This window comes from Arachis ipaensis, chromosome B6, assembly GCF_059453495.1.
Source record: "Arachis ipaensis isolate K30076 ecotype BB chromosome B6, ASM5945349v1, whole genome shotgun sequence".
In the NCBI taxonomy this organism is placed as follows: domain Eukaryota; kingdom Viridiplantae; phylum Streptophyta; class Magnoliopsida; order Fabales; family Fabaceae; genus Arachis; species Arachis ipaensis.
The window spans coordinates 7,499,456-7,571,544 of record NC_142441.1 but is presented as its reverse complement, the minus strand read 5'-3'; the positions used below and the strand labels follow the sequence as shown (position 1 = coordinate 7,571,544).

The 72,089-nt window shown below is 34.2% G+C and overlaps 3 protein-coding genes and 2 pseudogenes across 3 annotated transcripts; 2 read left to right on the top strand and 3 right to left on the bottom strand.

Moving 5' to 3' along the window:
* Positions 1 to 16,015: 16,015 nt before the first annotated feature.
* Positions 16,016 to 17,314, bottom strand: LOC148554523 (uncharacterized). The gene is made up of 2 exons (XM_088490357.1): positions 17,063 to 17,314; positions 16,016 to 16,564 (listed from the first exon to the last, which is right to left on the bottom strand). Exons 1-2 carry the CDS (start codon positions 17,312 to 17,314, stop codon positions 16,016 to 16,018), a joined length of 801 nt encoding a protein of 266 aa, XP_088346483.1.
* A 16,291-nt stretch (positions 17,315 to 33,605) lies between these two features.
* On the top strand, positions 33,606 to 34,942 carry LOC148554522 (F-box protein At2g23160-like). The gene is made up of 2 exons (XM_088489956.1): positions 33,606 to 33,649; positions 33,745 to 34,942. The coding sequence occupies exons 1-2, from the start codon at positions 33,606 to 33,608 to the stop codon at positions 34,940 to 34,942; spliced, it is 1,242 nt and encodes a 413-aa protein (XP_088346082.1).
* A 9,821-nt stretch (positions 34,943 to 44,763) lies between these two features.
* LOC148554521 (endoglucanase 25 pseudogene) lies at positions 44,764 to 45,193 on the bottom strand (annotated as a pseudogene).
* Positions 45,194 to 45,321: 128 nt separating this feature from the next.
* Positions 45,322 to 47,106, bottom strand: LOC107647942 (peroxidase 3-like; annotated as a pseudogene).
* Positions 47,107 to 70,223: 23,117 nt separating this feature from the next.
* LOC148554520 (F-box protein At2g23160-like) lies at positions 70,224 to 71,557 on the top strand. Its single transcript, XM_088489957.1, has 2 exons — positions 70,224 to 70,267; positions 70,363 to 71,557. The coding sequence occupies exons 1-2, from the start codon at positions 70,224 to 70,226 to the stop codon at positions 71,555 to 71,557; spliced, it is 1,239 nt and encodes a 412-aa protein (XP_088346083.1).
* The last annotated feature ends 532 nt before the right edge of the window (positions 71,558 to 72,089 follow it).

Here is a 72,089-nt window from a genome sequence, read left to right as displayed (position 1 = left end):
CTAATGGTGTTTTTTGATTAATTTCTTTTAACTCATTAAATTCAATTTATTATAATAAATTAATTATATCAACTAATTGATTTGGTTAATTATTTAAATATCATACAATTTATTATAATTTCTATCAATCAATTAATTGTAATTCAAATTGAATGATTATTTTGCTACGAAATTATTATTTCCTAATCTATTTATTCTCAATACATATATTAATTATAATCGCAAATTAAGTTATTTTACATTAAATGACTTATATAATAGTCATCTCATTTATTATGATAAATGCTGAATTAAATAAGTCATTATTACTTTTGATTTAGAATTAAATGAGATACTATTTTATTTGGCCTTTCGAGTTTAATGGGTGTCACACTCAAATATAAATAGTGACTTCCGGAGTTTGGTCTCCAACACATCAAAGCCACCTCCGTAACTCTTTTTCCTTAAAAGGAATTGCGATTCAACTCTATCAAAGATACAGAAGATTTTCAAAGAACAAGAGAATGGTCTGAATTTGTACGAATTCTAAATGATCGAACTTACAATGTTGTTTCGGTTGGTTGTCGTTACGAGAATGACTCTAATCTATACGTGTCTAAGGACTAGAATAGATTAAATATTATTTAAGTAATTTATTTCTGATATTGGTATTTGATTAAATTAGTTTTAGAGAAATTTAAATTGTTGACTCAATTTATATATTACGACTATTCTTTTTGAATATATTATTTTTACATTTTTTAATATGATTTTTTTTTCTGATTTTTAAGTTTATTTTCTTTCTTAGATATATGTATCATTTTTTTTTTCATTTTATATTTCATATTAGTAATGTAATTATTAAGAAAAATGTATTAAAAAAAATATTAAAACATCACTATTAAAAAAAAGAAAGATACGTGAAAAAAAACGAAAAATTAAAACATCACTACTAGAAAAAAAACTGTTAATATGCGTATGAATGGGACCGGAATTGAGGAATATATATGGATATAAAAAATTAAAAATTATTGCACGATTGTAGAATAAAAAATAATCATATATATATAAAACAAAATAATTATAATAAAAAATAATTAATATATGTGATTTAAATATTTTTAATAACCGGTAATATAGAGTTTAACAAAATATAATTCATATATTCTTTTATTTATGTATATGCATAGAATTATTTATGTATATGTATATATATTAAGAAAAAGACCGTTATATATATATATATATATAACAAAATTAATATATAAGATTATGGAAAGTCTTATCTAAATTTGACAAGAACAAGATGACTTACATATAGAAATGGTTCTCATGAATAATAAGATAAGTTGATTATTTTTTATGATTCTTTCAAATGATGCTAGGTCCATTTTATAAATATTTTTGGTTCATATTTTAAGTTTATTTGATAAGTAAACCCTTGCACGAATTAAAGACAGTGCGATTTTATAGATTTATAAGTGCTAATAGCCTTTATATTTAATTTATTTTATAGTGTGATAATAACCAATATATTTGTTAGTGGATTTAACTATTACTATATTTTTTATGATCACATTCAGTATATATGTCTGATTTATTGAAGGAAGTAAATTATTAAAACCGATTAATAACTATTTTAGAGTTAATCCAATTAACACTAGATTAAAAAAATAAACAAACAATACATAACATATTTTTTTTATTAATCAAATTATTATAATTCAAATTAATTTAAAAAATAATTTAAAATTAGAATTTCAATCTTATCACGTGCATGGTACGGGTAATTACACTTGTTATATATAAAGTCTTGACTCGTGACATTATATTTTTGAAAAAATATTCAATCATTCTTATATGCCAAAATAACTGCTTTTTAATCTCTTAGATTCATTTAAAAAAAATAATGTATTCAAATATTTATTTTATTTAGATATACTAACTTTTTAATAAAATTAAAAAAAAATACTTATTTTGAAAAAGGAATATTAAATATCAAATAACTTTTAGACAAAAAAATTAAAAATAAAAAGGTAAATGTAGATAAAATAAAAAGATTTTAGATATAAAAAAGAATTCATTAGAAAAAGTTGACTAAATTAATGAAAATTTTTATTTAAAATTTTATTTAAAATAAGAAATATAAAAATTTAATGAATTACAAATTATGTTAAACTTTTTATAAGTAAAGAGATTAAATAAAATGGTTAAATGTATGCAAATTGATGTAAAAAAAACATGACATTTTAATAGATGCATATCCATGTGTTAATTAGTAGAAATATTTGCATAGTACTAGATAAATTAGCCCATTAGCTGCAAGCCATGTACAGCGCGGGTTGCCTTAAAAGTTGAAACTCTATCAACATAAAACAACAAAGCCGATGGTCAATGCTGTGTCAATAGACTCAGTGCCATTCAGTCTTTTTACACATTGTTTCAAGGATATTTTAGGTATTGCATTATTTGCTACATAACCAATGTTTTACCAGCTACCGTTTCGTACATGGCATAGCAGTATTTCAATAAAGTGGATGTAACATGTGAAAATTTTCCTAAAGTTCATTTAGGTTTTTGGAATTCGAATGTTCTATGTACTATCAATTTTTGTCTTGTAGTTGCAATCCTTCAATGATGTGAAAAAGACAAAAATAATTCACTGTAACTTATATTTTTATTTTCCGTTAATCTAATAAAACAAGAAAAAATAAAATAAAATTTATATAAATTCTTTCTACTGTTCTACACATAAAAATTTGAGTTAAATAGAAAATCTTTTAATAATAATTTTTAATTTTAAATTAAAGTCAATGTAAACATATTTTTTTATTTAAAAATTTATGAAGTACAGATACTTCGTTGAGTTGATGTGTTCTTGTGTCAGATACATTTCGAACACGACACTCATCGAGATAAAGATTAATATCAATAATTAAAAAATAAATTATGAAAAAAATAAAATATTTTAAGTTATTTAATATATGTAAAAAATATAAAATAAATAAATTTAAATTAAAAAAGTAAAAAAAAATTATGTTATTATTATGTGTAACAAAATCAAAATAAAGATTTGCTAACATTATTTACAAATTAGTTATTTATATATTAAATATTTATTTTCTCAATCCTATTTAATTCGAAACAAATTTAAAAATTTATATTCAAAACACTCTTTTCTTTATACATAATTCTAATAGATAAAAAATTATTTTTTTAATCTTATATTGAACATCTTTAGTTATCTTTAATTTTATTGTTATTTCAAAATTATTAACTTTTATTTTGATTATATCATTTTCTCTTATTATTTTTTTTACATGTATAATTATTATCGTCTCGTCGTCACTGTTATGTTGCCTTGTTTTATTCTCCTTCGTTATTTTTTTTATTAACCCCAACCGCAATCCATTACCATCATACCATTATTGCAACTCTCTTTTTTGTTTATCACTTTGATCCATACACATCCATTGTGTTAACTTTCGAGTTGTTAAAAATTTGTTGAAAGAATTATTTTCTTGTTTGATTTAGTATCTAGATATATAACTATTATATAGATACTTATTTTTCATACTTGCTTGTTAAGTCATATTTTATCATTTTAAGAGAAAATTTAAGATATCAAGCATTTAAAATTTTTTTATAGAATAATTAAATAAAAAATAAAAAAATTTATAAGTTATTTTATTTTTTTAATATATAGAATAATTAAATATAAATTAATTTAGATATAATACTAAAATTATTACATTGTTATTAGGGCAAAAAACCATATTAAGCCACATGCAGAAAAGTTTAACCAAAATACGCCAAACAGAAATTTGTTTCAGCAATAAGCCAAGAGGCTTTTTTATATAAATCGAACCACCAAGGTTCGAACTCTATTAGCTAGTAATTCGAACCATCTTGGTTCGAACTACTACTGGAAAAATTTGAATAATTCGAACCGGATAGGTTCGAACCAAGAGAGCATGTAATTCGAACCTGGTTGGTTCGAATTATGGGGAGAGAGCTTGGTTGTAGTAATTCGAACCAGGCTGGTTCGAATTACATGTATCATGGTTCGAACCAGGTTAGTTCGAACCAAAGAGAGGTTGATTGTAGTAATTCGAACCAGCTTGGTTCGAATTACATGTATCATGGTTCGAACCAGGTTAGTTCGAATTAGTAGGAATCAGAGCTCTATATAAACGCTGTAAACGTGATTTGCTCTCATTAGAGGACGTAAGATGGCTAGTGAGGAGGAGAGTTTTGCTGTTTTGGTACACCACAAAGGATCCATCAAGAGGAAAACTCGGTCCGTAGTGAAGTTCACAGATAAGAATCCTCTCTATATTGTGGTGAATCGAACGACAAGCTATGATGACCTGGTTAGAGCTGTGCTGATGAAACTTGGCCTGGAAGGTGCGAAGCGGATTAAGAAGTTTTTCTATCGCATTCCAGTCACGATCCTGCACGATACGGTGAAGTATGATTGTCTGACGATTGGTAGTGATGAGGACCTCCAAGTCATGTTTCTTTGTCGGAGGCAGTTTCCGGAGGTCCGCACACCAGAGTTGCTGGCAAAGCTGGTTGATGTGGTATCCAGCTCAGGGGGTTCGAACCGGAATACCGCCAATGTAGCCACGGCAGCTGGCTCCAGTTCGATGGCTGCTGTAGCTTCTTCCTCCGTCCCAGTTTACGAGCCAGCGGCCCAACTTGTCGCCTCTCCGTCATTTGCTGTTGATTTGAATGACGGTGTCCGCGACGAGGTAGGATCCTTTGATGTTCTGCCAAACGCTTTACACGGCGTTCCACCAGTTGGCGTCGGAGACGGAGAATTGGGTGATCCTGATGAGGACGACGTTGAGCCCGAAACGATTGAGGATGATAGCGGGGACGAGGTTCAAGCGGCTGGGCCTGCATTGGCTGGCGGTGGTTCTAGCTCTGGCACACAGCAGTATCCACCATATTTTTCTTCGCTGGACCTGGACGCCATGACGCATGAGGGTGCGCTAGGTCACCCTGTTGGATTCGGAGCTAGAGATGCGGAAGGAAATGCTGGTCTCACAGAGTTCCAGGTTGGTCAGCAATTCCAGGATAAAGATGAGGCCCTGTTAAGTGTGAAGACTTACAGCATCCGGCGAGGGGTACAGTACAAGGTGGTGGAGTCCGATCACCGCCGGTATGTGGGCAAGTGTTCCGAGTTCGGGAATGGGTGCACATGGTTGATTCGACTCAGTCTCCGAAAGCGCAAGGGCATTTGGGAGGTCAAACGGAGACCACTCCGACTGATACTTTCTCATTGGGTACTTACCGAGTATCGCTTGCCTCCCGGACATGTGACTGTGGGAACTTTCAGGCGCTTCATTTCCCGTGTCAGCACGCACTTGCATGCTGTGCCTACGCACGTGTGAGCTGGAGCTCCTATGTTCATAGCGTCTATCAGATTAGCTCGGTGTTCAATGTCTATCGGATGGGATTCACACCTCCAATCCCGGAGGGCTTCTGGCCACCCTACGATGGGCCCACGGTGATTCCGGACCCAAACAGAAGGCGTGCGAGAGAGGGGAGGCCTAGATCCACAAGGATACGGACGAATATGGATGAGGCAGATCCAAACAGGCCAAAACGGTGTGGCCTTTGTCGCCAACCCGGACACACTAGACGTAGATGCCCACAGGTAGTAGGATCGTCTCAGACAGGGCGAAATTAGTTTCCATGATGTTATTGTTAGTGTTATTTACATTTAAGTTGTCTTGTTAGATGCATTGCTTGAGCATGAATGTAACTTGTTGAGATTAATTCATTGAACTTTGGTATTTGTGAGTAGTAATGAATATGTTGTCTTTCATTAGAAGTTATGCTACAGGACTCGTTGATTCTCATTTTAATAACTAAACGAAATCATTATACCTTATCATGTTTCAGTTAATACAAATAGTCAACGTCCCCGAACACAAGTTACGAACAACATACATAAACAGAGCACTACATAACAAGAAAACTACACCTAATTATCATACATGACTGAAATAGAGGAAACAAAATAGATGAAATGTGACTCATCTAAACAGATGCGAACCAGTACCACAGCGACGTGCTACCCGTGCCCTCTGACCTCGACAGACAAGCGGCTCCTCATCCTCTATCTCATCCTCCTCCTCCTGCGGAGCAGGCTGTACTGGTGGCGCAACACGCAACGGTGCTGCAGACGATCCTGCGATAGACTCTGATGCAGCGGTGAAGGCGGATGTAGGGGTACCTCCAAGACGAAACTGCTGACCAGCGGATGAGGATGGAGGCTCGTTCAGATCAACATCTAAGGGGGCCTGGATCCCTGAGGTCTGGCCAGCTCTGCGGGGGGTCACGTCACCCTGCATGATGGCGGTGATCTCATCTAGGAAGCGTGGACTCCCGAAGTCCCCAACAAACGAGTCTGACCCAACAAAGTCTGCCCACTGTGATCCTGATATGCGCCAAGGTGTACCACCCTGCTCAGCCTGATCATCCGCTGGCACACCAACGAAGTAATCTCCAAGCGGGCCCGGTCCAGGTCCAGCGTCACCAGTGTCAGCCCCGTCACCGAGCCCTGTGCCATACCACTCACCTCCATGACCGCCATCGTGTGTACTAGTACCTCCATCGTGTGTGCCTCCTACAACGTGGCCAGGCTGGTCGTCATCGTCGTCCCCATGGTCAGCACCACTCCTCGCCGTATGATCCGGCCACCTCCACTGACGCTGGCTCCTCCGTGTCCCTACACCCATCCTCCTCTCAACCCTGCGCTTGTCAGGCACGTCATCCGGAGGATCCATGTCAGGCACTCGCCCCGGACCCCGCTGTGAGGCCTCAACTGGTATAGGAACTGATCTCGGATCCCCCAGCTGAGTGTCCGGGGCCAAGAACCTCTTCCCATACTGACTCCACCACTGAAGGAACTGATGAGACGGTCCAGGGTCGGCAACAATGTCGAACCTCAATACAGTGTCCTGACGAGCGTCCCAGTATGCATGCCACTTCGGCATGGAAGAGGGGAACCATCGATCGCCGCCTCTCCCGTCCTTGGACATCAGAAAGTCGATGTTCAAGGCGGGTCGCGGAGGGGCCTGTACCCCTCCAAACTGAGGAAGAACACGATCTATCTGATGCCACTCTATGACAGCAAAGTAGATCAGCGCGGTCACAGAGCGCCACACCGTCATGTGCCGAGGCTCCAAAACCTCCGGGTGCAACACCTGAAGTACGTCGGGGCTACTGTACGGCATCCATATAAACTACAGAACAAACCGACCCTTATCAGGGCAACTGTACGACCCAAGTGTAAAATATTTAACTAAAAGAGCATCAGTTATTAATTAGCATACTAACCTCCCTGGACTGTAACCGGTCTATCCTAAGCCTCCACGACCGCACTCTCGGACCCTTCTCGCTACCGGAAGGGTTGTAACCTGCCCATCTGCACCATACACATGAGTTACATATACTAATATCTGTGTTTAAATTATGCAATAGAGTATTAACATACACGCAATTCTGTAAGTCATATTGAAAAAGAATAGGCCCAGTATAGTACCTCGACGCCAACGGCCAGCTGAACGTCTCATATCCTGCAGGCCTAAACTGAGGAAACCGCCAAAAGATCCAAGAATGCAGTAGCTGGAGCGGGCCCGCTAACTTCACAACATGTTTGTTTGCCACTCTGCACATGCACCGGTACAACCAGGCCAGTGCTGCCGAACCCCAGCTGTACGTACCCAGCTCCTCCAGCCTCGCTACATATGGAAGCCATCTAATGTGAATCCGGTTGCCAGACTTGTCCGCAAACAGCTGCGTGCCCAGCAACATCATGATGTACTCACGGACATATCGGCGAACAGTGTCATCATCTGCATCCTCAGGGCACTCACCAAAGGTCTCCTGAAACCAGCTGCAGTTCACTGCGTACTTCTGAACCTGACTGGGAGGAGGTATAACTCCTAGCAACTCCTGGAACCAGACCCAGGGTGGACGGCCTCCATCGATGTATATATGGAACTCTGACAGGCACCCGCTCACGTAACGGCCATCGACTGGCAAACCTAGCTGGTATGCCACGTCCTGGAGTGTGATCGTGCACTCTCCGAACGGCATATGAAACGTGTGCGTCTCGGGACGCCATCTCTCCACGAATGCACTGACGAGCGCCTCGTCTAGCCGGAACCACCGGTCGTTCAGCCTTGCAAGATGGTATAGCCCTGCCATCTGCAAGTATGGAACGTATCTGTCATCAAGACGCATGCCCTGCTGCCGCCTCATGCTCCTAATGCATCGCTCGGGCTGCGCATGAAAAGAACCACATACTGAGATATATAACTACACAGGTTTTACAGTAAACCGGTTCACATAAACCGGTTCACAGTAAACCGGTTTACGTAAACGGGTTTACATAAAACGGTTTCCATAAACCGGTTTACATTAACCATTTTTCTAAATTAAACAGCATAACATTACATGAAAGATAACTAACTGGAAAACAAACCCTAAACCACACAACTAAACTGCTAGCATATACCACGATTAACGAGAGCCATTAACAAGAAACAAATTCAATAAACCGGCTTACTTAAACCACCTAGCATTAAACAACTACCCTAAACCACATAAAAAAACCGCTTGCAAAAACCGCTAACAAAAACCGCTAACATAAACCACCAACATAAACCACTACCAAAAACCACTGACTTAAACCACTAACAAAAACCACTACCCTAAACCACCACCCTAAACCACTAACATAAACCACTAACTTATACCGCTAGCTTAAACCACTATCATAAACCACCTACATAATCCCCTCACCTAAACCACCTACATAAACCACTAACATAAAGTACCGTCTAACCAAGATACAAAACCACTAAGGCACAACTAACGCTTGAATCAAAAATATTTCCGTACTAACCTCGTCGTTGATGACCCCGGCTATATGAGCGACTCCGTCCAACCGATATAACCGTGCCGGATCGTCCCCCATCAGCAGAGTAGTCCGTTCAGGTCTTTCTCGGAGAGAATCTGGGTCGTTTTCTCTGAGATTTTGTGGGGTAGGGGGGAGGGATAATGGTTCGAATGAGGGTGATTCGAACTCCTTATATAGTCGAATCACACATAATTCGAACCAGCCTGGTTCGAATTATGCAGGAGTGCATTAGGAGTAATTCGAACCGGCCTGGTTCGAATTACATGGAATCGAATACAAAGCATAATTCGAACCACCCTGGTTCGAATTATGTATGAGAGAAGTTCGAACCTTATTGGTTCGAATTATGCATGGGAGAAGTTCGAACCTTGGTGGTTCGAATTATTCAAAAACGTAGAACACTAAATCGAACCATTTTGGTTCGAATTATGAAGGAGTGCAATTCGAACCAGCTTGGTTCGAATTATATTAAAATACACTTTGGCTCATTGCTGAAACGAAATTGGATTTGGCGCATTTTCGTTACAAGATTCTTGCTTTGGCTCAATATGGTTTTTTGCCCTTGTTATTATGTGTAACAATAAAGATAAAAATTTATAAATATTTATAAATTTATTTATTTCTCAATTATATATATTTAATTTAAAACAGATATAAAAATTTATATTTAGACCACTCTTTCTCTTGCATAAGTTTAATGGCTAAAAATTTTTTATTTCTTATAATTTTATATTCAACATTTTAAATTATCTTTAGTTTTATTATTCTTTTAGAATTTTTAATTTTTGTTTTTATAAAAGGACAAATAGGTCCCTGACCTTTTGTCCCGCGGACATTTTTGTCCCTGACCATTGAAAAATACTTTTAAGTCCCTGACATTCACAAAACTTGGACGGATCAGTCCATTCGTTCAAATGTCTCCGTCAGGGACTGATCCGTCCAAGTTTTGTGAAGGTCAGGGACTTAAAAGTATTTTTCAATGGTTAGGGACGAAAAATGTCCGTGGGACAAAAGGTCAGGGACCTATTTATCTTTTTCTCTTATTTTTTATTATTCTTTTTTCTTACCATTATCTATCTACATATGCCTCATAACAACTCTTATATTGGCTTAATCTCTCTTCTTTTCTCCGTTTTTTATTCTCTTAAAAAAATTTTCTATTAAATTATTTTACTTTTATTATTTTAAAAGCATATCCATTATAAAAAAATCCGCATGAATAATTTATATTCAACAAAAAAATTCTTAATAAAGTGCTGTAAAAAAAATATGTGGAAGTTTATTTATTTAACGTAGCTGATGGATGTACGGAAGAAATTTTTTAATAATAAACTTCTCTCATTAAGGATAATATTAAAACTTAAATTTAGACGCCAATTGACATTATATATTATGTAGGTACTTAAAGTATATTAAAAAAGTACGATAATAATTTGAAGAGAAAAATTATTTTGTGTAAATTTGTTTGGTAGGTCGGTTACCGGACGATTTGGGTTGAAATCCTGGGAGATGGTAGGGGCTCGTCAGGTTGTGGACTACCGGCCAGGGGTGTGCGAGGTCCTGAGTACTTCGTGTGAAAAGGGGGAGTGCCACCTGCAAAGACACTCCGACGCTCTTGTCAGTAAATGTGCAGGCGAAAAAGGGTGATATGATATATGACGTACCTTGGGGGAAGAGTAAACCTTCCCCTTATATACTGTCAGAGGTGGGCCCAATGAGGACAGGCCCACTTTATCAGGGACGTTATCCCACAGCCGTGTATGAGCTGTCCGGGACGCGTGTCCGGGTTGGGGGGCGTGTCCGGGTCGGGTGGTGCTCGGGTCGGGTCGACCCGTAGGGGGTTTGGGCCAGGCCGTAACAGTTCCCCCACGCGCCAATGATAGTCGTGGGAGCTATCAGCGGCGTGTTGCTTCTCGCTTCGTTCATCCTCGTTAGGTCGGCCGCTCGCGGAGGGGACATGTCCCCTGCGCGCGTGTCTCTTGGTTGCTGAAGCAACCGTTTGCCGCTTCGTTCCTCGCGCTGAGCATTAAATGCTCATAATGGGTTGCAAAACCCCGCGTGTAAATACTATTTTGCCCCCAAGTCTTTCGCGCTTCTTGGGTGGCAGTTTTAAATAGTTTACCTCCCACTTTTTCCTCTTTTTGCGCTCTTGTTTCTTCCATTTCCTTGCTATCTCCCTCTTCTTCCCTCAGTAGTTCCAGAGTGTTGTTGCAGTTTCTTTGAACATCTTCCTCTCGTCCTTCCAGTCTTAACAAATTCAGGTAATCCTCGGACTTCTCTCTTTTCTGTTCTGTTATTGTATGCTTGCTGTTTGTATTTGCTTGTTCTTGCTGCCTTGTTTGGAATTTGTTGCTATATGGCTTTTTGATGATAGGTAGACGTGTTAGGGGAGAGGTACCATTCCAGGGTAGGTTTTTAGGTGGCTTGTGGGGTAGATGTAGCTTTGGCCATGCTTGATCTTAATTGTTAAATAGGATAAACGTAGTTTTTTGGGTTTTTCCGAGCTCCCGACCTCATAGACTAATGGAGTGGTACCCCACTGTAGGTATGTCTCGCGTCGTTTCTCGTGCTTCCGCCTCCGCGGCGAACTATAACCCCTACGCCTGGGTGACCTCAGACGTAAAGGACTCGCCGAACCAGATGGATCTGGAGGAGTTAACGGAGTTCCGGCAAGCCGGGTATCTATGCGGGGGGACAGACGAGGAGACCAACTACGAGACCTTCGTCCCTGCGCCTAACGAGCATTTATACGAGATCAATTTCCGTTCTCCCCGGGTCGCCAACTGGATATGGTTTTACAAAGCCATGTTCACCCAGGTCAGCGTTCGCCTGCCGTTCTCCGATTTCCAGATGTCTCTCCTTAACCGGATATCCGTTTCGCCGTCGCAACTCCATCCGAACAGCTGGGCTTCTATCCGCTGCTTCGAGATGGTTTGTGAATATCTCGAGTTGCCGGCGTCATTGGATGTCTTCCTTTTATTTTATTATTCTTTTAGAATTTTTAATTTTTGTTTTTATAAAAGGACAAATAGGTCCCTGACCTTTTGTCCCGCGGACATTTTTGTCCCTGACCATTGAAAAATACTTTTAAGTCCCTGACATTCACAAAACTTGGACGGATCAGTCCATTCGTTCAAATGCCTCCGTCAGGGACTGATCCGTCCAAGTTTTGTGAAGGTCAGGGACTTAAAAGTATTTTTCAATGGTCAGGGACGAAAAATGTCCGTGGGACAAAAGGTCAGGGACCTATTTATCTTTTTCTCTTATTTTTTATTATTCTTTTTTCTTACCATTATCTATCTACATATGCCTCATAACAACTCTTATATTGGCTTAATCTCTCTTCTTTCCTCCGTTTTTTATTCTCTTAAAAAAAATTTCTATTAAATTATTTTACTTTTATTATTTTAAAAGCATATCCATTATAAAAAAATCCGCATGAATAATTTATATTCAACAAAAAAATTCTTAATAAAGTGCTGTAAAAAAAGATGTGGAAGTTTATTTATTTAACGTAGCTGATGGATGTACGGAAGAAATTTTTTAATAATAAAATTCTCTCATTAAGGATAATATTAAAACTTAAATTTAGACGCCAATTGACATTATATATTGTGTAGGTACTTAAAGTATCTTAAAAGAGTACGATAATAATTTGAAGAGAAAAATTATTTTGTGTAAATTTGTTTGGTAGGTCGGTTACCGGACGATTTGGGTTGAAATCCTGGGAGATGGTAGGGGCTCGTCAGGTTGTGGACTACCGGCCAGGGGTGTGCGAGGTCCTGAGTACTTCGTGTGAAAAGGGGGAGTGCCACCTGCAAAGACACTCCGACGCTCTTGTCAGTAAATGTGCAGGCGAAAAAGGGTAATATGATATATGACGTACCTTGGGGGAAGAGTAAACCTTCCCCTTATATACTGTCAGAGGTGGGTCCAATGAGGACAGGCCCACTTTATCAGGGACGTTATCCCACAGCCGTGTATGAGCTGTCCGGGACGCGTGTCCGGGTTGGGGGGCGTGTCCGGGTCGGGTGGTGCTCGGGTCAGGCCGACCCGTAGGGGGTTTGGGCCAGGCCGTAACAGTGCCCCCACGCGCCAATGATAGTCGTGGGAGCTATCAGCGGCATGTTGCTTCTCGCTTCATTCATCCTCGTTAGGTCGGCCGCTCGTGGAGGGGACATGTCCCCTGCGCGCGTGTCTCTTGGTTGCTGAAGCAACCGTTTGCCGCTTCGTTCCTCACGCTGAGCATTAAATGCTCATAATGGGTTGCAAAACCCCGCGTGTAAATACTATTTTGCCCCCAAGTCTTTCGCCCTTCTTGGGTGGCAGTTTTAAATAGTTTACCTCCCACTTTTTTCTCTTTTTGCGCTCTTGTTTCTTCCATTTCCTTGCTATCTCCCTCTTCTTCCCTCCGTAGTTCCAGAGTGTTGTTGCAGTTTCTTTGAACATCTTCCTCTCGTCCTTCCAGTCTTAACAAATTCAGGTAATCCTCAGACTTCTCTCTTTTCTGTTCTGTTATTGTATGCTTGCTGTTTGTATTTGCTTGTTCTTGCTGCCTTGTTTGGAATTTGTTGCTATATGGCTTTTTGATGATAGGTAGACGTGTTAGGGGAGAGGTACCATTCCAGGGTAGGTTTTTAGGTGGCCTATGGGGTAGATGTAGCTTTGGCCATGCTTGATCTTAATTGTTAAATAGGATAAACGTAGTTTTTTGGGTTTTTCCGAGCTCCCGACCTCATAGACTAATGGAGTGGTACCCCCACCGTAGGTATGCCTCGCGTCGTTTCTCGGGCTTCCGCCTCCGCGACGAACTATGACCCCTACGCCTGGGTGACCTCAGACGTAAAGGACTCGCCGAACCAGATGGATCTGGAGGAGTTAACGGAGTTCCGGCAAGCCGGGTATCTATGCGGGGTGACAGACGAGGAGACCAACTACGAGACCTTCGTCCCTGCGCCTAACGAGCGTTTATACGAGATCAATTTCCGTTCTCCCCGGGTCGCCAACTGGATATGGTTTTACAAAGCCATGTTCACCCAGGTCAGCGTTTGCCTGCCGTTCTCCGATTTCCAGATGTCTCTCCTTAACCGGATATCCGTTTTGCCGTCGCAACTCCATCCGAACAGCTGGGCTTCTATCCGCTGCTTCGAGATGGTTTGTGAATATCTCGAGTTGCTGGCGTCAGTGGATGTCTTCCTTTTCTTTTTCAACCTTACCAACCCCTCCAAACAATCTTGTCTTTCTGGTCTGCCCAAGGCCGGAGGATATTTGGCCTGTTCGAGGACTCTTATCACGGGTTCAAGGACAAATTCTTCAAAGTTCGCCCTGTTAAAGGTCGCCATCTCTTTTGGTTATCGTTAGAGGGGAAACGCCTCATCCCGACTTATTGGAGCTTCGGGGCGGGGTCGAATTCTTTCATTAAAGTGACCTACAAGGGGATGTCCCCTGCAAATAAGAGGATCGCCGATGTGTTGTTTGCTCTTTTTGGGAAGAACCCCCTGAACCCCCATCTCCTCATGGGCGAGCAGGAGTCTTCCAGGAATTATATTTGTGAGCTGTTTTGTCTTTATCTTTTCTGCATTGTTTATTGTTTGGTTCGTTCTTCCCGACTTCACGACTAATGCATTTGCTTCTTTGTTGTGGTGGAGATGTCTGCTTCGGTGACCGGGCCTGAAAACTTAGTCAAGACCTTCTTGGAGGATAGCGATGAGGAGAGGGCTAACGGGAAGGATGCCGGGAACCCGGAAGGCCCTTATGGGGAGAAGGGGGACCAGGCTATGTCCTCTCCCCGTGACACCGCTATGTCGGGGAAGAACTCGGCCGAGGTGCAGGCTTCCCCCATTCTCGAAGAGGCGGCCGTCGTTGGGCACTTGTCCCCTACCCATCCAAAAGATGATGATGTGGAACTCATCCATACCCCTAAGAGGCGGAGGGCGTCTGCCAGCTCGGAAGGGACTCTCACCATTATGGAAAAAAATTTTAATGCTACGAAATTTATTGACTCCCAGCTGATCCCTGGGACTGAGGAGCATTTTCTTGGGACTGACCTGGCTGGACAGGCGAGATGGATGTACCGGACTTTGCTCCGGGGGGCCGTGATAGCTCGAAAGGCTGAGTTCGAGTTGTCGGGAATGCAGGCTCTCCGGAGGAAACTCGAATCCTCAGGCAAGGCGAACAATGACTTCAAGGTGCAAGTCGAGCTGCTCCAGAGTCAATTGTCCGAGATGGGGGAGAAGCTCAAGGCTTCTGAGGAGAAAGCGACATTTTCCGCGGAGAAATTGAAGGCTTCCGATGAGACGGTGGCCCGATTAGCCGAGCGGGAGATGACCTTAGAGAGCCAGCTGAACGCCACTCAGGGCCGGGTGGCGGCCTTAGAGAAGGAACGCGACCAGGCCGTTTCGTCGGCTAAGGCTACTAAGGTCAAGGTCGAGGAGCTCAAGAGGAAGCACAAAGCGACAAAGGAGCAAGGGAAGAATGTGATCTTCATGACCGAGGAGGCTCTGAAGGCCCAGGTCAAGATCGTGGCTCCTGACTTCGAGACGTCGGCTATTGGGGTGTTAAAGACGATCCAAGACGGCAAGATTGTCGACATGCCTCGGAAGTGAGCTTTTGTAACTTGTGTTTTTTATGTGGTTTTGTAAGATACTTGTTGATCCTTTTTGTGATTGTCGAGACTTTTGCTACTTTCTGGTGGTCGCCTGGTCGGCCTTTTATTATTGCCTTCATCTTGTTTGTTTAGTAGCGTATTATGTTTTGTTACCGTTTTTCTGGTGTGGACTTATCATTTGTGTCCGTTTCGCCGTTTACATTGGTAACGGTTTGGACCGTTTTGGTCGTGTTGTCGCGGCCATTAGTCATTGCTATAATCCGTCTAGCTCCCGGGGTGATCAAACCCGGGTTGCCGTTGAAGGACGCGGTCGTGTAAAATATGTATTGGGAAGTAGTAGATAAAATTTTGACAAGTAAGAATTAATCGTTAGCCAAACAAGTTCGTTAACATGGCAAGTATTTGATAAAGATAAATAGCTAAAAGTTAACATGTGAATAGAGTAAGCATCTATTAGCCCGCTAGGCCCCTTGGTCGGTGCGCCCAGGTTACGAGTAGAACCTCCTTAGGTTACCTGCGTTCCATGTCCTTGGGATTTCTTTGCCGTCGAGTCTCTCGAGCTTGTAGGCGCCTTTGCCGAGCACTTCTTTGATTCTGTAGGGACCTTCCCAGTTTGCCGCCAGTTTTCTTTCCCCTGGGGTCGGTAAACCGACGTCGTTGCGTTGCAGGACGAGGTCTCTTTCCTCAAAATCCCTCATGAGGACTTTAGTGTTGTAGCGCAGGGCTATTCTTTGTTTTAGTGCCGTTTCTGACAAGTGGGCCATCTCTCTGGTCTCTTCTACCAGGTCCTTTTCTACCGCTTCGTCTACTCCTGCGAGAAGTAACTGTGGACTCGGTTCGCTAATTTCCACGGGTATCACTGTGTTGACCCCGTACGTTAGGCGAAAGGGGGTTTTCCCGGTAGAGCTTTGCTCGGTTGTCCGGTAGGACCAGAGTACCGAAGCGAGCTCGTCGGCCCATGCGCCTTTCTTGCTGTCTAAGCGTTTCTTGAGGCCTAGTAGGATGACTTTGTTTGCGGACTCCACTTGTCCGTTCGTCTGGGGATGTTCTACTGAGGAAAACTTTTATTTTATCCCCAGGCCGGTGAGGAATTCCGTAAATTTCTTGTCGGTGAACTGCGTCCCATTATCCGAAATGACGACCTTCGGGATACCGAAATGGGTTATCACTTGTCTCCACATGAACTTCCTGCAATTGGACGAGGATATGCTGGCTAGTGGTTCAGCCTCTATCCATTTGGTGTAGTAGTCGATGGCGACTATGAGATATTTAACTTGTCCTGGGCCGACTGGGAAAGGCCCTAAGAGGTCAACTCCCCATTGAGCGAAAGGTCGTGTAGACGTTAGTAAACTCAGCTCGGAAGCCGGCGCTTTGTGGAAGTTGGCGTTTTCTTGACATTTTACGCATTTTCTGACAAATTCTTTGGAGTCTCTCATCATTGATGGCCAGTAATATCCAGCTCGGATGAGCTTCTTTGCTAGGGCTTTGCCCCCGATGTGGTGGCCGCAACATCCCTCGTGGACTTCTCTAAGTACATAGTCCGTCTGGTCGGGGTGTAAGCACTTCAATAGGGGTTGGCTGAGCCCCTTTCTGAACAGTTGTCCTTGTATGATTGCATATCTGGCTGCCTCCCTTCTCAACGTTTTGGTTGCTTTCTCATCGTCAGGCAACTTGCCGTGTTCCAGGAAGTTTGTGATGGGGTCCAACCAGGAAGGGCTTGACTCCGTTATATGGAGGGCAACCGTTGGTTCCTTCACCATGCCCTGGATGAGAGACCGGTTGCCCATTCCCGGTTTCGTGCTCGCTAGTTTAGATAGGAGGTCTGCCCGTGTGTTCCTTTCTCTTGGAACGTGTTGGACCGTGACCTCTAGGAACTGCCTAGTCAACTCTCTGACTTTTTCCAAATACTTTTGCAGGAGGGGGTCCCTGGCTTGATAGCTTCCGTTTACTTGCGAGGTGACGACCTGTGAATCGCTGCACACTTCCAATTTTGAAAAAGGGTAGGGCTTTCGCTGCCGATGCGCCGAGGAAGCGGGATAATGTCGTCAGCCTTCCTGCCAACCGTTGGACATCTTTGATACAACCCGGGCTCTTGATCTGGAGAATCGCTTGACACATCTCAGGGTTGGCTTCTACTTCTCTTTGGGTGATCATGAATCCCAAGAACTTCCCAGCCTCCATGGCAAACGCGCATTTGAGCGGGTTGAGCCTCATGCCGTGTTGTCGGAGGGCCGCGAACACGCCCCCCAGGTTGCTTAGGAGATCGTCGGGCTGTGTGGTTTTCACGAGGATGTCGTCCACGTAGACTTCTACTGTCTTGCCTATGAGCTCACTGAATATCTTGTTCATCAGTCTCTGGTACGTGGCGCTAGCATTTTTCAGACCAAATGGCATCATCTTGTAGCAATAGATCCTTCCTGGCGTTATGAACGCCGTTTTGTCCTCGTCGGGTCGGTGCATCGGTATCTGATTGTACCCAGAGTAGGCGTCCATGAAGCTCAGATAACGGTACCCCGCCGCCGCGTCGACGAGTGCGTCAATGTTGGGGAGGGGATAGCAGTCCTTGGGACATGCCTTGTTGAGGTCGGAATAGTCTACGCACATTCTCCACCTCCCATTGTGCTTTTTCACCAAGACCACGTTCGACAGCCACATCGAGTAGTCCAGCTCTCGGATGAACCCTGCTTCAAGGAGGTTGGCCGTCTGCTTGGCCACCTCTTCTGCCCTTTCCTGTGACATCTTCCTCCTCCTCTGGGCCACTGGCTTAGCTTCCGGCTTGACGGCCAGATAGTGTGACATGAGTTGGGGATCTATCCCTGGCATGTCGGCTGGCGTCCAAGCGAAGAGGTCGGCATTGGCTCTGATCATCTCCATCAAAGGCTTCTTTAACTCATGGGGGAGGTTTCTGTTTATGAACGTGAACTTTTCCTCCCCATCATCGACCCTGAATTTTTCCAAGTCCCCTTCTGGCTCAGGTCTGGGCTTGTCATCTATTCTGGCATCCAGGTCGGCAAGGAAAACCCTCGATGCTTCTTTGAACTTTTTCCTGAGAGAGAGACTGGCGTGGTCGCAGGCGACTGCCGTTTTCAAGTCTCCTCTGATGGATCCTACGGATCCGTCATCAGTAACAAACTTCATTACGAGCAGCTTCGTGCTAATCGCTGCCCCAGGGTCGTTGATGGTTTTTCTCCCCAGGATGATGTTGTAAGCTGTGGAATCTCGTAAGACAACAAAATCGTCCATTACTGTCCTTCGCCTTTGTCCTTGTCCCAGGGAGGTCAGGAGTGAGATGATCCCATCCGGGTTGATGAAGTGGTCACCCAACCCTACCACACCGTGCTGGTGGGTCGCCAGATCGGCATCACGCAGTCCCAAGGCATCGAAAACGTTGCGAAACATGATGTTCGAGTCCGCCCCTGTATCCACCAGGATCCGTTTGACGAGGCCGGTTTTGACTCTGGCCGTGATGACCATGGGAGGGCTTTCTGGTACCTCGTCGAACCATTGGTCCTCGGGGCCGAAGGAGATGGATGGGATTCCCCTGGAACTTCTAGCGGATGAGGAGGAGACCGCCAGGACTTTGGCGTCTTTCTTATGTGCCGATTTCGACCTCGGGGCGGAATTCCTCGCTGTTACTACGTTCACCACCGTGAGACCGTGGTCATCCCCCTTTGGTTCTTGGCGTCGTCTTGTCGCCCGGGACCTGTCCTCGCCATCGTGATCCCGGTTTCGTCTCCTTGGCTCCCTTATAAGGTGGGAGAAGTCGGCAAGCTTTCCATCCCTGATTGCTTGTTCCAGGGCGTCCTTCAGGTCGAAGCAGTCTTGTGTCTTGTGCCCATATCCCTTGTGATATTCGCAGTAAAGGCTTTTGTTTCCCCCCGTCCTGTCCTTCAGGGGTCGGGGTCTCGACAGTATCCCCTTCTCGGCTATCTGTTGGTAAACTTCCGTGATCGGTGCCGTGAGGGGGTGTAGTTGGTGAATTTCCCGACTCGGGAAAATGGCTTTGGCGCCTTACTCGGACCGTCGTCCCTGGCGTGTTCCTTTTGCCTTTCTCCACCCTCATAGTGTCGGGTTTGGTTGTAAGGGGATTGCCGTTTATTGGCAGCCACGACCCGGCTGACCTCTTCGTCGTTAATATACTCCTTAGCCACGCATTAGATCTCCTGCATTGTCCATACTGGCTTTGTGGTGAGGTGCTTTCTGAAGTCGTCATTCAGGAGCCCGTTCGTCAAGCACAAGCTCGCTACTGAGTCCGTCAACCCGTCTAATTCCAAGCATTCATCGTTGAAACGATCTAAGTATTTTCTAGTCGGTTCCCCGGCTCTCTGGGTCACCCCCAGCAAATTGATCGGGTGCTTGGCTTTGGCAATCCTGGTTGTGAACTGAGCTAGGAAGGCATGGCTGATGTCGGAGAAGTGGGTTACCGAGCCCTGCGGGAGGTTATTGAACCACCGTATTACAGGTCCCGCGAGGGTGACCGGGAAAGCGCGGCACCTTACCTCGTCTCCTACTCCTTCTAGGTTCATCTTGGCCTCAAAGGCCGTGAGGTGTTCCAGCGGGTCTTGCGTTCCATCGTACCTCATGTCCGTTGGCTTGTCAAAGTGTTTTGGCAGCCGGACCTCGAGTATGGAACGGTGGAATTGGGGTCACTCCCATTATTACGGGTCCCCGCGTTACCGTCGTTCTTCCCTCGTCGCTCTCCCGACGAGCGTCCTCGTCCCCGTGGTTCGTGGTACGCCGCCTCTCACGTCTGGCGTAAATGACGGGGTCACGACGTCTTCTCGCGCGTTCTCTCTCCCTGGTGCTTTCGGACTCAGCTTAGGGGCTAGGCGTGCGTCTGGAGCGACTCCTGGAGCGAGAGCGAGAGTGACTCTGCTCTGGGGTGTGTTGGTCGCGTTCCATATCTGCTAGTCGGCGTTCCAAGTCTTGCATTCTATGGCGTAGCTCTTGCATTATTCTGGCATGATTGTCGCCAGTCCCCTCAAAGGGGCGTCTCTCCTGTGATTGGGTTGCGTTCCTCGGGGGCAACCTTGGATGTTGTCGGGTTTCCGTTGCGGCGGCGTCGCCTCTGGGTACGGCCTCGCAGCCTGTCCCAGTTTGGACTAGCACGAAGTCCATGGACGAGTCCCCACAGACGGCGCCAATGTTCGGTAGGTCGGCTACCGGACGGTTCGGGTTGAAATCCTGGGAGATGGTAGGGGCTCGTCAGGTTGTGGACTACCGGCCAGGGGTGTGCGAGATCCCGAGTACTTCGTGTGAAAGGGGGGGTGCCACCTGCAAAGACACTCCGACGCTCTTGTCAGTAAATGTGCAGGCGAAAAAGGGTGATATGATATATGACGTACCTTGGGGGAAGAGTAAACCTTCCCCTTATATACTGTCAGAGGTGGGCCCAATGAGGACAGGCCCGCTTTATCAAGGACGTTATCCCACAGCCGTGTATGAGCTGTCCGGGACGCGTGTCCGGGTTGGGGCGCGTGTCCGGGTCGGGCCGATCCATAGGGGGTTTGGGCTAGGCCGTAACAAAATTTAATTTTAAAAAAATTGTTCTTGTTGAACTATTTTATTTTTATTTTTTAAAAATATATCCAAATAAAAAAATTGGCAACAATAATTTACATCCAATAAAAAAATTTACTGTAAAAAAAATAGATAAAATTTTTTTTATTTACGTAACTAACCTAGGTCGTAAATTAAAGAAATAACAGAGAACGTGAATGTATGTAATAAAAGAGAAGATGAGATAGTGGAAGTTTTTTAACGTGGAATAACTGATCTATAGTGGAATAGATTATTAAATCGGACAAAATTAAAAGAATTTTTTGAACACACCATATAATTAGTGTTATAAAAAGGAGGTGAATTCATAATTTTTGTGTCTTTATGTTTTGATATATTAACAATAAGTATAAAAATAATTTAGATAAAAATGCTACCTGTGCCTGGCATATTGCCCACATTTTTCTTTCCTTGATTTAAAACTTTTATCGTTAATAATGTAGTAAAAATGCTTAGATTATGGCACATTTAAAGAAATTACAATGCAAGAAAAATGCAAACAAGATCACAGTGTAATAAATAATACAACATCAACAACTACAAGGTCTTCTCGTAAATAATGTTGGCTACACGAATAAAACTACACTCTAATTTTCCATGGTAGATCTTAACAGTGTTTAGCCCTAAATAGCTATACGTGAAATGTTGGAACAAATTAAAAAGGTAAAAGAATAATAAAAATATTAATTGGATAAATAAATTAAAAAAAATATAGATAAAAATTACAGATGAATATAATAATTACAGTAAAACTAAATAAAATTTGTAAGGATGAATGTGATAAAATCGAGGATGTTAAAGGTAAAAAAATAATATTAGCAAAAAAAATATAACAAAGTGTATCAAAAGATTAAAAAAAAAGCATTTTAACAGAATAATTAGAATGAGGTTAAATTGATGGGCTGACAATTGGAGTACAGTACTCATAAAGTCATAAACCTACTCAAAATAACACTATACAAACAAAGACTAACATAAAATTAAACAAAACATAATTTAAATGAATATTTCAGAATATAATAAGATCTATAAAATAAATTATTTATCGTCACTGGTTAAATACTTGTTGACTTCTAATCATAGTTATCAGAATCGAACCAGTAATTAAACCGATAAGACTACTGGGTCACTAGGTCACTGGTTCAACTGTTGGGTCACAGGTTGAACCGATTGATTCGGTTATAATTAAATAATTATATAAAATTTAATTTCTTTTTATAATATTTTTCTACAAAATTAAGTTATTTTAATATTTCAATAATTTATTAATTAACTATATTAATCAAATATATGTTGAAAAGAGTTAATATTAATAAATATTATATAATTATCAATAACAAAAAAATATGGTATGGTTAATAAAAATATTTTTGTTTATCTTTTTATTTTAAAGAATATTTAACAACATTTAATATTTTTAATAATTATATAAAATTAAAAAATAATTAATTTAAGTAAGTAAATATAAAATAAAAAATTAATTAAATTAAATATAAAATTACTCATTAGAATAAAAAGACAAAAGTGTAAGAAAATTTTAAATTGTACATGAATAAAAGAGTTAATAAGATAAAGTTATTATTTTTAAGAAATTAATTTTATTTTTTTGTTAATATATTATTCACTTTTTAAATTTATTAGATAAATATTTTTTTTATTTTAATGTTGACATGACTTTATTTATAATTAAAATTACTATAAACCAAAATATAATTCTAAGAATAATGATAATAATATTATTCTTATTCAAAAAGAATATATATAAACCAAAATACATGTTTTATTTAAATAATTATTCCGTATAGAGAAGAGTTCATGAGATAAAGAAGGAGAATAAAAAAAAAAAAATTAAAAAAGGGAGATTGTAGGAATAAAGAATTGAACAGAAGTTATACGTGAATTTTTATAACTGTTAGTGAAATATGTTAGTGAAATAAGTAACTGCAAAATAATTTTGAATTATATTAGTAAGGCTAAAATAGGAAATAGAAAATTGGACACCAAACCCCATGTATTGGCATTATATATTGTTATATACAAAAAGAATATATATAAACCAAAATACATGTTTTATTTAAATAATTGTTTACAGAGAAGAGTTCATAAGATAAAGAAGGAGAATCAGAAAAAAACAAAAGAAATTAAAAAGGGAGATTGTAGAAGTAAAGAATTGAACAGAAGTTATACGTGAGTTTTTATAACTGTTAGTGAAATAAATAATTGCAAAATAATTTTGAATTATGTTAGTAAGGTTAAAATAGGAAATAAAAAATTGGACATCAAACTCCATGTATTGGCATTATATATTGTTATAGATAACTATTAGTGAAACATGTTAGTGAAATAAGTAACTGTAAAATAATTTTGAATTATGTTAGTAAGGTTAAAATAGAAAATAGAAAATTGGACACTAAACCCATGTATTAGCATTATATATTGTTATTATATATTGTTATAGATAACTGTTAGTGAAATAAATAACTACAAAATAATTTTGAATTATGTTAGTAAGGTTAAAATAGGAAATAGAAAATTGGACACCAAACCCATGTATTAGCATTATATATTGTTATAAATAAAAAAAATAAAATAAAAATTATATAAATTCTTTCTACTGATCTACACATAAAAATTTGAGTTAAATAGAAAATCTTTTAATAATAATTTTTAATTTTAAATTAAAGCCAATGTAAACATATTTTTTCTTTATTTAAAAATTTATGAAATACGAACATTTCGTTGAGTTGCTGTGTTCTGGTGTCAGATACATTTCGAACACGACACTCATCGACACTCGTGTCTATCGTGTCCAACCATGTATTAATAAAAAATAAAAAATTATTCTCCAGTCATACTTGAACACATCTAAATATCATCACATGTCAGCGTGTCCAACCTTATTTTTAATATGTATTTTTGAAATGAATTTAAAAACAGTATATATTATTATTTATTAAAACAAAAATATTTAAATACTTTATACAATTGAAAAAACATATTAAAAATAGTTAAAAAATTAATTTATATATATTTTGATATCAATAAAATATCAAAATATTACTATAATTTATTTAAAAAATACTTTATATTTTATATATATGTCGTATCCCGTGTCACATAAGATTTTTAATATGATGTGTCGGCGTGTCTCATGTTGTGTCGCGTCCCGTGTTCGTGCATCATAGTTAAAAATATTTTTTTTTATTTAAGTGCTAGAATAAAAATTTTTTAAGTATATACTTATAAAATAAAATAATTAATTTTGCATAAAATTTGTGAAATTAACATGCAAAATTCTTATAATTTTGGCTTACTGGCTACTAGTTTAAATGATATAAGCACAATAAAAAATGTTAGATGAACATATATATTGTATATTATAATTCTTTTATTAACAGTTATTTTTAAGGTTAAGTATGATTTGCTCTCTATGGTTTAATTTGAAAACCAAAATCGTTCCCAAAATTTTTTTGTATTTAAATTCATCTCTAATGATCAATTTAGCCTTAAAAACATTCTTTGAACCAAAATACCAACCTTCTCTAATAACCCTTCTCCAACAACCCTAATTGCACTCATCACCCCCATTCAGTCCTTCACATTTAACACAGCCTTTACCCCGCCACTCACCTCCTCTGGTCTCTGCTTCCTTTAGCAGTTAGTAGCCACAATCTCTCATGAATGCCATTGTCTGTCGAGTTGCCATTCAGCTTGTTGCCATGTCACAGTACCTCTGTCTGCTCTAAGTTGTGTTGCTCTCCACCGTGTCTCACATGCTTCGCAGTCCTCCATTGTCGTCTTCTTTCCCTTCGTCCTTTTCTGTTGTTGCGCTACTCTCTGCAAGATGTTGCTACTAGCTCTCTGCGAGATCCACCTTAGCCAGTCTCTGTCGTCTCCTTCTTCCTCATGCTTTGCCACCATGTCTAGGAACCTCTACCAATAAAATTTTCAAGTCCATTACAAACCCTAATTGCGTCACCGATAGAATGTTGGAGGAGTTTTTTCTCTTAGGATGGAACCGGTTTTGCCTCGGTGGTAGTTGGAACCTTTGCGAGGAATTTGGTTTTTGGTGCCAATCCAAAACACCAGGATGTGGGTGCCACTGTCGCCTTCTCCGGAACAGCAGTGCAGACAGTAGTGACGGAGCAGATTGGTGACCACTCTTTGTATATTGCTCGTCTCTCTCTCTCCCTAATTGATGGATTTTTTTTTTTTAAAGAATCCGAATGATTTTTATTGTTATTGTTGTTGTTGTTAGCATTCGAAGAATTTGATGTTGTTGAACTTGAAAAAAAAAAAAGACAGTATAGTAGTAGAGATATTTTTGTCATTTAAAAATTATTATTTTTAAAAAGACGATTTTATTATTAAATTGAACGTTGGGGATTTTTTCAAATAAAAAAAATTAAAAACGATTTCGATTTTTAAACTAAATCATAACAAAAATTCTATTTAACCCTTTTTTTTTTATTATGACGTATCATATACTTATGTATTACCAATGATTACTATTGTACTCTTAAAAGAAAAAAGAAAATAATATTTATTTAATTTAACACTATTATAATAAATTTGAATAATATTAAATCTATACTTAATAAATTGTTAATTTAGGTGTAAAGAAAGAAAGGTAATTTAAGATAATTAAACAATATTTTATTAATTAAAGTGTGATAATAATCCCTCTCCTCGTATAATAATAGACAAATATTCAAATAAAAATTACACTAATAAAAACAACAAAAAAAAACTACACATATAAAAAAAATAATTTGTCCTTCTTGTCTGAAATAGATTGTGATGTTGCTAGTTAACTGAACTAATTAAGTGAGTGGTTCGAGTTGACTTTAAATAATTATAGCTAATTTTTTTTTAAAAAAATATTATTCATACACCAAATATTATTGATACTCGTATAAAAATATAATAGTTATTAATTAATTATATATTTATATAAATTAATTTTTAATTAATAAATAAAAAAATACATATATAATTATTAAAAAAAATATTAATATCAAAATGATGTTTATTATAAAAGATATAACCAGCAAAATTGTTTCTGTTTTTACTTAATTGAGACTTTGAGACTTTGAGCGGCTTATGAGCTTGAAATCTTTTAAATTAATTTGTTTTCAAATGTAATTACTATTGGCAAGCTTGATTCTCAAACAAAAGCTTAAAAAGATTTATAACAAGATTCTACTTATCTAAACCCCTATATTTTTATCGAACTGAAATATAACTAAGTTTTATCTCTTCAGTAATAGTGAATAAGCCATTTAGTTAAAATTATAAAAAAAGAACATCATAAAATAATTTTAGGTTAAAAAGCAAAAGATAACTAAATAATTAATAGATTAAGTTAGGATTATTAAATATCATCTAAAATAATATCTAGTGACCTTTGATCCAAAAACAATACACAAAATAAAAACAATCATGATAGATATATACTAAAAGCAGCAATTAAAATTAGACACTAATATAAAATACATATATACTTCTTGTCATGTTAACAACCTAGTCTCTTGCCTTAATTAAAAAAATAACATAACATAAGACTAAAGTAAAGTATAAGAAAAAATAGTATAAGACTACAGTAGTAATGTAACTAAGGGTTCAATTATTGGCTATTTTAAATCAAACTCATTTAATTAGCGTAATTGTTTATATAGGTTTTCCTTCACATCTCTATTTATTGCTAAAGATCCCATTAAGTTTAAATGATACCTTCATCTCTTGCCAACCGGCCGGTAAGGACTATAAAAGAGTCTTGAACCTTGTTATACGATACATACATAATACATTTCTTGTTAACAACACTCCTCACTCACAATTTATTGAAGATATATTACTTTAGCTTATAACCCAATCAAATAATCAAATGCATCCATAGAAAATTTCACCTCATTTGAGGAGTTAACACCATAATATATGGAATTATGGACTATAGCTTGAACATATGTGTCACGTAAAGTTGACCTGACCAAGACAAATTTCAGTGGTAACGTGAATGAATTACTCATCACCAATCATTAGTTATCAGCATGAAAGAGATATACAGAGGAGACAAGTTTAAAATACATACATAATCTAACATAATTTGGAATATAAGTTAACATACCGAAAACAATTACATGATCTTAGGTCTTAGCTGATGTACATAGACTCAATTAATTGTAAGTGAAGCTAATTAATTATTAGTAATAAGGGTAATGATGAACGACAACCCTGCTAGGAGGAGAGGAACATATGAGCATGAGAGTTAGAGCAATAACCAACGCCATTAGAACCCCCATCATATCAATTGACAATATGCACAGAGCCATCCTCAATCTATCTCTTTCTCTGAAAATAAATAAATAAATAATAATACACTAAAAATTAGTTTGTGAGTTCACAATGCAAACAGTGGCCTTGCCATTCATATAAGTTAATCTCGTTATTTATAATTTGTTTTATTAAAGATCCAAGTGATTTCTCTGACCAAGTCCGTCCAAATGATTTACTTTCACACATCGCACCACTTACTTATAATAGAACTTCAACGTAAAGCTTCTATTTTTTAATGTAAAGCTTTCCTTCTTTGTTTTTCTTGAATGTAAAATTTCCATTTTTTGTTCCTCTTTAATGTAAAATTTCCATTCTTCGTTTTCTTCTTCAGATTTTTTATTTCATTCCTCTGATTTTTGATCTGCATTTATGTTGAATCGAATAGTGTATTATTTTTTTGAATTGAATGTATTATTTTTATCAAAATAATGAATGATTCAAGTTTAAATCAGAACAAGAGTGATTTGGATTATTATCCTGAATCGAATTAAGTGGATGAGGTTTGATAATCACATTTTTTCAGTTCATTTGTTATTACACAATGATCTTGTTATGATAATGTTTTCGGTTCATTGTTCAACAATTTTGATTTGAATGGAATAGAATGCAATTAAATAAAGTGATAATGAATAATTTCATCCTTCTTTATAAAAATTAGTGTTGTTTATTAATTTAAATTTGGATAGAATGTAGAAATTTTTGAATTTAAATAATGCACATTTTTCAATTCATTTCTTATTATATAATGAACTTGTTATTATAATATTTTAGTTCACTCTTTTAACAATTTTGAATTAAACGGAATGAAATGCAATTGATTAAAGTGATAATGAATAATTTCATCTTTCTTTACTAAAATCAATGTTGTTTATGAACTTGAATTTGGATAGAATGCAGAAGTTTCTGAAGTCATATAATACACAATTTTTGGTTCATTTGTTATTACACAATGGTCTTGTGTATGATAATATTTCAGTTTATTTTGCAGTCCAGGTGTGTTGTCGATGAACAATTTGTCTCAAAGGTTGGAATGACTTTCATGATACTTGAAGAAGTTGGAAAGTTCTACAAAGATTATTCTAAATTTGCTGGTTTTTCTACAAAAATAAGGAACACCACTCAGAAGGGAGATGAAATTAAGAATCAATTAATTACATGTAGTAGAGAGGGGAAAAGGAAATTCAAGATATCTCAAACTCTGAAGACAAATCTCTCAGCTGGAAAAAACTGTCCAGCCAAGATTTATTTACATATATTGAAGGACGTTGGTCTTTGGATCATTTCTAAAGTTGTTCTATATCATTCACATCCTTACTATCCAAATCAAGCAAAGCATATTTGTGTATCGTACAATTGAAAATAATAAGGAAGCCAAAATCAAACCGAGTAAAACATATCAGTCGTCGTTTGTAGCAATAGTGGGTGGTCATCATGAATTAAGTTTTATCGAAAAAGATATGAGAAATTACATTACAAGAGAAGAGAATTGAAACGGTTATCACTATATCTCATCTACTTTTTTTAAAATAGATATGTTTGATCAATTAATACTCAAAAAGAGTACATAAATTATGATCCAATTAGATTGATTTAAATTTAAAAAATAAAAATAACCATTTGCCAATTGTTAGTAAAGATTGATGGGGGTAGTGGGAAGAGAATTGAAACGGTTATTACTATTCCATCAACCTTTTTGAGTACTAATTGATCAAATATTTAAACTTATCAATTTTAATCTCTCCTACCTACCTTTTTAGGTACTAATTTGCTTGCTAAAATTTTGGATTATTGATATTATTAATATTTTTTATTATTTTCAATTTTTTTTTAAAAAAAAAATACATGTATCTCGTTTATACTTATACACGTGTTGCGTCATGCAAAATTATCTCATTTATAGTGTAAACGAAATAAGGAAGGAATATTTATTACGGTAAATATTTTTTAAATTATTTATTTCGATAATTATTATAATTAATTTATTTATAATCACTTTCGATAATTATTTATAAGTAATTTTATGTTTAAGTATCTCATGGAAAAAGATCTTTTTATTTATCAATTATGTTTGGGTATAACAATATAAAAGTACATTTTTATTTATTTATTGCATGAAAAATATTTTTTTAAGAATTTTTTTTTTAAAAAAAATGTAAATTACAACTTCTCAAAAAAGATGTTTTTTTTTTCTAATGCTTTTACTTTTATCATTAGAAATTTGCCAAATACGTTAGAAAATAAAAAGAAGATCTTTTTTCGTAGAAAAAATATCTTTTTTTTTTTTATCAAAATAATGGCGCTCAAACATGCACTTAGTGTACTCAGCTTTTTCTTTTAAATAAGTTCAAATATACTCCCTATTTTGGACTATTATTTTAGAATCTTTTCAATTTTTTAAGCGTAAAACAAATAAAAGGACAAATCTACTTAATATACTAAAACTGGGTTTTCTCCACTAATGGAAGTGAGATGTCGATTCCTCATGAATCCATTTTCCCACCAAAATGAATACACTATTTTCTCTTCTAAATTTATTTTATAAAAATATTTTTATTATAATTATACTATAATTAGCATTTAAGTAATAATGATAATTATACTAATTTAATAAAATATATTTATTATAATTATATAAAATCAATATTTAATACATTATTAAACTACTTATCAATTATCAATCAAAAATATTTTTAATTATTTTAATAATAATAATAATAATAATAATAATAATAATAATAATAATAATAATAATAATAATAATAATAATAATATGATAATTATATGATAATGGTACCAGTTATTAATAACCAATTTATATTTTTCTAAATAAATTTATTTTAGAAAAATATCTTTATTATAATTATATTATAATATTACAATTAATATTTAATAAATAATACATAATTATACTAATTTAAGAAAATATATTTATTGTCTATCTATTCTATTTATTCTATTATATAAAAATAAGATTTTTGCACTTAATGATGAAATTGATATGGCATGCTTTTGAGGTGTTTCCTTATTTATTTTATTTAATTCGTTAAAGCAAATCAATTATAATTAATTAATTATATCAATTAATTAATTTGATTACACATTCAAATCTTACCATTTATTATAATTTATATGAATTGATTAATTATAATTAATTATATCAATTAATTAATTTAGTTAATTATATTAATTATTTGATTTGATTGGAGTAAATATCAAATTATTTAATAAATAATAAATATGATAACGAAATATATGAATTAATTTAATTAGTTTATTTTTCTTAATACCATTTATTTAATTAGTTTATTTGATAAGCAAACCTTTTCACGAATCAAAAACAGTGCAATTTTATAGATTTATAAGTGCTAATAGCTTTTATATTTAATTTATTTTATAGTGTGATAATAGCCAATATATTTGTTGGTGGATTTGACTATTACTATATTATTTATGATCACATTCAGTATATATGTCTGATTTATGGAAGAAAGTAGATTATTAAAATCGATTAATAACTATTTTAGAGTTAATCCAATTAACACTAGATTAAAAAAACCAAACAATACATAACATATTACTTTTTTATTAATCAAATTATTATAATTTAAATTAATTTTTAAAAAATAATTTAAAATTATAATTTCAATCTTATCACATGCATGACACCGGTAATTACACTTGTTACTGAAATAAAAATGATATTCTACTATCACATCACTCACTTACTTTTTTGCATCTTCACAAAACTGTGGAATTCTGCCACGAGTTCTTCCCAAAAGCTTCGTCAACGTAAACCGTGGAACCCCTCCAGCGGTTTACACGTATTTTAATCTGTAGCACCCCTTTCACGGTTTACATAGATTTATATAAAGTTGCATTTTTGTATCCAAACTGCAAAAATTGCATTTTTGTAATTTTGAAAGCTAAATGTTTTATTTTGGTAAATTTTCCTAATTTTAAATTGTATAATACTTTAATATCTAATCAAATCAATTAGTTGATATAATTAATTTATTGTAATAAATTATATTTAATTAGTTAAAAAATAAATTAAAAAATACTATAAAAAATATGCCACATCAATTCCATTATCAAATGTAGAAACTCAATTTTTATATAATAGAATAAATAGATATAATTGTATTTAATATAATCGTGTATGATTAATTAATAATTCACCAATATTATTAGCATTTGCATTCTAGTTATATATCATTTACAGTAATTACTTCATTCCTAAAAGATGAAGCTAATACTACTAATTATATAATCATATCATCTTCAAATTGATCCTAATCGTTAGCTAAGTCGAGTCTTAAGTGTAGTTTCTTAATTTAATTAAGTCAAAGAAAAAAAGAAAGAGAGAAAAAATCTTCAATTTCAAAAAGATCATAGTTAACAATAATAATGGTTGAACTGAACGTGGCGGCAAGCTTCAAAATAATTAAAGAAAATTAATAAAGATGTATCTTGATAATTGAGTATTAGTATTGTACTAGTGCTAATAAGACATGGCTTAGAGTCAAATTTTTTTTTGTTTTAATAATCTTGATGTAGGAAGAAAGAAAAAAGGCTGGTTGTTGGCATAAAAAAGTTGATTAATTGGTGTTCAATTAATTTAGGATTTATTTTATGATGTCTAATCCAATAAAAATATCTAAAATATTTTTTATGATAATATTTATTTAGCCTCATTTTAAAAACGTGATTTATAAGAAAAAATGTAACAATTTAAAAAATAGTAATATTTTTAAATAAAAATAATATTTTTATAATATATTAAAATTAAATTCTATAATTTATCATCTAATAATAAAAAAAAAAACATTTTCATATAAAAAGGATGATAAAATTTTATTGAAGTGTTTAGGATATTTTATATGCTAGTATTGTAGCATGGATCACACAATGTAACTTTCTAGTTCTTAGTGTATATATATTGTTATTATTGAATTATATTAGGTGTATATTAAAATTAGTCACTAATTAAAATTAGCTACTAATATAAAATATATGAAAAAATATAAATATACATTAAAAATAAATTAAATAATATATGTATTTATATATTAATACATTAGTAGTTAATTTTAGTAGATAAATAACATTTTTGGTTACGATTAAATTATCTTGTGTTGGTTTAATTTGTAGGTGGAGGAGGATGAGAATAAAGCTCAACAGAGAGTGATTCCAACAGAATTTGGTAGGAAATTGTTGATATTGCGCTTTGAGGGTAAGTACTTTAATTTAATTTGCTACTAAAACCAATGTTATCCATGTCATTGTTTCAAAATAACCTTCATACATAGTTCATCTATCATTATCATCATCATCATCAATATTTGAGATGATGATTCATACATACAATGAACATTATACAAAGTCTAATTAGTGTTGGACATAAACAAAGGGATATTGCAGCTGTTATAAAAAAAAATTAGAAGCATTATAATAGATTTAAGTTATCATCATTATTCTAAATTTTATTTTGATTTTTTAATATGTATTTAATTTTCACAAATTATTAGTCTAAAGTTATTTTGCATGCATATGCATTTAATTATATATTTTAATTTTTGTTAGTTATAAAATTTGATGGCTGAAGTAATTTGTTAATTTTTAACTATAGTTTTAAATTTTATTAACTTAAAATTTATTAAATTTAAATATTTAAAATTATATATTAAATTTTTAATAATTTTATTATATATTTAATTAAACTAATTAAATTTCAGTTAAATCTCGATTAAACCTTTAAATTATTGAACCAGTTACTCTATCAGTTCATTGAATGGTTCAGTTTTTTGCAATCTTGAGGGGGACTATGAGGCGCAGAGCAAGTATAAATAGCAGACGGAGGATGACAACTCTGTTAAGATTTGAGTATAGAGATTATATGTAGTGTAAATGAGTTTAACTACTAATCTTAATTTTTTAAATTTCAAAATCTGAATTTAAGTAATTATTGAATAATTAATTAAAAATCTCTTTTTTAATTTTTGAAATACATTCCTTTTTAAGCCGATTAAAATCATTAGCTCCACGTACTTTCTCTAAAAGTAGTAGCTGATTTTCACATTAATCTAGGTTATAAAAATCAGTAAACTTCCCTTTGAAAGCATCAATTTCACTTGGGTGCCTAACTTCTCCCAACAATCATTGTCACGCGAGAGTACCGGTAAAATGATCAAATTCCTTTTCCAATCCTTCTTTGTGCGGTGGATGAGGTAAGTCATATTTTATTTTTTCATGGAGTAACACAAAACAACGCCGTGAATTTTTTGTATCTCTTCTTCTAAATTATTCTTTACTTAATTGTCAGGAAACTCCAACTACAAAAGTCTTATTTTGCCGGTCTTCCAGCCGATATAATTACCGATATTTTTGTTAGACTTCCCATAAAGTCTGTTCTGATTTGTAGATGTGTTTGCAAGCATTGGAACACATTGATTTCTAATCCAAACTTTGCCAAGTTACTCCTTACTTATACACTTCCTGCCCTGATGATCCGACGCAAGCATTCAAGATTCTTTCACCTTGTTGAATATGACCGAATTGAATGGCATGAAAGGAAAAACAATCCATTCTTCAGCGGTGTGTTTGAGGTCCTAAAACCCAATAGCAGCAGTATAAAACTTGATCCTAAATTTGAAATTCCTCTCCTTGGTACAAAAGTTTATGCTAATGTGAACATGCCTCTCATTGATACAAAAGTTTATGCTAATGTGCATGTGGATGTGCGTATTTGTAATGGTCTTTTTTATTTGAGTTGGTCAAATAATATAGACATTTCACTTGTTTGCAACCCAATAACAGGTGAGTTCATAAGACTTCCAAAACACCCTCCAATCCTAAAACCCTGCGAGTGCGAAATATCTCGAGGTTTTGGTTTTCACCCAAAAACAAACCAATACAAGGTAATGAGAATCATCCTTATCTTTAAACATGATCATCCTATGGTTGTTGAAATGCTCAGAGTTGGAATATCGACAACATGGATAAATATTGAGGTGGATTATCCCAAGAATTTGATATCTATATCGAGATCTGCTGTTTATTTAAATGGGACACTTCATTGGATTGGTAACGATGTTGATGGCAATGCGTCGATATGGGCTTTCGATTTCGACAAGGAGAGGTTCCAATCCTTTTCTATACCGAGCGATGAGGGTCCAAGAGTTGACATATATGAATTCAGGGGTTTTCTTTGCATTATATATTTTAATGAGCCAATCACAATATGGATGATGAAAAGATATGGAGTTGGAGAATCTTGGACTCCCATTTTCGTAAGTTCTGACGGAAATATTAATTCTTCATTAACCACGTCTCATGATTACCTTGCCTTCCATGATCGTGAAAACAAAGAATATAGCATTTTTCGTATTCACTATAATGACAACATTCAAATTTTTGGTCTCGTTCCTACTCTTATCCCACTAAAGAATATTATCATTGGAGATAATGTGGAGGTGTATAATATTTACTCACTGAATTACCCAAAATTGAGGTTCTATTAGTTTTAGGAAATCATTTCATTTGATATTTTTTTATTAATAGCAATTTTCTATTCAATTGTTTTAGATTCACATTATAATACTCACATCTTATTTGATTGTTTAATTATTATTTCTAATTATTCAATAGTATTTGCAAAATTTCTTTTCTTAAACTATTATAATTTGAAATATAATTTAAATTAATTTAATTTATAATCCCTGTTGTAATTTTATTGGTTTAATCACCTTTGACGAAACAAAATTTTAAATTTTGAATATTAAAAAATAAAGAACTAATTTAAATTCACAAACTAATTTTTTTTAAAAAAGCAATTTAATGTTTTTACAAAATATTTTTTATAACAATGTACTCTCTACACTAAAAATCAATTCTTATATATTTGTATATGTAGATGTATTTTTTTTAATTAAATAATTAGTTATCCGAATAATCAAATTTATTTACGAACATTGTAATAAATTTATTTTATAAAACGTAAAATTTGTATTTCTATATAAGATAGTTAATTAGGGATTGATTTTTAGTATATTTATAACATGATTGCATAATTATATGTTGACCGCTATTATTATAAAATTAAAATATAAATTATAAAACTGTTAGATGCACAATAAAATTCGATCACTAAATTAATTACTATATATATATAATTGATTTAAATTGATTTTTTATAAACATATTATATGATTGTATTTAATATAATCATGTATGATTAATTAATAATTCATCAATATTACTAGCATTCCCATTCTAGTTATATATCATTTGCAGTAATTACTTTATTCCTAAAAGAAGATGAAGCTAACACTACTAATCATATAATCATATCATCTTTAAATTGATCCTAATCGTTAGCTAAGTCAAGTCTTACATGTAATTTTTTAATTCAATTCAAGTCAAAGAAGGAAAGAAAGAAAGAATCTTCAATTTCAAAAAGATCATAGTTAACAATAATAATGGTTGAACTGAACGTGGTGGTAAACTTCAAAATAATTAAAAGAAATTAACAAAGATGTATATATCTTGATAACTGAGTATTAGTATTGTACTAGTGCTAATAAGGCATGACTTAGAGTCAATTTTTTTTGTTTTAATAATCTTGATATAGAAAGAAAGAAAAAAGGCTGGTTGTTGGCATAAACAAGTTGATTAATTGGTGTTCAATTAATTTAGGGTTTATTTCATGATACTTAGTCCAATAAAGATGTTATGATAATATTTATTTAGTCTCATTTTAAAAACGTGATTTATAAAAAAAAAACAATAATTTAAAAAAAATAGCAATATTTTTAAATAAAAAAATATTTTTATAATATATTAAAATTAAATTATATAATTTATTATCTAATAATTAAAAAAAAGCATCCTTATATAAAAAAAATTATAAAATCATATTGAAGTATTTGCGATATTTCATATGTTAGTATTGTAGCATGCATCATACAATGTAACTTTATAGTCCTTAGTGTATATATATTGTTATTATTGAATAATACTAAGTGTAGATTAAAATTAGTTATTAAAATTAATTATTAATATAAAATATATATTAGAATATAAATATATATTAAAAATAAATTAAACAATATATATATTTATACATAAATATATTGACTGATTTTAATATATAAATAATATTTTTAATTACGACTAAATTATCTTGTGTTAGTTTGTCGGTGGAGGAGGATGAGAATAAAGCTCAACAGAGGGTGATTCCAACTGAATTTGGTAGGAAATTGTTGATATTGCGCTTTGAGGGTAATTACTTTAATTTAATTTGCTGCTAGAACCAATGTTATCCATGTCATTGTTTCAAAATAACCTTCATACATAGTTCATCTATCATCATCAATCTTTGAGACGATGATTCATATATACAATGAACATTATACAAAATTGTGGATGTGACCCAGACCCAAAAATTAAGGAACCATAGCTAATTAAGCTAGTGTTATAAATAACCCGAGTACGTTTTTTTCTTTTTTTTTTGTTTAATTAAACAAGGATTACCAATCACTAACGAGAACGTGGTACGCAAACTAGGTTTTAGTGTCACTCTAAATTTTAGAATGTTAGATTTAATGGTATTTGTATAATTTTTTAGAGCGTTTGAGAATGTTATAAATGGTTTCGGAACGTTATAAAATATCCTAGAAGATACTCTAAAAAGTTTTAAAAGACTTTGGAAGGTCATAGAGTACTCTAGAAGAGTGTGGATGTATATGAAAATATGAATAGTAGTATGGAATAATTCAGAAGTATTTAGAAAGTTGTGGTATGATAAATATTTATAATAAAAGTTCTAGATAGTTAATCTGGACTGTTGATTAGATTTAATCCTAACCATCCATTGAGGAGGTGGATGACTATAAATAGAAGGTGAGAGTTAGTGTGAGTCGTGTGTGCGAGTCATTTGTAAAAAAAAAAACACTCGAGTAATAAAGTGTTCTTTCCACCAAAGCTTCCTTTCTCTTGTATTCTCTTGTGTACTTAGATTTCTTGCTAAGTATTGAGGGTGAGGCTGACTTGGTCTTAACTTAAGAGGTTGAGTAAGTTCGAGTGCTGGCACGGTAGCGTTGGAGTGTGTGTCCAAGGCCGTGACAATTTGACATCAGAGCAAGGTTCGAGAGGGAGCACAAATGGTTTGTGGGTATGGCTTCTAGTGTAACCGTGGAGTATGTTGAGTCTCAAAGGGGAAGGGATACTATTCCTTCTCAATGGGGAAGCAAGATGGTGCGCTCTTCAAGTGAGGCTAGAGGTAAGAACTCTAACTTCTTAAAAGAGAGAGTTTCTATGTTGGAGAATGTTCTATCCTCTATGGATGAGCGCTTCCAAAGGAAGAACATGACAAGGAGACTCTTGAGGCTCATGTGTTAGGAGAACTAGAAGCTTTCAAAGAAAGCATGCTCCAAATTGAAGAGAAGCTTGAGAATTCCTTGAAGTTATTTGAGGAAGTTCGAGTTTGGTTTGAGGAGGCGAAATCTCGACCAATCATTATAAGGGAGACGACAAAGATTGATCTCGCAAAGCCAAAGGAGTTCAAGGGTGCGAGGGATGCTCGAGAGGTGGAGAACTTCCTATGGCAAATGGAGAGGTACTTTGAAGGCCAAGGGGTGGTCGAAGAAACAATAAAGGTACACACTGCAGCCCCCTATCTTTTTGATAATGCTACTTTGTGGTGGAGGAGAAAGTGTGCTATGAAAAAGGGTACTTGCAACATAGCCATATCGGAAGATTTCAAAAGGGAGTTGAAAAGACAATTCTTCCCTGAGAATGTGGTTTATGAAGCAAGGAAGAAGTTGAGGGAGTTGAAACACAAGAGTACGATTAGCGACTACGTAAAGGAGTTCACTACTCTCACGCTTCAAATCCCCAACGTAGCATCAGAGGATGCATTGTTCTTCTTCATTGATGGACTCCAACCTTGGACAAAGCAAGAACTACAAAGAAGGAATGTTAAGGATGTTGATGAAGCCATCGTGGTGGCCGAATCACTCACTAGGTATCATTAGGGGGACTCGAATCCCAAGTCTTCCTCTAACCCTAGTTCTACTAAAGGTGGGGGAGACAAAGGGAAGAGTTTCTCAACTAAGAAGGAAGGAAAATACTCTTCAAAGAAAGAGTACAAGGAAAATAAAAAGGCTTTCGTGCCCAAAGGAGGATGCTTTGTGTGCTAGGGACCACACCAAATGAAGGACTGCCCTAAGTTAGGGACTCTGGCATCTATCGCCGAGGAACGAGAGGCTCAATATCAAGTAACTGAGTGTGTTGGATCTATCCAACACATGAATGCTGTGAAGGGAAAAGAGACAAGGACTACAGAAAACAAAGGCTTGATGTATGTCAAAGCCTTTATTAATGAAAAACCCGTCATGGGTATGATCGACACTGGCACTACACACAACTTCATCACGCCTGATGAAGCAAGGAGGCTTGGGTTGAAGATCACAAAAAAGAATAGCTGGTTCAAACCCGTGAATACCAAGGGTGAACCCCTTAAGGGAGTAGTAGCAAAAGGGGTCGAGATGACTCTTGGTTCTTGGAAGGTCTTGTGGATTTCTCAGTAGCACTCATGGACAATTTTAAAATAGTCATCAGGCTCGATTTGCAAAGGAAGGCAAATATAATACCTATGCCATACTACGACATAGTATGCGTCATGGAGAAAGGGTCTCCATGTATGGTCCCTACAGTCTCTAAAGTTGGAGGACTACCGATACTCTTTGCTATGCAACTCAAGAAAGGGTTCAAGATGGGAGAGATTACATATTTGGCTCTATTACAAGAGGAGTCAACATCTGAAAGAGAAGACGTTCCTCCCGAAATTAAGGAAGTTCTTGAAGAAAATAAGGATGTGATGCCTCCCGAGTTACTAAAACAACTACCACCTAGGAGGAAGGTGGACCACAAAATTGGATTTGAGTCCGGAGTAAAGCTGCCTGCCTCAGCACCTTATAGGATGGCACCGCCAGAACTTGAGGATTTGAAGAAGCAACTCAAGAATTTGCTAGATGTTGGGTTCATCCGTCCATCGAAGGCACCTTATGGCGCACTAGTCTTGTTCCAAAAGAAGCATGATGGTTCATTGAGACTATGCATCGACTATGAAGCACTTAACAAGGTAATCATCAAGAACAAATACCCTATTCCTTTGATAGCCGATTTGTTTGATCAACTTGGTAGAGCCAAGTGGTTCTCAAAGCTGGATTTGAAGTCAGGATATCACCAAGTGAGGATTGCCGATGGTGATGAGTCTAAGACCACGTGTGTCACGAGGTATGGATCATATGAGTGGTTGGTGATGCCTTTTGGCTTGACCAATGCTCCTGTGACCTTCTGTACCTTGATGAAAGAGATCTTTCTACCTTATCTTGATCGGTTTATAGTGGTTTACTTGGATGACATTGTTGTCTATGGTAATACCTTGGAGGAACATGTAAAACACTTACGAACCATGTTCAAGATCTTGTGAGAGAATAACCTATATGTGAAGAAGGAAAAGTGTTCCTTTGCAAGGGACGAAGTCCACTTTTTGGGACACATCATTAGAGATGGAACTCTGTGCATGGATCAAAAAAAAGGTGAAGGCTATTAAAGAGTGGGAGCCGCTAAACAAGGTATCTGAATTGAGGTCATTCCTTGGGTTGGCTAATTACTATCAGAGATTTATCAAGGGAAACTTCGCTAAGGCTTCACCATTAACTGATCTTCTCAAGAAAAATCACTCTTGGGAATGGTCAAAGGAGTGTCAAAAAGCCTTTGATTTGTTGAAGGCTGCTATCACAGAAGGAGCAGTACTAGCACTGCCCGACTACTAAAAGGTATTTGAAATCTACACTGATGCTTCTGACTATGCTATTGGAGGGATTCTAATGCAAGAAGGACATCCTATTGCCTTTGAGAGTTGCAAGTTGAATGATACAGAGAGACGATACACCGTTCAAGAGAAATTGATGACTACGTGGTGCATTGTCTAAGAACTTAGCGTCGCTACTTACTTGGTTCACACTTTATCGTCAAGACAGACAATGTGGCTACAAGCTACTTCCAAACTCAGAAGAAATTAAGCCCCAAACAAGCTAGGTGGCAAGATTTCTTAGCTGAGTTTGATTTCGAATTTTAATACAAGTCTGGCAAGACTAATGTGGTAGCAAATGCGCTGAGTCGCAAGGCTGAGTTGGTAGCCATTTCCATGGTCGAAGGAGATATTGTGCATACCATCAAGGAAGGGTTGTTTCATGATCCATTAGCCAAGAAGTTGGTGGAGTTGGCTAGAGAAGGTAAGACCAAACGATTTTGGCTAGAAGACGACCTTCTCTACACCAAAGGAAGAAGACTATACGTCCCTAAATGGGAAAATCTAAGAAGAAAATTAGTGAGAGAATACCACGATACCAAGTGAGATGGTCACCAAGGTCAGCGAAGGACCTTGGCACTCATTGAATCTTCTTATTATTGGCCTCAAATGAGAGATGAAGTGAAAAGCTATGTGAAGACTTATCTTGTGTGCCAACAAGATAAAATTGAAAACAAGACACCAAGTGGATTGTTGGAACCTCTGCCTCCATCAGGGCAACCGTGGAAAAGTGTCTCTCCAGATTTCATCTCTGCCTTATCGAAGTCTGAGGGGTTTGGATCTATTCTTGTGATAGTGGATCGATTTTTGAAGTATGCTACCTTTATTCCTACTCCTACTGACTGCACTGTAGAGAAAGCAGCACGACTATTCTTCAAGAATGTGGTGAAGTACTAGGGATTGTTTGAGAGCATCATTAGTGATCGAGATCCACGTTTCACAGGACGACTATAGACAGAGCTGTTCAAACTCCTTGGGTCAGAGCTTCATTTTTCAACAAGATTTCATCCTCAAACCAATGGGCAGACTGAGAGAGTGAATGCCTTACTTGAGGCATTTTGTAAGCGCTAATAAGAAGGACTGGACAAAACTCTTTGACATTGCTCAATTCTCATACAATTTGCAAAGGAGCGAGTCCACGGGGAAGAGTCCATTCGAGATTGTGACTGGACAACAGCCGCTTACACCACACTCTCTTTCTTCCTCTTACTCAGGAAGAGCCCTGGAGCTTATCATATGATTAAGTCTTGGGAAGAATAAGCAGATGTCACTCGTTCTTACCTCGACAAAGTTGTAAAGAAGATGAAGAAATGGGCAGATAAGAAGAGGAGGCATGCAAGCTATCAAGTGGGAGACAAGTTAATGATTAAACTTCTTTCACAACAATTAAAAGCCTTTCGCAAGGTTCATAAGGGATTAATCCGCAAATACAAAGGGCTATTTGAGATCATTAGACGTGTAAGGGAGGTTACTTATAAAGTACAACTCCCTCCCTCTATGAAGATCCACCCGGTCTTCCATGTGAGTATGCTTAAACCATATCACAAAGAGCAAGATGAACCAAGTAGAGGTGACTCGAGTCCTGCTCCGCCTGTGGTGATTAAATCCTTTGATAAGGAAATCGAAGATATCTTAGCTAATCACGTCGTGCAACGAATAGGGGTACCACAAAGTATCCAATACTTGATCAAGTGGAAAGGGCTCCTAATAACTAAAACTAGTTGGGAAGCTCGTGAAGATTTGTGACAATTCCAAGAACACCTAGAGCGCTATCATGAACAGAACGCAATGAGGATGTCTGCGCATTAGGTGGGGGAGAATGTCACGGTAAATTTTAGAAGGTTAGATTTAACCGTGTTTGTATAATTTTCTGAAGTGTTTGAAAATGCTCTAGATGGTTCCGGGATGTTCTAGAATATCCTAGAAGGTCTTGGAATACTCTAGAAAGTTTTAGAAGACTCTGGAAGGTCATAGAGTATTCTAGAAGATTGTGGATGTATATAGAAATATGAATAGTAGTATGGAATAATCTAGAAGTATTTAGAAAGTTGTGGTAGGATAGATATTTGTAATGAAGGTTCTAGATGGTTAATCTGGACCGTTGATTAAAGAATAAAATACTAATAAATTTAGATTTATTAACATTTTAATGTAAATATATTTTGGTGAGTTTAATTCTTTTTTTTCTTCAAATGAAAACTCCCATACTCTAAAAAGTCCCACATTTTGCTGAAAAAATAGTAATTTTTTTAATTATTATGGTTTTTTTTAAGCAGTCTTTACTGTAAATGTATGATTACTGAAGTAACCAAATTTTGCCAATTATTATACAGGTCTGTGTAACAGGAGATAACGTTATTACTGACCTTTTGTACAAGCTTTTCAGTATTAGCAGGTTTATTTTATATTTTTGTTTATCAAATTTGAACTATATGTCTATTTATGTTTATTTTTAATAAATACAGTTGACTTAATAATCTTTGTTTTTATATGAATTTTATTTGTATATACTCCAAAATGATCTCAAATATGTACACCAAATAAAATGACTCGAAAAAGAAAAGATTTTTTAGCGTTCCAAAAAATAATGTCAATTTGATAAAATGCACCAAATATAGTAATACATATTCAAAAAAGAACTCTAGACTCTAGAGTTTAGATAAAAATGCATCAAATAGTAATACATAAACCAAAAGATAAATCATCTAGGACTGAAAACCAAAATGGTAATTTAACCCTATAATATTACTTTCATGGTGTGTTATTGCTGCATAATTGATTAGTTTTCTTGAGGCAAGTGATCATAAATTTCAAATTCGGAAAGAAGAGCAATAAAACTATCCTGTTTTTTGAAGAATGCCTAAGGTTTGTAATTATTAAAATTTATTTTCTTAGTTTCCTGTTTGATTTTGTTGATTGATAATATTAATAATGGAGGGGAAAATGAGAAAGTGAGAGAAAAGTAGAAAACTATAAGCGAAAATTTAATATAGAATGCGAATAATTTGTCAAAGTAAAAAACATTTAAGCAATTAGAATTATTTGTCATAATTTAAAATACATTATAGAATTTTATCTTCAATTGGGCAAGCCTACTAAAAAAGTAAAAAGTATTGAATGGTTCGCGTTTTATTTCTGTGCTCTAACATTTATTTCTTATTGTAATTTATTAAGCAAGTATTGGGGTCATAGTTGCAAGTCATACTATATCCACATCAGTTGGGATAGTTTTTACCAATTTAAGAGATCTTAGGAAATGTTACACTGATAATATTGCCTTTAAGATGTCTTATTTGCTACATAATTTAATACTTTTCTTCAGGCCGGTGATCTGACTCCTAAACTCGAGAAGAGTAACAAGATTGTCTATTTTATGAAGGATGCTTATTTTTTGCAATTTTTTTTATACATTTTGATATCTATTTGTAAATTTTGTTGGAGGGTGTTAGAAACGAACTTAACTGCTTAAACTTATATTGTTTGGAGTGGAATAAAGTCTAAGTTGTTATTGTCTAATATCAAATGCCAGTTACATGAAACTGCAAACCTGTTGCTTATTTAAAAACGTAATTTATAAAAATTGCCCAAGATGACTTTATTCTTTTTTGCAAAGAATTGTGTTCGAAATTACTTTTTATTTTTAGTTTTTTCCGAAATGAATTTTACAAGTTTACATTGTGTTAGAATCTTTCCATTTGGTTATTTTGTTCAGGTACTTAATGAGACCAAGTAAGTGATACATATTCACAACTCACTAAGAATTTGTTTCATTTTTAATATTGCATAGAACTCCTACAGTAAAATAATAAAAAGAAAAGTCTAAGGGGTCAGCAACTTTGTTAAATTCTGACCAGTATGTAACCAGCAAAGAAAAGAGAGCCATTGGATGAAATCTCACACCCATCTCACACCATTAAAACCATCATTGATAGCTATTTGATGACTACAAATCACAAAGTTGCTGGCCCCTAGCATTCCTCATAATAAAAAGTTCCTCTATACCAAGCATAGTTATAGACAAACATAAATAATTGTAGGCAATCATTATTCGTTAATAATTTGTGCATTTCCAACAAACCCTTGTCTTTGAATGAACAAAGAATCCTAAAATTTATATTCCTTTGGCCACTAAACTTTTTGAATGGGATTTAAAGAACAGGCAGAAAGGACTTGAGTCTTGAGTTGATCAGATATTATTTATTGTTATTATGATAACATCAAATTCATAACAAACTTACATTCATATTTTATTGTCTAACACGTTGACCCTTCACATGAAACAAATAGGAAGAATACAGTTACCAATATACATTCTATTAATTCAGTCAATTCAGAAGTTTTCTTTTTTAAAGGGTGGAAAAAATAAATAGTAAAGTTGAAAGTAGAAAGAAGAGTAGGCTAGCATCTTCTTTTTGCAAACAAACATAAAAACAAGTTCTAATGTTTCTTGCAACTCAAGTAATGTCAAGGGAGTTGAACAGAATAGAATATGGTGTTGTGATCTATCATTCCATTTGGAGTGGCATTCTGTGACAAAGCCACAAGCGCCGGAACAAGACCCGAATTCCCCGCAAGAGTTGGTTCAGTGTAGTTATAGTTGGAACGCAAGTCATTGAAACCATCCAGCTTATCAGGACCACCAACCATGGCTCCTACAAATCACATTCGGATTCAGTTTCCTTCTGTCCCTCCACTTCCATCCACCACCACAACCATACTTCTTCCCCCTCTCACTCATAATAGATACACCCATGTGGTGAACTTCTTCAGGGTACCTCTCTCCAAACCCAACCACATAGCTCATCTTCTCTGGATTCTTCCCAAGTATGTAATCCACCTGAGTCCTAGCAAAATCCTCCAATGCTTCTGAACGGTAGAATTTACCTCCGCTCATTAGATAAACTATAAAGAGAAGCAACTTAGAATTGAAAAATAATGGAATTTTTTGTGTGTGTAAACTTACACAGTTACACATTACATGTTACATTATCAAACTCCAGAAACCATGCACATTTCAAAAGAAAGCAAAAAAGGAAGCCAAATTCCAAGAGAACAATTTCACAACACCGGCAACATTAATCAAATAATGAAATGAAATCAAAACCAAAGAAACAAATTTAGTTTTTTTTTTTTTTTTTAAATGATTAATTAATTGGAGTTGACAACAGAACACTTATGCCTAATTTCCCCAGCAGAGCCAGTGAGGACTTCAATGGCTCCCATTCTCTGCATTGATTGTCCAAACTCCGTGTAGAACTTGTTTTGGTTACGCAATTCATTGACAATGTTCCTTGATGTCTTTGTTGTTAGAAGCGCAGCATCTGATTGGAACAGACCCTTGTTCTGTACAAGGATGTTATAATAGTCATTGTCAAATTTGGTGGAGCCATTAGGATCCAACTCCACCGTTGTGGTTGTGTCACTTAGTGCCTGGCATTTTGTCTTCAAGAAGTCAGCATATGTGGGGTTTAGTGAAGGATCTTGATCACCTTTTCCAGTGAAATTGAAAAGCCTATTGCTGAAGAGATTGCAATGCCCTACTCCAATTGTGTGTGCACCTACATATATACATATAGCCAATGCAGTTAGCCTTGGAACAAATTTGGATACTATTTTCTATCGAGAATCAATCTTAATAATAAATTTGACGAAAATAAATTATATTTATAAATATTATCGTATAGATCAATAATACCGTATACGTATACATAGAACAATGTTATATAACCAAAAATATTTTGGTTACACTTATATTTACAAAAATATTTTGGTTACACTTATAGTTACCAAAAATGCTATGGAACAAAACTGTACCTGATAATACAACGAGATCATGCACGGTGAGTTTTTTACTTTCGAAGCTTTGTTTGAGCTGGGTGAAGTTGAAGAAAGGTGGTGGGAGATTGGCCAAGGCTTCACTTGCTGTGGACACTCTCCCATCTCTTCTACCAGTAAGCACTTCCCACAGAGGCACATTATTAAACTGCAAATTTTATTGAACATTTATATATTAATTACTACATATTAAGACTCTATATATATATATGAATTAGTTGGATTTAATTTACTCGGACAGAAAAAGCGTCTCTAGTTGCCAATGCCAGAGAATGTCAGCACAAGATACAATTCCGGAACATTTTGCTTCAATTTCTGCTTTTATTATCATCAATGACATCATAGCCAGCCAATGATAAATTAGGAATAGAATCCTTCTCCGCTTTGTTTGTGACAGTTGAGTCTAACAAAACCGACCCGTCACAACCCTGAAACAGTAGTTTCAAATGTGACAGATATACTCACAGTACATCTAAATTAAATGTTTTAAGAATTCAAGGTCGATGTTAGTATAAAATGGAAATAAGATGTTTAATTACCCTGACGAAACAGTCATGAAAATGCATCCTAATCAATTTGGCTGGCAATTCAGGCCTTGCAGCAACGTGTTGTTGGATTTTGGTCTTAACAATAGCTTCAGCTTGAGGACAGGAATTTCTATAGAAATTTTTCCTAAGGTCGCCTCCGTGGCAAGCCCCAAGGAAACAAGACAGTAACACACAAGCTACGAGGAAAGATGTTGTCTTCATGATTATGCTCTTGATTATTTCACCTTAGCTTCTATGTGCAATATAGTACTATATTATTTGTAACTGAAGAATGGAATGTTGAACTACAATGTAGTTGCTCCTTTTTATAGGCATCTCATGTCAACTTTGAAATGCAATACCAGATAAGCATTATTCTATATACTATATCTTAATCTGTAGTTTAAATCGTTGCATGCATGTATTGTGGCTAGTTGCGTTAGGATAATAAGTACCTAATCACCTACCATTGAATAATGAAAATATATTAAAATAAAGAGTAAAGTATGTTTCTTTACCATGTTATTTGTGACTTTTTAGTTTATTTTTAATATTTGTTATTTATGTTAAAATTATTTTTTGATGTTAATTCTATTTAATATATTAGGGACAAACTTAAAAGCGTCTAGAAATAATTTTGATATAAATAAAAAATATTAAAAATAAAATTAAATAAATTAAAAACGTAAGTGATAAAATTAAATGTTAAAAATATTTTTTAAAAAATTATAAATATTAAAAACAATTGTAATTTAACCGAAAATAAAAGGATGATAAATCAAAGGTAAAAAAACTATTTTTCATGTTTGGCAATAAAATTATTTTTTTGCCAACGAGTTATAGTTCAGATGACATCATCTTTCCATATTCACTTAAAAGTTGCGGATTCAAAACTTCTAATCTCTCTATTTTTAATAAAAAAATGGAATTATTTTTTACTAATTCTATTCAATTTATGTAAATTCATAATATAGCATGCCAGCTTTAATTATATGCATTTCCGTTACACCATAAGCTTAATTAATTAATTGTAATTGGCATGTCAACCTTCATATAAAGCTTTTATTTATGTTTGATTTGACTTGGACTTAGTATGTCCTCCCCTCTCATCAGAGAGTCGAAGATTAAGTTGTATAGTTAACTTCTGAATAAATGAATCATATAGTAGTGTAATATCTTAATTCTTGAGGCTGTAAGAAATTATAACTGGCAAATTAACCTCTTATATAAATATATAGTTCTTAAGAATTTGACAAATAAAGCATGAATTGCATGCCGGCTAGGAAAATGTGCTTTATAAATGCTCAATTTAAGGGTTGAGATATAGGGTTTTTTTATATAAATAAATATATGAAAAACTTTATTTTCAGAAATACCCATAAATTGAAATTTTTTTTGAAATACGCATGGCCAATTCAAGAACGTCGTCCACGAAATGGAGTTGCCTATCAACTCACTCCCGGTGCCCGCAAAATGGAGGGGACAGCTGCAGAGTCCAATTCACCTACGGCGGACACGAAATGGAGGAACAGCCATTTAGTGGCTGCCATTCACAAAATGGGAAACCAGGGGCAGCGGATACGAATTGGTGCACTTCATGTGTACACCCACGAATTGCGTATATGTTTAAATTATTCGTTAGAATCCCTTCGAACATGCTCCCAGATTCACATGCTTCCAAGTATATCACCTTTTAATTTGTTTTCCAGACAAATGAATTAATGCATCAAATTCAATATTTTATATATGGAACTTGTTGCTTGAAACAATTCTACGTTTACCAAAATCTAATAGGGAAATGTAAGATTCTTTTTTTATCCTCAACAACTATAAAGAACGAGAGATTTAAGAGAACTTACGATCTTTTTATAGCACTTGGCGGCGTGTTTCTTTTTCAACACATCTATAAAATCGTTGGCAAAAACATCCTCACCAACTGGCATAGCTGATCAAATAATAGCATTTTGTGATTAATTATTTCTGCTTTTTTTAGTAGGAAAAATGAATTAAATGTAGATTCTGATAAACAACACACATGTTATGTAAAGTAGTTTTAAAGAAAGAAAAGGAAGGGAGCTATTACTTACTAACGAAGCCGGGGGCACCATGATCAGCATAGTAAATAAAAATGGTGTCATTAGGGCCACTGTCCACCACTTTACCAGTGCCTCCAGTAATAGCACTTCGGTTACCACTAAGCACAGTATAAAAATTTTTGGCATCTGTATGCTCTCCACTGTAATCCTACATAACTTAAACAATCACATTCACATTGCTCGGTGATATCATCATCATCATCATGCTCCATATATTTTAAAATAGTTGTCATTTTAAAACTTTAGTATACCAATAATTTAATACGTCTAAATACAGTACAATTTGTATTAAAATACATGGGCAAATCACTTAATTAAACCAAGGAGAGCAAAAAATTACACAAATCCACCAAACCAAAAATTAGTTCATAAATCAACCAAAGCACATTTCTATATAGTTCGAATGAGGTTGTTTCGAACTTGATTTACATGTAATTCGAATCACTTTGATTCGAATTACATACACACGCACACACCCACTAATTCGAATCAACTTGATTCGAATTACAAACATGCAATAATCCGAATTACACCTTGATTTATTAAAAAAATTAATAATTTAAAAATTCAAAAAATATATATTTTATTTAGGTGAAAACTCAGATGCAGTCAACTTCACGTAAAGTTAATAGTCGAGAATTGTTAAATAATTTGACTAATTTAACTAAATTTTCGTCTAACAACTCTCAAGTTATTAACTTTACGTAAAGTTGACTGCACCTAAGTTTTCACTAACTATTTATCGTCCGCTGGTGGAAATTTTCTGAGGGTACTGCAGAGAGATTAAGAAAGGCTGTCAGAGAACCAACAGTCCTCGCTACTATCTTTCTTATATCGAAAAAGAAAACGAAGATGGAACACAATCAGAACAAGAAGAATTTTGGATTGTTGTTCAAATGGACACAGAGAGTCCTGCAATATACAAGAAAACCTGTTTGGATTATTATTTCGGCCAACCGATCCTAGTAAATAACCACTAATCATATTTTAATGCCGATGGACACTTCCAGTTTTGAAAAAGGGTAGGGCTTTCGCTGCCGATGCGCCGAGGAAGCGGGATAATGCCGTCAGCCTTCCTGCCAACCGTTGGACATCTTTGATACAACCCGGGCTCTTCATCTGGAGAATTGCTTGACACTTCTCAGGGTTGGCTTCTACTCCTCTTTGGGTGATCATGAATCCCAAGAACTTCCTAGCCTCCATGGCAAAGGCGCATTTGAGCGGGTTGAGCCTCATGCCGTGTTGTCGGAGGGCCGCGAACACGCCCCCCAGGTCGCTTAGGAGATCGTCGGGCCGTGTGGTTTTTGCGAGGATGTCGTCCACGTAGACTTCTACTGTCTTGCCTATGAGCTCACTGAATATCTTGTTCATCAGTCTCTGGTACGTGGCGCCAGCGTTTTTCAGACCAAATGGCATCACCTTGTAGCAATAGATCCCTCCTGGCATTATGAACGCCGTTTTGTCCTCGTCGGGTCGGTGCATCGGTATCTGATTGTATCCAGAGTAGGCGTCCATGAAGCTCAGATAACGGTACCCCACCGCCGCGTCGACGAGTGCGTCAATGTTGGGGAGGGGATAGCAGTCCTTGGGACATGCCTTGTTGAGGTCGGAATAGTCTACACACATTCTCCACCTCCCATTGTGCTTTTTCACCAAGACCACGTTCGACAGCCACGTCGAGTAGTCTAGCTCTCGAATGAACCCTGCTTCAAGGAGGCTGGCCGTCTGCCTGGCCACCTCTTCTGCCTTTTCCTATGACATCTTCCTCCTCCTCTGGGCCACTGGCTTAACTTCCGGCTTGACGGCCAGATAGTGTGACATGAGTTGGGGATCTATCCCTGGCATGTCGGCTGGCGTCCAAGCGAAGAGGTCGGCATTAGCTCTGATCATCTCCATCAAAGGCTCCTTTTAACTCATGGGGGAAGTTTCTGTTTATGAACGTGAACTTTTCCTCCCCATCACCGACCCTGAATTTTTCCAAGTCCCCTTCTGGCTCAGGTCTGGGCTTGTCATCTATTCTGGCATCCAGGTCGACAAGGAAAATCCTCGATGCTTCTTTGGACTTTTTCCTAAGAGAGAGGCTGGCGTGGTCGCAGGCGACTGCCGTTTCCAAGTCTCCTCTGATGGATCCTACGGATCCGTCATCAGTAACAAACTTCATTACGAGCAGCTTCGTGCTAATCGCTGCCCCAGGGTCGTTGATGGTTTTTCTCCCCAGGATGATGTTGTAAGCTGTGGAATCTCGTAAGACAACAAAATCGGCCATTACTGTCCTTCGCCTTTGTCCTTGTCCCAGGGAGGTCTGGAGTGAGATGATCCCATCCGGCTTGATGAAGTGGTCACCCAACCCTACCACACCGTGCTGGTGGGTCGCCAGATCAGCATCACACAGTCCCAAGACATCGAAAACGTTGCGAAACATGATGTTCGAGTCCGCCCCTGTATCCACCAGGATCCGTTTGACGAGGCCGGTTCCGACTCTGGCCGTGATGACCATGGGAGGGCTTTCTGGTACCTCGTCGAACCATTGGTCCTCGGGGCCGAAGGAGATGGATGGGAGTCCCCTGGAACTTCTAGCGGATGAGAAGGAGACCGCCAGGACTTTGGCGTCTTTCTTTTGTGCCGATTTCGACCTCGGGGCGGAATTCCTCGCTGTTACTACGTTCACCACCGTGAGACCGTGGTCGTCCCCTTCTGGTTCTTGGCGTCGTCTTGTTGCCCGGGACCTGTCCTCGCCATCGTGATCCCGGTTTCGTCTCCTTGGCTCCCTTATAAGGTGGGAGAAGTCGGCAAGCTTTCCATCCCTGATTGCTTGTTCCAGGGCGTCCTTCAGGTTGAAGCGGTCTTGGGTCTTGTGCCCATATCCCTTGTGATATTCGCAGTAAAGGCTTTTGTTTCCCCCCGTCCTGTCCTTCAGGGGTCGAGGTCTCGACAGTATCCCCTTCTCGGCTATCTGTTGGTAAACTTCCGTGATCGGTGCCGTGAGGGGGGTGTAGTTGGTGAATTTCCCGACTCGGGAAAATGGCTTTGGCACCTTACTCGGACCGCCGTCCCTGGCGTGTTCCTTTTGCCTTTCTCCACCCTCATAGTGTCGGGTTTGGTTGTAGGGGGGTTGCCGTTTATTGGCAGCCACGACCCGGCTGACCTCTTCATCGTTAATATACTCCTTAGCCACGCATTGGATCTCCTGCATTGTCCATACTGGCTTTGTGGTGAGGTGCTTTCTGAAGTCCTCATTCAGGAGCCCGCTCGTCAAGCACAAGCTCGCTACTGAGTCCGTCAACCTGTATAATTCCAAGCATTCGTCGTTGAAACGATCTAAGTATTTTCTAGTCGGTTCCCCGGCTCTTTGGGTCACCCCCCAGCAAATTGATCGGATGCTTGGCTTTGGCAATCCTGGTTGTGAACTGAACTAGGAAGGCATGGCTGATGTCAGAGAAGTGGGTTACCGAGCCCTGCGGGAGGTTATTGAACCACCGTATTGCAGGTCCCGCGAGGGTGACCGGGAAAGCGCGGCACCTTACCTCGTCTCCCACTCCTTCTAGGTTCATCCTGACCTCAAAGGCCGTGAGGTGTTCCAGCGGGTCTTGCGTTCCATCGTACCTCATGTCCGTTGGCTTGTCAAAGTGTTTTGGCAGCCGGACCTCGAGTATGGAACGGTGGAATGGGGTCGCTCCCATTATTACGGGTCCCCGCGTTACCATCGTTCTTCCCTCGTCGCTCTCCCGACGAGCGTCCTCGTCCCCGTGGTTCGTGGTACGCCGCCTCTCACGTCTGGCGTAAATGACGGGGTCATGACGTCTTCTCGCGCGTCCTCTCTCCCCGGTGCTTTCGGACTCAGCTTGGGGGCTAGGCATGCGTCTGGAGCGACTCCTGGAGCGAGAGAGGGAGTGACTCTGCTCTGGGGTGTGTCGGTCGCGTTCCCTATCTGCTAGTCGGCGTTCTAAGTCTTGCATTCTATGGCGTAGCTCTTGCATTATTCTGGCATGGTTGTCGCCAGTCCCCCCAAAGGGGCGTCTCTCCTGTGATTGGGTTGCGTTCCTCGGGGGCGACCTTGGATGTTGTCGGGTTTCCGTCGCGGCGGCGTCGCCTCCGGGTACGGCCTCGCAGCCTGTCCCAGTTTGGACTAGCACGAAGTCCATGGACGAGTCCCCACAGACGGCGCCAATGTTCGGTAGGTCGGCTACCGGACGGTTCGGGTTGAAATCCTGGGAAATGGTAGGGGCTCGTCAGGTTGTAGACTACCGGCCAGGGGTGTGCGAGGTCCCGAGTACTTCGTGTGAAAAGGGGGGGGTGCCACCTGCAAAGACACTCCGACGCTCTTGTCTGTAAATGTGCAGGCGAAAAAGGGTGATATGATATATGACGTACCTTGGGGGAAGAGTAAACCTTCCCCTTATATACTGTCAGAGGTGGGCCCAATGAGGACAGGCCCGCTTTATCAGGGACGTTATCCCACAGCCGTGTATGAGCTGTCCGGGACGCGTGTCCGGGTTGGGGCGCGTGTCCGGGTCGGGTGGTGCTCGGGTCAGGCCGACCCGTAGAGGATTTGGGCCAGGCCGTAACAAAATTTAATTTTAAAAAAATTGTTCTGAATTGAACTATTTTATTTTTATTTTTTAAAAATATATCCAAATAAAAAAATTAGCAACAATAATTTACATCCAATAAAAAAATTCACTGTAAAAAAAATAGATAAATTTTTTTTTATTTACGTAACTGACCTAGGTCGTAAATTAATGAGATAAGAGAGAACATGAATGTATGTAATAAAAGAGAAGATGAGTTAGTGAAAGTTTTTTTAACGTGGAATAACTGATCTATAGTGGAATAGATTATTAAAAAAGACAAAATTAAAAGAATTTTTTGAACACCATATAATTAGTGTTATAAAAAGGAGGTGAATTCATAATTTTTGTGTCTTTATGTTTTGATATATTAACAATAAGTATAAAAATAATTTAGATAAAAATGCTACCTGTGCCTGGCATGTTGCCCACATTTTTCTTTCCTTGATTTAAAACTTTTATCGTTAATAATGTAGTAAAAATGCTTAGATTATGGCACATTTAAAGAAATTACAATGCAAGAAAAATGCAAACAAGATGACAGTGTAATAAATAATACAACATCAACAACTACAAGGCCTTCTCCTAAATAATGTTGGCTACACGAATAAAACTACACTCTAATTTTCCATGGTAGATCTTAACAGTGTTTAGCCTAAATAGCTATACGTGGAATAAATTAAAAAGGTAAAAGAATAATGAAAATATTAATTGGATAAATAAATTAAAAAAATATAGGTAAAAATTACAGATGAATATAATAACTACAATACAACTAAATGAAATTTGTAAGGATGAATGTGATAAAATCGAGGATGTTAAAGGTAAAAAAATAATATTAGCAAAAGAAATATAACAAAGTGTATCGAAAGATAAAAAAAAAAAAGCATTTTAACAGAATAATTAGAATGAGGCTAAATTGATGGGCTGACCATCGGAGTACAATACTCATAAAGTCATAAATCTACTCAAAATAACACTATACAAACAAAGACTAACATAAAATTAAACAAAACATAATTTAAATGAATATTTCAGAATATAATAAGATCTATAAAATAAATTATTTATCATCACTGGTTAAATACTTGTTGACTTCTAATCATAGTTATCAGAACCGAACCAGTAATTAAACCGATAAGACTACTGGGTCACTAGGTCACTGGTTCAACTGTTGGGTCACAGGTTGAACCGATTGATTCGGTTATAATTAAATAATTATATAAAATTTAATTTCTTTTTATAATATTTTTTCTACAAAATTAAGTTATTTTAATTATTCAATAATTTATTAATTAACTATATTAATCAAATATATGTTGAAAAGAGTTAATATTAATAAATATTATATAATTATCAATAACAAAAAAATATGGTATGGTTAATAAAAATATTTCTGTTTATCTTTTTAATTTAAAGAATATTTAACAATATTTAATATTTTTAATAATTATATAAAATTAAAAAATAATTAATTTAAGTAAGTAAATATAAAATAAAAAATTAATTAAATTAAATATAAAATTACTCATTAGAATAAAAAGACAAAAGTGTAAGAAGATTTTAAATTGTACACTACAAAAAAAAGGGGTTAAAATGGCGGTTTTTTAAGATAATTACGGCGGTTACAACCGTCATTATTGCCGAAAATGGCGCCTCCAAGAAACGCCGGAATTCTGGGCGCCATTCTGGTTATTACGGCGGTTTTCTGAAAACCGCCGTAATAACCAGTGGATAATACGGCGGTTTTTTGGCGGTTAAAATGGCGGTTTTTAACCGCCATTTTAACCAAATAAAACGGCGGTTTTGTTGTTGTTTAAAATGGCGGTTTGTAACCGCCGTTTTTACCTGGGTTTAATGGCATCCTCCTCGTTTAAAATGGCATTTATAACCGCCGTTTTTACCAGGTTTAATGGCATCCTCCTCGTTTAAAATGGCGGTTTGTAACCGCCGTTTTTACCTACATTTAATGGCATTCTTTTCGTTTAAAATGGCATTTCTAAACGCCGTTTTTACCATGGTTTAATGGCATTCTTTTCATTTAAAATGACATTTTTTAACTGTCGTTTTTACTATTATTTTTATCTTGTTAAATAAATAATTTTTTTATTAAAATTCCACAATAACAAAATCATAATCTATAGACAAAATATTATATAACTCAAAAGTATTAAACATAATATATGATTTTTTAGTATTACAAATAAAAAGTAATAACTCCTATACAAAGTATCAAACTAAGAAATATTGTTAGTTCTATTATATTGGGAGTTTTCCTAGAGATGCTCAACAAATTTGCTACAGATCATTCCAACATTTTCATTTTCATACTCATCATCACTGCAAGCTCAACAAATTTGATTTTTTTAGTCAACTCATCATCATCCTTAAGATTTCTATCTAGGCCTCCATTTGCATCTCGTCTCCTTTTTGCAGAATCAGCACTGCCATAGCTCAATAAATTTGATAAGTGTTTAGGTTAATTGTGTGATATGTCCAGTATTCAGAATCAGAACAAAATGTGTTGGTGTCTTGTACTTAAGATATATCTAACATGGAAACAGAGAAAGCATTATCATGTGCAAGAAATACATATAAATTAAATGTTTAGCACCATAATATTTGAAAGTGCAACGCGCTTAACTAAGGTCTTATAGCTGTCTGAGGAAACATGATACTTTGCATCCCTCTGATGCACCAGATCTGGCCTCACCAGCCCAAGCTTCACCCCTTGTGGTGACATCATTAGTGCTGGTGCACCCAGTGGAAACCTATCTCCTGCACCAATAATAACACACAAAACTAAGCTTAATTAAACTCCTACAATATAATAACACAAAGATTGTTAACCTCTATTATGCTTATGAAAATTCTCTGGTCCGCATAACAAAAGTGAAAATGAAAGAGTAAACCTTATTGCAGTTTGGTATGAGATCTTGCAATGCACGCATCTTCTCATTGATCCTGTCTCTTCGCCTCTGTATAAGTAGAAGATCACAATGATAATCATACAGATCACAAGCAACAAAACATATGCTACAGATGGAAAATTTGTTGTTTATTTGCAACAGTACACAATTGGCATATGGTCTTCACTCACCCTTTCACATGAGCTGCATCTAAAACCACTTATGAAATTACTCAAAAAGAGGTTCTCAAGATATATTATGAAGAATTGAAACTAAATACCGCTTATACTACTTATAAATAATGTACAGTCCCAGTTCAACAAGAATAAAATAAATTCATGGACTTTGAACTTTGAACAAGCTAGGAAAGATGTTGCTATGAATAGTAAATAATATTCTCACTAGTAAATAATATTCTTAATAGAAAAGCCAGATTCAGTAGAGTTGTTTTCAAAACAGAAACGCCTTGCCTTTAATCATAGCTCCCTCATCTCTTCTAAAACCTCAAACTTGTGAAATTCCCAATTAAACATATCATTCAACCATCAAAAATGCAAATCATATACAAATCATGATTAATTTTTTATACATTATGATGAAAGCTTAATATACAAAAATGGTGTCATAATTGGAAGAGTAAGAGCAGGAAGCAGTGGAAGAGTAAAGATTTAAGAGGGATCTTGAAGAATTGTAAAGTCATCCTCCTGCACCTTCAAATTATAGTGCAGCTTGAAGATTTCAACTATAAGAATATTAAAGTTTTTTTCCTATTATTGTTTGAAAATTTATAGACTCGAATTATGCAAAATAGTGTTAGTTGGGGAATAATATCAATTAATGTAAATTCAAAACATACACAATAGTTTTAGTTGGGGAATAATATCAAACAGACAAAATGCAGAGAAAGAAGAGAGCTTACAAGGATGTTGAGTTTCCCTTGGAATTCAGAACACAGAGTCCATCAGCTTCTCCCTCTGATGAGGAACAAAGACATTGCAAACAGAGTCAGTAACCTCAAAACCAGAATCATTTAATTAGATGAGACTTAGTGAGCTCATCTTCGTTCCTTGCACACGCGTGCACTCTTGCTCCAAACCCAATCAGTTCCTCCACAATGTCGTGACTTTTTTTGAAGAGAAAGTAAAGTGTTGTATTGTACTAATTTCGGACAAATGATGCAGATTATGAGATCATTCAGTTTAATAGAACAGATTAGGTCTCAAACTAAATAAAATCAGAAGCAAAAAAATAACGACAGAACAGAAAATACAACAGTAACAAGCTAACAACAGCAACATCACAAAAGATCAATGAAAATTAAAATACACAAAAGAACCAGCATTCTTTGTTTCTTCCTACTAGAGCATGAACTAGATCTAAAAGGATGAAGAGGAAGGAAAAAATCAAAGAAGAAGATTAAGTAGATTAGCTATTAGAAGTGACTGAGATGGTGAAACCAAATTGTAGAAGCTTGCTGAAGGCAGCAACAACGGCATTGCTTGCCGAGGTGAGGAGGTGAGCCAGATTGAAAATTAGATCATAGAAGGCAGCGACAACGGTGTTGCTTGCGATGGTGCAGAGATGAATGATGGCGATGAGATGAGCGGCGACAAATCTTCATATCGAAGCCAAATCGTTGAAGCTCGCTGAAGGTGACAACGGTGTTTCTTGCAATGGCGAGGAGATGAACGATGGTGATGAGACAAACGCTGACAAATCTTCAGATCAAAGTCAAATCGTAGAAGCTCACTGAAGGCAGCAACAACGGCGTTGCTTGCAGCAGCGAAGAGATGAGCTGCAACAAAGGGATGAGCGATAGCGAGGAGTTGAATGACAGATCAGGAAGATGAACAATGGCAAGAAATTAGGGTTCGTCATTGACACTCATCCTCATTTTTTTATATGCAACAATACTAATGACACTCTCATATGCAATATCACTCGAGTTAAAAAGGGGGAAAAAATTCTATGGCGGTTTGAAACGCCACAATCAACAAAGCTGCCACAAAAACCATTAGCATTATGGCATGAGTTGAAGCTGCCGTAATTAACAAATATAATGGCAGTTTTTTTAACCCGCCACAAAATTAGTGCCATTTTTACCAATATTTTTTGTAGTGGTACATGAGTAAAAGAGTTAATAAGATAAAATTATTATTTTTAAGAAATTAATTTTATTTTTTTGTTAATATATTATTCACTTTTCAAATTTATTAGATAAATATTTTTTTTTATTTTAATGTTGACATGACTTTATTTATAATTAAAATTACTATAAACCAAAATATAATTCTAAGAATAATGATAATAATATTATTCTTATTCAAAAAGAATATATATAAACTAAAATACATGTTTTATTTAAATAATTGTTCCGTATAGAGAAGAGTTCATGAGATAAAGAAGGAGAATAAGAAAAAAACAAAAAAAATTAAAAAAGGGAGATTGTAGGAATAAAGAATTGAACAGAAGTTATACGTGAATTTTTATAACTGTTAGTGAAATATGTTAGTGAAATAAGTAACTGCAAAATAATTTTGAATTATATTAGTAAGGCTAAAATAGGAAATAGAAAATTGGACACCAAACCCCATGTATTGGCATTATATATTGTTATATACAAAAAGAATATATATAAATCAAAATACATGTTTTATTTAAATAATTGTTTACAGAGAAGAGTTCATAAGATAAAGAAGGAGAATCAGAAAAAAACAAAAGAAATTAAAAAGGGAGATTGTAGAAGTAAAGAATTGAACAGAAGTTATACGTGAGTTTTTATAACTGTTAGTGAAATATGTTAGTGAAACAAATAACTGCAAAATAATTTTGAATTATGTTAGTAAGGTTAAAATAGGAAATAAAAAATTGGACATCAAACTCCATGTATTGGCATTATATATTGTTATAGATAACTATTAGTGAAATATGTTAGTGAAATAAGTAATTGCAAAATAATTTTGAATTATGTTAGTAATGTTAAAATAGAAAATAGAAAATTAGACACCAAACCCCATGTATTAGCATTATATATTGTTATAGATAACTGTTAGTGAAATATATTAGTGAAATAAGTAACTGCAAAATAATTTTGAATTATGTTAGTAAGATTAAAATAGGAAATAGAAAATTAGACACCAAACCCATGTATTAGCATTATATATTGTTATAAATAAAACAAAAAAAAATAAAATAAAAATTATATAAATTCTTTCTACTGATCTCTACATAAAAATTTGAGTTAAATAGAAAATCTTTTAATAATAATTTTTAATTTTAAATTAAAGCCAATGTAAACATATTTTTTCTTTATTTAAAAATTTATGAAATACGAACATTTCGTTGAGTTGCTGTGTTCTGGTGTCAGATACATTTCGAACACGACACTCATCGACACTCGTGTCTGTCGTGTCCAACCATGTATTAATAAAAAATAAAAAATTATTCTCCAGTCATACTTGAACACATCTAAATATCATCACATGTCAGCGTGTCCAACCTTATTTTTAATATGTATTTTTGAAATGAATTTAAAAACAGTATATATTATTATTTATTAAAACAAAAATATTTAAATACTTTATACAATTGAAAAAACATATTAAAAATAGTTAAAAAATTAATTTATATATATTTTGATATCAATAAAATATCAAAATATTACTATAATTTATTTAAAAAATACTTTATATTTTATATATATGTCGTATCCCGTGTCACATAAGATTTTTAATATGATGTGTCGGCGTGTCTCATGTTGTGTCGCGTCCCGTGTTCGTGCATCATAGTTAAAAATATTTTTTTTTATTTAAGTGCTAGAATAAAAATTTTTTAAGTATATACTTATAAAATAAAATAATTAATTTTGCATAAAATTTGTGAAATTAACATGCAAAATTCTTATAATTTTGGCTTACTGGCTACTAGTTTAAATGATATAAGCACAATAAAAAATGTTAGATGAACATATATATTGTATATTATAATTCTTTTATTAACAGTTATTTTTAAGGTTAAGTATGATTTGCTCTCTATGGTTTAATTTGAAAACCAAAATCGTTCCCAAAATTTTTTTGTATTTAAATTCATCTCTAATGATCAATTTAGCCTTAAAAACATTCTTTGAACCAAAATACCAACCTTCTCTAATAACCCTTCTCCAACAACCCTAATTGCACTCATCACCCCCATTCAGTCCTTCACATTTAACACAGCCTTTACCCCGCCACTCACCTCCTCTGGTCTCTGCTTCCTTTAGCAGTTAGTAGCCACAATCTCTCATGAATGCCATTGTCTGTCGAGTTGCCATTCAGCTTGTTGCCATGTCACAGTACCTCTGTCTGCTCTAAGTTGTGTTGCTCTCCACCGTGTCTCACATGCTTCGCAGTCCTCCATTGTCGTCTTCTTTCCCTTCGTCCTTTTCTGTTGTTGCGCTACTCTCTGCAAGATGTTGCTACTAGCTCTCTGCGAGATCCACCTTAGCCAGTCTCTGTCGTCTCCTTCTTCCTCATGCTTTGCCACCATGTCTAGGAACCTCTACCAATAAAATTTTCAAGTCCATTACAAACCCTAATTGCGTCACCGATAGAATGTTGGAGGAGTTTTTTCTCTTAGGATGGAACCGGTTTTGCCTCGGTGGTAGTTGGAACCTTTGCGAGGAATTTGGTTTTTGGTGCCAATCCAAAACACCAGGATGTGGGTGCCACTGTCGCCTTCTCCGGAACAGCAGTGCAGACAGTAGTGACGGAGCAGATTGGTGACCACTCTTTGTATATTGCTCGTCTCTCTCTCTCCCTAATTGATGGATTTTTTTTTTTTAAAGAATCCGAATGATTTTTATTGTTATTGTTGTTGTTGTTAGCATTCGAAGAATTTGATGTTGTTGAACTTGAAAAAAAAAAAAGACAGTATAGTAGTAGAGATATTTTTGTCATTTAAAAATTATTATTTTTAAAAAGACGATTTTATTATTAAATTGAACGTTGGGGATTTTTTCAAATAAAAAAAATTAAAAACGATTTCGATTTTTAAACTAAATCATAACAAAAATTCTATTTAACCCTTTTTTTTTTATTATGACGTATCATATACTTATGTATTACCAATGATTACTATTGTACTCTTAAAAGAAAAAAGAAAATAATATTTATTTAATTTAACACTATTATAATAAATTTGAATAATATTAAATCTATACTTAATAAATTGTTAATTTAGGTGTAAAGAAAGAAAGGTAATTTAAGATAATTAAACAATATTTTATTAATTAAAGTGTGATAATAATCCCTCTCCTCGTATAATAATAGACAAATATTCAAATAAAAATTACACTAATAAAAACAACAAAAAAAAACTACACATATAAAAAAAATAATTTGTCCTTCTTGTCTGAAATAGATTGTGATGTTGCTAGTTAACTGAACTAATTAAGTGAGTGGTTCGAGTTGACTTTAAATAATTATAGCTAATTTTTTTTTAAAAAAATATTATTCATACACCAAATATTATTGATACTCGTATAAAAATATAATAGTTATTAATTAATTATATATTTATATAAATTAATTTTTAATTAATAAATAAAAAAATACATATATAATTATTAAAAAAAATATTAATATCAAAATGATGTTTATTATAAAAGATATAACCAGCAAAATTGTTTCTGTTTTTACTTAATTGAGACTTTGAGACTTTGAGCGGCTTATGAGCTTGAAATCTTTTAAATTAATTTGTTTTCAAATGTAATTACTATTGGCAAGCTTGATTCTCAAACAAAAGCTTAAAAAGATTTATAACAAGATTCTACTTATCTAAACCCCTATATTTTTATCGAACTGAAATATAACTAAGTTTTATCTCTTCAGTAATAGTGAATAAGCCATTTAGTTAAAATTATAAAAAAAGAACATCATAAAATAATTTTAGGTTAAAAAGCAAAAGATAACTAAATAATTAATAGATTAAGTTAGGATTATTAAATATCATCTAAAATAATATCTAGTGACCTTTGATCCAAAAACAATACACAAAATAAAAACAATCATGATAGATATATACTAAAAGCAGCAATTAAAATTAGACACTAATATAAAATACATATATACTTCTTGTCATGTTAACAACCTAGTCTCTTGCCTTAATTAAAAAAATAACATAACATAAGACTAAAGTAAAGTATAAGAAAAAATAGTATAAGACTACAGTAGTAATGTAACTAAGGGTTCAATTATTGGCTATTTTAAATCAAACTCATTTAATTAGCGTAATTGTTTATATAGGTTTTCCTTCACATCTCTATTTATTGCTAAAGATCCCATTAAGTTTAAATGATACCTTCATCTCTTGCCAACCGGCCGGTAAGGACTATAAAAGAGTCTTGAACCTTGTTATACGATACATACATAATACATTTCTTGTTAACAACACTCCTCACTCACAATTTATTGAAGATATATTACTTTAGCTTATAACCCAATCAAATAATCAAATGCATCCATAGAAAATTTCACCTCATTTGAGGAGTTAACACCATAATATATGGAATTATGGACTATAGCTTGAACATATGTGTCACGTAAAGTTGACCTGACCAAGACAAATTTCAGTGGTAACGTGAATGAATTACTCATCACCAATCATTAGTTATCAGCATGAAAGAGATATACAGAGGAGACAAGTTTAAAATACATACATAATCTAACATAATTTGGAATATAAGTTAACATACCGAAAACAATTACATGATCTTAGGTCTTAGCTGATGTACATAGACTCAATTAATTGTAAGTGAAGCTAATTAATTATTAGTAATAAGGGTAATGATGAACGACAACCCTGCTAGGAGGAGAGGAACATATGAGCATGAGAGTTAGAGCAATAACCAACGCCATTAGAACCCCCATCATATCAATTGACAATATGCACAGAGCCATCCTCAATCTATCTCTTTCTCTGAAAATAAATAAATAAATAATAATACACTAAAAATTAGTTTGTGAGTTCACAATGCAAACAGTGGCCTTGCCATTCATATAAGTTAATCTCGTTATTTATAATTTGTTTTATTAAAGATCCAAGTGATTTCTCTGACCAAGTCCGTCCAAATGATTTACTTTCACACATCGCACCACTTACTTATAATAGAACTTCAACGTAAAGCTTCTATTTTTTAATGTAAAGCTTTCCTTCTTTGTTTTTCTTGAATGTAAAATTTCCATTTTTTGTTCCTCTTTAATGTAAAATTTCCATTCTTCGTTTTCTTCTTCAGATTTTTTATTTCATTCCTCTGATTTTTGATCTGCATTTATGTTGAATCGAATAGTGTATTATTTTTTTGAATTGAATGTATTATTTTTATCAAAATAATGAATGATTCAAGTTTAAATCAGAACAAGAGTGATTTGGATTATTATCCTGAATCGAATTAAGTGGATGAGGTTTGATAATCACATTTTTTCAGTTCATTTGTTATTACACAATGATCTTGTTATGATAATGTTTTCGGTTCATTGTTCAACAATTTTGATTTGAATGGAATAGAATGCAATTAAATAAAGTGATAATGAATAATTTCATCCTTCTTTATAAAAATTAGTGTTGTTTATTAATTTAAATTTGGATAGAATGTAGAAATTTTTGAATTTAAATAATGCACATTTTTCAATTCATTTCTTATTATATAATGAACTTGTTATTATAATATTTTAGTTCACTCTTTTAACAATTTTGAATTAAACGGAATGAAATGCAATTGATTAAAGTGATAATGAATAATTTCATCTTTCTTTACTAAAATCAATGTTGTTTATGAACTTGAATTTGGATAGAATGCAGAAGTTTCTGAAGTCATATAATACACAATTTTTGGTTCATTTGTTATTACACAATGGTCTTGTGTATGATAATATTTCAGTTTATTTTGCAGTCCAGGTGTGTTGTCGATGAACAATTTGTCTCAAAGGTTGGAATGACTTTCATGATACTTGAAGAAGTTGGAAAGTTCTACAAAGATTATTCTAAATTTGCTGGTTTTTCTACAAAAATAAGGAACACCACTCAGAAGGGAGATGAAATTAAGAATCAATTAATTACATGTAGTAGAGAGGGGAAAAGGAAATTCAAGATATCTCAAACTCTGAAGACAAATCTCTCAGCTGGAAAAAACTGTCCAGCCAAGATTTATTTACATATATTGAAGGACGTTGGTCTTTGGATCATTTCTAAAGTTGTTCTATATCATTCACATCCTTACTATCCAAATCAAGCAAAGCATATTTGTGTATCGTACAATTGAAAATAATAAGGAAGCCAAAATCAAACCGAGTAAAACATATCAGTCGTCGTTTGTAGCAATAGTGGGTGGTCATCATGAATTAAGTTTTATCGAAAAAGATATGAGAAATTACATTACAAGAGAAGAGAATTGAAACGGTTATCACTATATCTCATCTACTTTTTTTAAAATAGATATGTTTGATCAATTAATACTCAAAAAGAGTACATAAATTATGATCCAATTAGATTGATTTAAATTTAAAAAATAAAAATAACCATTTGCCAATTGTTAGTAAAGATTGATGGGGGTAGTGGGAAGAGAATTGAAACGGTTATTACTATTCCATCAACCTTTTTGAGTACTAATTGATCAAATATTTAAACTTATCAATTTTAATCTCTCCTACCTACCTTTTTAGGTACTAATTTGCTTGCTAAAATTTTGGATTATTGATATTATTAATATTTTTTATTATTTTCAATTTTTTTTTTAAAAAAAAATACATGTATCTCGTTTATACTTATACACGTGTTGCGTCATGCAAAATTATCTCATTTATAGTGTAAACGAAATAAGGAAGGAATATTTATTACGGTAAATATTTTTTAAATTATTTATTTCGATAATTATTATAATTAATTTATTTATAATCACTTTCGATAATTATTTATAAGTAATTTTATGTTTAAGTATCTCATGGAAAAAGATCTTTTTATTTATCAATTATGTTTGGGTATAACAATATAAAAGTACATTTTTATTTATTTATTGCATGAAAAATATTTTTTTAAGAATTTTTTTTTTTAAAAAAAATGTAAATTACAACTTCTCAAAAAAGATGTTTTTTTTTTCTAATGCTTTTACTTTTATCATTAGAAATTTGCCAAATACGTTAGAAAATAAAAAGAAGATCTTTTTTCATAGAAAAAATATCTTTTTTTTTTTATCAAAATAATGGCGCTCAAACATGCACTTAGTGTACTCAGCTTTTTCTTTTAAATAAGTTCAAATATACTCCCTATTTTGGACTATTATTTTAGAATCTTTTCAATTTTTTAAGCGTAAAACAAATAAAAGGACAAATCTACTTAATATACTAAAACTGGGTTTTCTCCACTAATGGAAGTGAGATGTCGATTCCTCATGAATCCATTTTCCCACCAAAATGAATACACTATTTTCTCTTCTAAATTTATTTTATAAAAATATTTTTATTATAATTATACTATAATTAGCATTTAAGTAATAATGATAATTATACTAATTTAATAAAATATATTTATTATAATTATATAAAATCAATATTTAATACATTATTAAACTACTTATCAATTATCAATCAAAAATATTTTTAATTATTTTAATAATAATAATAATAATAATAATAATAATAATAATAATAATAATAATAATAATAATAATAATAATAATAATAATAATAATAATAATAATATGATAATTATATGATAATGGTACCAGTTATTAATAACCAATTTATATTTTTCTAAATAAATTTATTTTAGAAAAATATCTTTATTATAATTATATTATAATATTACAATTAATATTTAATAAATAATACATAATTATACTAATTTAAGAAAATATATTTATTGTCTATCTATTCTATTTATTCTATTATATAAAAATAAGATTTTTGCACTTAATGATGAAATTGATATGGCATGCTTTTGAGGTGTTTCCTTATTTATTTTATTTAATTCGTTAAAGCAAATCAATTATAATTAATTAATTATATCAATTAATTAATTTGATTACACATTCAAATCTTACCATTTATTATAATTTATATGAATTGATTAATTATAATTAATTATATCAATTAATTAATTTAGTTAATTATATTAATTATTTGATTTGATTGGAGTAAATATCAAATTATTTAATAAATAATAAATATGATAACGAAATATATGAATTAATTTAATTAGTTTATTTTTCTTAATACCATTTATTTAATTAGTTTATTTGATAAGCAAACCTTTTCACGAATCAAAAACAGTGCAATTTTATAGATTTATAAGTGCTAATAGCTTTTATATTTAATTTATTTTATAGTGTGATAATAGCCAATATATTTGTTGGTGGATTTGACTATTACTATATTATTTATGATCACATTCAGTATATATGTCTGATTTATGGAAGAAAGTAGATTATTAAAATCGATTAATAACTATTTTAGAGTTAATCCAATTAACACTAGATTAAAAAAACCAAACAATGCATAACATATTACTTTTTTATTAATCAAATTATTATAATTTAAATTAATTTTTAAAAAATAATTTAAAATTATAATTTCAATCTTATCACATGCATGACACCGGTAATTACACTTGTTACTGAAATAAAAATGATATTCTACTATCACATCACTCACTTACTTTTTTGCATCTTCACAAAACTGTGGAATTCTGCCACGAGTTCTTCCCAAAAGCTTCGTCAACGTAAACCGTGGAACCCCTCCAGCGGTTTACACGTATTTTAATCTGTAGCACCCCTTTCACGGTTTACATAGATTTATATAAAGTTGCATTTTTGTATCCAAACTGCAAAAATTGCATTTTTGTAATTTTGAAAGCTAAATGTTTTATTTTGGTAAATTTTCCTAATTTTAAATTGTATAATACTTTAATATCTAATCAAATCAATTAGTTGATATAATTAATTTATTGTAATAAATTATATTTAATTAGTTAAAAAATAAATTAAAAAATACTATAAAAAATATGCCACATCAATTCCATTATCAAATGTAGAAACTCAATTTTTATATAATAGAATAAATAGATATAATTGTATTTAATATAATCGTGTATGATTAATTAATAATTCACCAATATTATTAGCATTTGCATTCTAGTTATATATCATTTACAGTAATTACTTCATTCCTAAAAGATGAAGCTAATACTACTAATTATATAATCATATCATCTTCAAATTGATCCTAATCGTTAGCTAAGTCGAGTCTTAAGTGTAGTTTCTTAATTTAATTAAGTCAAAGAAAAAAAGAAAGAGAGAAAAAATCTTCAATTTCAAAAAGATCATAGTTAACAATAATAATGGTTGAACTGAACGTGGCGGCAAGCTTCAAAATAATTAAAGAAAATTAATAAAGATGTATCTTGATAATTGAGTATTAGTATTGTACTAGTGCTAATAAGACATGGCTTAGAGTCAAATTTTTTTTTGTTTTAATAATCTTGATGTAGGAAGAAAGAAAAAAGGCTGGTTGTTGGCATAAAAAAGTTGATTAATTGGTGTTCAATTAATTTAGGATTTATTTTATGATGTCTAATCCAATAAAAATATCTAAAATATTTTTTATGATAATATTTATTTAGCCTCATTTTAAAAACGTGATTTATAAGAAAAAATGTAACAATTTAAAAAATAGTAATATTTTTAAATAAAAATAATATTTTTATAATATATTAAAATTAAATTCTATAATTTATCATCTAATAATAAAAAAAAAAACATTTTCATATAAAAAGGATGATAAAATTTTATTGAAGTGTTTAGGATATTTTATATGCTAGTATTGTAGCATGGATCACACAATGTAACTTTCTAGTTCTTAGTGTATATATATTGTTATTATTGAATTATATTAGGTGTATATTAAAATTAGTCACTAATTAAAATTAGCTACTAATATAAAATATATGAAAAAATATAAATATACATTAAAAATAAATTAAATAATATATGTATTTATATATTAATACATTAGTAGTTAATTTTAGTAGATAAATAACATTTTTGGTTACGATTAAATTATCTTGTGTTGGTTTAATTTGTAGGTGGAGGAGGATGAGAATAAAGCTCAACAGAGAGTGATTCCAACAGAATTTGGTAGGAAATTGTTGATATTGCGCTTTGAGGGTAAGTACTTTAATTTAATTTGCTACTAAAACCAATGTTATCCATGTCATTGTTTCAAAATAACCTTCATACATAGTTCATCTATCATTATCATCATCATCATCAATATTTGAGATGATGATTCATACATACAATGAACATTATACAAAGTCTAATTAGTGTTGGACATAAACAAAGGGATATTGCAGCTGTTATAAAAAAAAATTAGAAGCATTATAATAGATTTAAGTTATCATCATTATTCTAAATTTTATTTTGATTTTTTAATATGTATTTAATTTTCACAAATTATTAGTCTAAAGTTATTTTGCATGCATATGCATTTAATTATATATTATTAAATCAGAAAAAATTATTTTACACATTCATAATATAAATAATTTTAAAAACAATAGATATAAGAGTTTAATTTTGATGCAATATAAAAAAAGTTACACAATTAAATTCATAATTTAAGATGATTTTTTAGGCAATAAATTTTAAAATTAATTATTTGAGATCAGCCTCTTTACAAAGAAAAACTGAAAAACCTTGTCCTCATGTGACTTGATCCGAAAAGTTTCAGGATGATTTCAAATTGCGATAAACACTCCTTCTAATATTCCAATGCCAAAACCCTTCTTTAACATCCTCTTCCTCTAATATCACCAAGTCCTCCTCCACATTAATAGGTGGATTCAAATCTCTCTCTTCCTTTCTTTCTCACGTAGACATTGTGTAATCACTCACAAAGTTGACTTTTCATGCACTCGGATTCACAGTTTCACACACACTCTCGTACAAAATTCTCACAGAACATAATTCTATTTGTATTTGTATTACTATTATTATTATTATTACTATAAAGATAAAAATATAATTAAATATTAGAAATAAAAAAGTACAAGAGAGATTAAAGAATTCTAAATTTATTTATTGTTCACTTTATAACAAAATAAAAACTAATAAAAATAACAAAACTAATAAAAATATTAGTTTGTTATCCAATTCATATTTTAAGAATTTTTTTTCACAATAATTGAATTAATATTTTATATTATATTAGTTCACAATATCTATAATATATATTTTATCTATTTATCATTTCTGAATTAATGTGCTGTGGTGGAGTATGAAATTTTAAAAAATTCTGAGATAAATATGTTTATTTTTCTAAATTTTGATTTGTCATTTTTGTTTATTTTAATTTTTGTTAGTTATAAAATTTGATGGCTGAAGTAATTTGTTAATTTTTAACTATAGTTTTAAATTTTATTAACTTAAAATTTATTAAATTTAAATATTTAAAATTATATATTAAATTTTTAATAATTTTATTATATATTTAATTAAACTAATTAAATTTCAGTTAAATCTCGATTAAACCTTTAAATTATTGAACCAGTTACTCTATCAGTTCATTGAATGGTTCGGTTTTTTGCAATCTTGAGGGGGACTATGAGGCGCAGAGCAAGTATAAATAGCAGACGGAGGATGACAACTCTGTTAAGATTTGAGTATAGAGATTATATGTAGTGTAAATGAGTTTAACTACTAATCTTAATTTTTTAAATTTCAAAATCTGAATTTAAGTAATTATTGAATAATTAATTAAAAATCTCTTTTTTAATTTTTGAAATACATTCCTTTTTAAGCCGATTAAAATCATTAGCTCCACGTACTTTCTCTAAAAGTAGTAGCTGATTTTCACATTAATCTAGGTTATAAAAATCAGTAAACTTCCCTTTGAAAGCATCAATTTCACTTGGGTGCCTAACTTCTCCCAACAATCATTGTCACGCGAGAGTACCGGTAAAATGATCAAATTCCTTTTCCAATCCTTCTTTGTGCGGTGGATGAGGTAAGTCATATTTTATTTTTTCATGGAGTAACACAAAACAACGCCGTGAATTTTTTGTATCTCTTCTTCTAAATTATTCTTTACTTAATTGTCAGGAAACTCCAACTACAAAAGTCTTATTTTGCCGGTCTTCCAGCCGATATAATTACCGATATTTTTGTTAGACTTCCCATAAAGTCTGTTCTGATTTGTAGATGTGTTTGCAAGCATTGGAACACATTGATTTCTAATCCAAACTTTGCCAAGTTACTCCTTACTTATACACTTCCTGCCCTGATGATCCGACGCAAGCATTCAAGATTCTTTCACCTTGTTGAATATGACCGAATTGAATGGCATGAAAGGAAAAACAATCCATTCTTCAGCGGTGTGTTTGAGGTCCTAAAACCCAATAGCAGCAGTATAAAACTTGATCCTAAATTTGAAATTCCTCTCCTTGGTACAAAAGTTTATGCTAATGTGAACATGCCTCTCATTGATACAAAAGTTTATGCTAATGTGCATGTGGATGTGCGTATTTGTAATGGTCTTTTTTATTTGAGTTGGTCAAATAATATAGACATTTCACTTGTTTGCAACCCAATAACAGGTGAGTTCATAAGACTTCCAAAACACCCTCCAATCCTAAAACCCTGCGAGTGCGAAATATCTCGAGGTTTTGGTTTTCACCCAAAAACAAACCAATACAAGGTAATGAGAATCCTTATCTTTAAACATGATCATCCTATGGTTGTTGAAATGCTCAGAGTTGGAATATCGACAACATGGATAAATATTGAGGTGGATTATCCCAAGAATTTGATATCTATATCGAGATCTGCTGTTTATTTAAATGGGACACTTCATTGGATTGGTAACGATGTTGATGGCAATGCGTCGATATGGGCTTTCGATTTCGACAAGGAGAGGTTCCAATCCTTTTCTATACCGAGCGATGAGGGTCCAAGAGTTGACATATATGAATTCAGGGGTTTTCTTTGCATTATATATTTTAATGAGCCAATCACAATATGGATGATGAAAAGATATGGAGTTGGAGAATCTTGGACTCCCATTTTCGTAAGTTCTGACGGAAATATTAATTCTTCATTAACCACGTCTCATGATTACCTTGCCTTCCATGATCGTGAAAACAAAGAATATAGCATTTTTCGTATTCACTATAATGACAACATTCAAATTTTTGGTCTCGTTCCTACTCTTATCCCACTAAAGAATATTATCATTGGAGATAATGTGGAGGTGTATAATATTTACTCACTGAATTACCCAAAATTGAGGTTCTATTAGTTTTAGGAAATCATTTCATTTGATATTTTTTTATTAATAGCAATTTTCTATTCAATTGTTTTAGATTCACATTATAATACTCACATCTTATTTGATTGTTTAATTATTATTTCTAATTATTCAATAGTATTTGCAAAATTTCTTTTCTTAAACTATTATAATTTGAAATATAATTTAAATTAATTTAATTTATAATCCCTGTTGTAATTTTATTGGTTTAATCACCTTTGACGAAACAAAATTTTAAATTTTGAATATTAAAAAATAAAGAACTAATTTAAATTCACAAACTAATTTTTTTTAAAAAAGCAATTTAATGTTTTTACAAAATATTTTTTATAACAATGTACTCTCTACACTAAAAATCAATTCTTATATATTTGTATATGTAGATGTATTTTTTTTAATTAAATAATTAGTTATCCGAATAATCAAATTTATTTACGAACATTGTAATAAATTTATTTTATAAAACGTAAAATTTGTATTTCTATATAAGATAGTTAATTAGGGATTGATTTTTAGTATATTT

Coding starts and splice junctions, on each gene's coding strand:
- LOC148554520 (XM_088489957.1), top strand. CDS start 70,224: ATGATCAAATTCCTTTTCCAATCCTTCTTTGTGCGGTGGATGAG. Junction 70,268..70,362: donor TTCTTTGTGCGGTGGATGAG/GTAAGTCATATT, acceptor CTTAATTGTCAG/GAAACTCCAACTACAAAAGT.
- LOC148554522 (XM_088489956.1), top strand. CDS start 33,606: ATGATCAAATTCCTTTTCCAATCCTTCTTTGTGCGGTGGATGAG. Junction 33,650..33,744: donor TTCTTTGTGCGGTGGATGAG/GTAAGTCATATT, acceptor CTTAATTGTCAG/GAAACTCCAACTACAAAAGT.
- LOC148554523 (XM_088490357.1), bottom strand. CDS start 17,314: ATGGGCAACCGGTCTCTCATCCAGGGCATGGTGAAGGAACCAACGGTT. Junction 16,565..17,062: donor ACCCCGACCAGACGGACTAT/GTACTTAGAGAA, acceptor GAACATCCCCAG/ACGAACGGACAAGTGGAGTC.